We start from the raw sequence: 67,412 nt of genomic DNA, 5'->3' as shown, positions 1-67,412 counted from the left end.
GTGCAAGGGGCTCGCTGCTGGGTGTCTGTAGTTAACTTTGGTGTGTGGATTTCTTTGAGTTTAGGCGTTTTTAGCTGTGTGCATGGTTGTCCTCAGGTGAGAGAATCTAAGCAGGAACAGCAGGTGCAGTCACTGGCAGACAAACTTGGACAAATTGGGCCCTGCTGGTGTTTCACAGTCTGGAGTTTTGCCTGTGAATGTTGCTCTCCGACGACTGTTCTGTGAGGGTTGTTCCCTCCTCTGCCATTAGCAGCAGTCACACAAGCGCCTTGGAGAGCGAGAAAGCGTGGCGCTGAGCACTGGAGCTCCTCCCCCTGCGTGTGGCTGACTGGTGGTGGTCTTCTCACTGGCAAGGTTAAGGTTTCTGACTCAGCTCCATGAGGGGCTTCAAAAAGTTCGTGGAGAGATGCAATTAAAAACATGAGTTTGTTTCAGTGCAAAAAATTTGCAAAAAAATTGCTACAATACATGAAAAATATGTATTATGGAACAGTCACAAGGATTTAAAATGACTGTGCAGCAAAACACATACTTTTATTTCCATTTTTCCCTAAACACTAGAAAGCTCCCACCCCCACCCCTCGCCATTCTTTTGCGGCTAGTTGGTGAAAAGTTTGCGTTGTGGAGAAGCTAGGATAGTATAGTGAAGGTTTTGTTTCAGGAATTTAGCCATAATCCTAGGTTTCTGGGTTTGGGTTACATAGAACAGAGTAACCGCCAACCCTGGGGAGCGTGAGATGGGAGCCTGGAAGAAAGGTAGGGACCCCAGCATTTGTCCACTGGCTTCCTGGGCAGCTCCACTCCACCTAACAGTGCTGCTGGCCCCATGGCTGCTCTCCCAGGCAGGGAATCAGACCAGAAAGGGGTTCAGAGCAGGAACCCACAGAGGCCTGCAGCAGACAGGCAGCACCTTGAGCCAGCCGCCCACCTGCTGGGAACGCTGGGACGCGGCCCGCTTCTCCTGAGCCCCCTGCTGGAGAACTTGGAGCAGTGCAAACCCACTTTGTCAAACTGGTTGAGGTTTTTTTCTTTTTTTCCAGAAGAACTTTGTCGTAAATCTTCATTCATTTACCTTGTCAGTATATGCCAATGACATTTCATCATGATAATCTCTGATAAACCAAGTTTATTTGGAATTTAACCATTTTCTAATTTATTAAGGTTACTATGAGATCAGGTCACATTTTGATAGACTGGGAGGCAATTGCATGGAGAAGCAATGGTGCAAAATGTTTAAAAGGGCTGGCACTGCAGCTCAATAGGCTAATCCTCTGCCTGTGGCGCCAGCACCCCAGGTTCTAGTCCCGGTCGGGGTGCCGGATTCTGTCCCGGTTGCTCCTCTTCCAGTCCAGCTCTCTGCTGTGGCCTGGGAAGGTAGTGGAGGATGGCCCAAGTGCTTGGGCCCTGCACCCGCATGGGAGACCAGGAAGAGGCACCTGGCTCCTGGCTCCTGGCTTCGGATCAGCACAGTGCGCCTGTCGCAGCGCGCCAGCCACAGTGGCCATTGGGGGGTGAACCAACGGAAAAGGAAGACCTTTCTCTCTCTGTCTCTCTCTCTCACTGTCCACTCTGCCTGTCAAAAAAAAAAATATTTAAAAGATCAGTAGAAGCATGATAAGCTTGTTGCACTTTAGTAAAATCTTGGGGAGGCCCAGCCAGTCTTCTGTCAGCTCCTCCCAGATGTCGGGGTTACACAGACGTAGGACTTGCTACTTCACTCCAGGGGTAAGTGTGGGAGTGGGCGTCACAGCATTATTTCTCCAGGACTTCTGAAGAATTTGTGGCAATCTTCCCAAAGCAATGTGCAAATAGAATACTTTAAAAAAGATCCTTCACTTACAATGAAAACAAGCAATCATAACTGCGGGGTCTTATTGAAGGGTGTGGCATGAAGGAATACATTTTAAAGCAACAATTTTACATGTTGTAAAGGCACTCTGAAACCTTTTGCCAACGTTTCTCCAGGCTCCCTGCTCTTCCGACATGCCTCGATGAGATCCACGCAGCCGCAGTCATCAGGGAGAGCCTCACGGATGTGCCACCTGTGCAGTTGGACAGGGTCCCGGCGAGGGTTGATGTTCTGCTTGTCGCTTTGCGACATTCTTAATGGTTGAACAGGGGGCTGCACGATTCTATCGTACATGGAGCCCCCACAAATTGCTTAGCAGGTCCTGGCTGTTACAAGCAAGAGAAACCAGGGCAGCGCTGCAGTGGTGCTGGGATCCAGGTCTCTTTGTTCTTTCTCCTTTTTTTTTTTTTTTTTTTTTTTTTTTTGACAGGCAGAGTGGACAGTGAGAGAGAGAGACGGAGAGAAAGGTCTCCCTTTTGCCGTTGGTTCACCCTCCAATGGCCGCCGCGGCTGGCGTGCTGTGGCCGGCACACCACGCTGATCCGAAGGCAGGAGCCAGGTACTTCTCCTGGTCTCCCATGGGGTGCAGAGCCCAAGCACTTGGGCCATCCTCCACTGCACTCCCTGGCCACAGCAGAGAGCTGGCCTGGAAGAGGGGCAACCGGGACAGAATCCGGCACCCCGACCGGGACTAGAACCCGGTGTGCCGGTGCCGCAAGGCGGAGGATTAGTCTAGTGAGCCGCGGCGCCGGCCTGTTCTTTCTCCTTAACCAGAGGCTGCGGACACACCAGGCGGGGGGCGGTTACTGTGTTCTGTTTCAGCCGTCTCCACTTGAGCCACTTCCATGTCCTTTCCCAAGTACTTCAGAAGAGCTGAAAGGAGAAGGAGGATGTACGTGAGCCAACAAGTGAGCTCTTCGGCAAGTGTTCGTGAGAGGACCTACTGTGTGTCAGCAGCGGGGGAAGCAGGTGTGCGAGTGGATCGTTCCCCTGCAGCCTGATGCTGACTGCGACGGAGCTGGGACAGGCCGAAGAGGAAAGTGCGAGGAGGCCTCCCAGGGAAGCTTGTTGAACTCACTCTTGAAGGAGGATGCTGAGCGGCCAGGCTGGGGAACCTTCTTTCTGCCAAGGGCCATTTGGGTATTTAGACCATCATTCGAGGGCCACGTAAAATTATCGGCTTAAAAATTAGCCTGCTATAGGTTTACTGAATTTCCATCCCACCTGTGGTTGCCTTGGCAGGGCCGGATCAGATGCCTCTGCAGGCCTGATACAGCCACGGGCCCGACATCCCCCCAGGCCCCGCTGCGGAATTGGGAATGGTGAGGACCTGCCTAAGGGGCCGGGCTTCTGATGGGGCAGACGTACGAGACGAGCCTAGAGAGACCGGTCTTGTCCTGGAGCACGTGATATGGCCCATGGAGGAGCTGGAAGTTCAGTTTTAAGCAGGGGAATTGTGATCAGATTGATTCCGGAACGATTACTAAGCCGGGATGTGGAAGACAGGCTGGGGGTGGAGTGAGAAAACCACAGGAAGATGACTTGCAAAACCTTGCCTACCAGGCAAATCCTGCACCAGACTCGTCTCTTCAAAACACATCCACCTGCGTCATCTCTCCCAGGCTGCTGAGCCGGTGTGGGCCTTCCGCCACTTTCTCTTCTCTAGTCCAGACCTGTACTTTTTTTTTTTTTTTTTTAATCACAAATATTTCTGTTTAAGAAAAATCATGGTATCTGTGTCTGGTCCAGCAGTTAAGCCACCTGCACCCTGCCTCAGAGAGCCTGAATCTGTTTCCTGCCAATGCAGACCCTGGGAAGCAGTGTGATGGTGCTACCACCCACGTGGGAGACCTGCTCTGAGTTCCAGGCTTCTGCTTTGGCCTGGCCCAGGCTTGGCTATTGTGGGTATTTGAGAATTGAATCAGCAGATGGGAGATCCCTTACTCTGTCTCTCTGTCTCTCTCTCTCCCCATGCATGTCTGTTTCTGTCTTTACTTCCTTCTCTCTCAGATAAAATTTTTTTTTAAAGATTTTATTCATTTGAGAGGTAGAGTTACAGAAAGAGGGAGAGACCAGAGAGAAAGGTCTTCCATCCACTAGTTCACTCCCCAGATGGCTGCAATGGCTGGAGCTATGCCAATCTGAAGCCAGGAGCTTCTTCCAGGTCTCCCATGTGGATGCAGGGGCCCAAGAACTTGGGCCATCTTCTACTGCTTTTCCAGGCCAAAGCAGAGAGCCTGATCGGAAGAGGAGCAGCCAGGACTAGAACCAGCGCCCATATGGAATGCCTGCACTGCAGGCGGAAGGTTAACCTGCTGCGCCACAGCACTGGCCCCTCAGATAAATGTTTAAAAAATGTTTTTAGTTGTCTTCATTTGACATGGATTTTTTTTTTATTTTAATTTTTTTGACAGGCAGAGTGGACAGTGAGAGAGAGAGACAGGGAGAAAGGTCTTCCTTTACTGTTGGTTCACCCTCCAGTGGCCGCCGTGCACCGGCCTGACATGGCTTTTTATGTGGATTAATATTAAACGACACAATAAGGTTTTTTTTTTTTAAGATTTATTTACTTATTTGAAAGAGTTAAAGAAATCTTCCATCTGCTGGTTCACTCCACTGATGGCTGCAGCCCCAGCCAAAGCCAGGAACTTCTGTGTCTCCCATTCGGGTGCAGGGGCCCAAGCACTTGTGCCTTCTTCCACTGCTTTTCCAAGGCCATTAGCAGGGAACTAAGTCAGAAGTGGAGCAGCTGGAACATGAATCGGCACGCACATGGGATGCTGGCAGCGGCTTTACCCACTATGCCGCAATGCTGGCCCCAACACAGTATGGTTTACTGCCATAGGTGAGCGCACTTCTGCTAACGTTCTGGCTCAGTGCTGAAATGTGCTTGGCAACCTGCTAGAAGAAGGTGAGTGGAAGTGAATCAAAGAGAGAGGATAAAGAGAAGGTTCAGAAATGATGTCTTCACAAATATTAGAACACAGGCAATTTTGTTTATTTTTACCAGGCACAAGTCAACTCGGGCTCCCCTTCGAAGATTCTCCCTTAGCTCCCCACACAGTTCTGAAGAGCCCTGATTCCAAAGAAGGCTTCCAGACCCCAGCCCTAGGAAAGCGTCAGTCTTTGCCTGGGAGTTGGGGGGCTACTCCCTGTGTGCACTGTGTGTCCCGGTACCTTGAGACCCCCCCCTTGTAAGGCCCTGAACGCCCTGTGTAAAAGCACTTAGGAAGCAGCCCCCAACCCCAAGCCTTTCTCTGCTGGCTGCAGGGTGAGAGTAGACACAGCTCACACATCCCAGTAGTATCTAGTGTCCAATTAATTAGCATCAAATGTGGATTTACGAGTTCAAGATTTTTGGTTTTCGCTACAGCCAAAGTTCTTTCTGTTGCAGTCTCCTGGGAGCCTGTGTTTGTTTCTCATCTTTACCAGGCTGCTAGGGGCTTTCATTGTCCTTGCTTCCCCGGGTGGAAACTCCATATCTACCCATGAGCTTCCTCCCCTGGAGACTCCTGCCCACCCCCTGAGAATCAATCTGTGCGCTAAGCAGGTGCTTCCAGCTGCGGTTGAAGGGCTCTGAGCTCCCCGTGTCGGATGCAGTCGGAGCTGAGCCCACACCTGGCCGTGGATGAGTCATCCCCATGGATTCCCGAGATGGATTTTGTTTTCCACACTGTCCCTGGACTTTGGTAAAGTTCTCTAGGGTAGCTGTGAGTGGCGGAGCTATTAAGCTATTTTATATATATATATATATATATATATATATATACACACACACACACACATAGAGATTTATTTAGACAAGTGTTGTACTTTTAATATACTTAAGCGTGTAAATAATTAAATGCCAGTTTTGAAATGTCAACACCCGACAATGAAGATTAGTTTGTTCTTCCTTTGTCAACGAAGCTGGAGAATCCCTAGGATTCTCTTCATTCCTATTGGACATGGCACATGCACGGCCTTTAAAATATAGCCATCATTATTTCAGTCTGATACCACTGAGGAGGTACAAGGATCACACCCATCGGAGGATGGGCCAGGTGGCGCTGGCCCAGGAGAGAAGCCCTGTGACCCTTAGCATTGTGTAACAGAATCCACGATTTTAGCAAGGATTTTTATAAGATGTTCCCAGCACTTGAACAAAGCCATTGAGTACCTGCCGTCCATGCCGCAGTGTGCTGGGCACAATGGAATAGAATAGCTGCCTACAAGAAATCTATATACAGCTACAAAGGTACACACTAGGAATGACTGCAGAACAAGCACACAGTCTATTCTCACAATTACCATATTCTAGGTTCACGACCTATTGGGGTAGTTGCTAAACTGGATGATAGAAGCATTCTGAGGCCTGACCTAATGTAAACGCAAGACTGTGATTGTATCTCTCACTACCTTCCTGCACTCTTCATCCCCTCCCTTCCTGTAGGTCATCTCCCATCAGCATAAACATGCCCTAGTCTTGGTTCTAGGCCTTCTAATGCATCCAGCCAGTTATTAAATATCATTTCTATGCTGATAGCTGTGGGATTTCTACCTCTCTCTCAGCCTAGCCATGTGAATTTTAGAGTCACGTAGTCAATTGGCACCATGACACTGTCTTTTGGATATCTTAAAGGCACCTCAAATATTTTTTAAAAATTTATTATTTTTTTGAAAGAGAACGAGAGAGAGAACTCCCATCTGTTGATGTACTCTCCAGATGCCCACAACAGCCAAGACTAAGCCAGGCCAAAGCCAGGAGCCCAGAATTTAATCCAGGTCTCCCATGTGGGTGGTAAGGACCCAACTACCTGAGCCATCACCTGCTGGGTCCCAGAATAAACATTAGCAGGAAGCTGGTATTGGAAGCAGTCAGGACTTGAACCCAGGCATTCGGGTATGGGATGATAGTGTCCCATATGGCGTCTTTACTACAGCACCCAGCGCAAGCCCCAAGGAGTTTCAAACTTAACAGGTCGTCAGCTTAGCTTCTGAGTTGCTCCCAAATCTAATCTCTGCATACCTCTTCCCCAGCACAGGAAACGATGTATAGTCATCCACTTAAGGGGAGAGAGAGAGAGAGAGAGGTCTTCCATCTGCTGGTTTACTCCCCAGATGTCTGCTACAGCCACAGCTGGGGGAGGCTGAAGCCAGGAACCAGGAGCTTCTTCCGGGTCTCCCATGTAGGTGCAGGGGCCTATCTTCTGCTGCTCTCCCATGTAGGTGCACTTGGGCCGTCTTCTGCTGCTTTCCCAGATGCATTAGCAGGATCAGAAGTGGAGCAGCCAGGACACGAGCCCATAGGGATGCCGGTGCTGCAGGTGGCGGCTTTACCCACTATGGCACAGCATCGGCACCCAGAGTTTCTTATATCAGTTTATACAAGGAAAGAAAAAATGGTGTTTGATGCCCCAGGACTGTCTGGTTAGCAAGAAGCACAGTGAGACCATGACACCCTTGTACGTGTGAACTTTTTGAAGTGTCCTCATAGAGCCCGTTGTGTTTATCCATTCATCTGTCTGTGGGTACTTGAGTTGCTTGCACTTTTTGACTGTTTTTGAATAACGCTTCTGTGAACATGGGAATACAAATATTGAGTTGCTGCCTTCACTTCTTTTGGGAATATACCCCAAAGAGGAACTGCTGGGTCATATAATAATTCTCTGCTTACTATTTTGAGGAATTGATGCTGTTTTCCACAGTGGCTGCACCATTTACGTTCCCACCTGGAATGTACAAGAGGTCCAATTTTTCCTCATCCTTGTCAACATTTGTTATTTTGCAGCTACTGTTGCTATTTTATAATAGTCATCCTAATGGGCATGACCTGGTATCTCATTCTGGCTTTTGGTTTGCATTTTCCCGATGACTGTCGATGTAGCACATCTTATGTGCTTACTGGCATGTCTTCTTTGGAGGCATTTGTACGTCTTCTGTTTAAGCTCTTCCTGTTTGTTATAAAGATGTTTTTGTTGTTGAGTTGTAGGGGTTATTTATATATTCTGGATATCAATCCCGGGTCAGACATGACATGAAATGTTTGCTCTCATTTCACGGACAGCGTTTCATTTTTGCCGATTGTGTCCTTTAATGCACAAAAGTTTTTAAGTTTGATTTGAAATGCAATTTATCTATTTTTTGTTACTTGCTAGCTTTTCCCCTACGTTTTCTTCTTGTTCTTGTTCTTGTTCTTGTTCTTTTTTTTTTTTTAACAGGCAGAGTGGACAGTGAGAGAGAGAGAGAGACAAGAGAGAAAGGTCTTCCTTTGCCGTTGGTTCACCCTCCAATGGCCGCCGCGGCCGACGCACCGCGCTGATCCGAAGCCAGGAGCCAGGTGCTTCTCCTGGTCTCCCATGGGGTGCAGGGCCCAAGCACTTAGACCATCCTCCACTGCCCTCCCAGGCCACAGCAGAGAGCTGGCCTGGAAGAGGGGCAACCGGGACAGAATCTGGCGCCCCGACCAGGACTAGAACCCGGTGTGCCGGCACCGCAAGGTGGAGGATTAGCCTAGTGAGCCATGGTGCCGGCCTCTACGTTTTCTTCTAAGTCTTTTACAGTGAAAGGTAATCTTTAGATTAAGATCAATTCAATAATTGACTAGATTTTTAAGTGTATTGGTGTTAATCACTTACAAGTGTGCCTATTATTATCCAGTTCACATTTATGATCTATCCATTGAGTAATGAGCTCTTTTACTTAGTCTTTTCATCAATACCCACAGGGGTGGGAGCTATGGATACTGTGGTGAATTGCTCAGGGATGCCCATCCTGCCCTCACCAAGCTCACAGCTCACTGAAGAAGACAAACGCTGAACACATCACCACAAGCACAGGCACGACATGAAAGAAGGGGAAGCTGCTGTTGAGGTGGATTCGTTCTGAGAGGAGGAGTGTGGTGGGGGCAAGAGGCATGGAGTCACCACACAGACCCTGGGAGCCGGGTGAAAGCAGGCCAGAGGCGAGCAGCCCACAGACTTGTGTATTTCAGTTGGTACAGCAGCTTATATAGCCAAGGCAGCCAATCTGGTCAAGGGGTGGTCTTTGCCCTAACCAATCACAGCCTGTTGCCAGTCAGGCTCTGTTGTCATGTGCTTTTCAAAGCCATCCAATCACAGCCTGTTGCCAGGCAGTTTCTGTTGCCAGCGGCCATCTTGGCATGGCCTTCTCATTTCACCACAAGCTGCCACCACGTAAAACAGGGAAACACCACTTAACCTGAAAGACTTTTTTTTTTTTTTTAAATCAAGTTTCTTGGGAATCTCTCATCTACTGGTCTATTTCCTCAAATGAGGAGGGGAATGGTTTAGTCAAGCGCTGATTCCTAATCTGGGATACTGCTCTCTTCCCTGTGTGCTCACAGGCTTGCCTGTGTCTAAGAGTCTAAGGGCAGATGGTGTGGCGTAGGTTAAGCTGCTGCCTGCATGGGCATCTCATATGGATGCTGGTTTGTGTCCTGGCTGCTCCACTTGCCATCCAGCTCCCTGCTAATGCACCTGGGAAAGCAGAAGATGGCCCAAGCGCTTGGACCTCTGCACCCACATGGAGGACCTGGAAGAAGCTCCTAGTTACTGGCTTTGGCCTGGCCCAGCCCTATCTGTTGTGGCCATTTGGGGAGTGAACCAGTGGATGGAAGATCTCTCTCTTTCTCTCTCTCTCCCTCCATCCCCCCCCCTTTCTTTCTCTGTATCTCCACACTTCAAATAAATAAATAAATCTTTTTTTTTTTTTTTAAGAGTCTACTCTAGAATTGACTGGCAACCAAAGAGCTCAAGTCTTCAGCCTCCAGAGGCTGTCATTCCACGGACTTTGAGAAGGAGGGCTACACTTGCCTTTGCATTTTGGTTCTTTAGAGATCTGAGGGGATCTTAATTTCTCATGGATTACTGCTTGAAGTGGCATACGCAACTTCTTTATCTACTTTAGGGTATGATTCAGTGAACATGAAGACCAAAATTCATTAAAAGCAACCAGGGGCTGTTTCCTCACCCCTGCAAGTTTTCAATCACTCCCCAAAACGTGTTCCTGTTTGTCTTTGCTTGCTGGCAACCTGTGCTGCTGCCCTGCCCTCCCCCCGTTTGTGGTGTGAATTGGAGGGATCCCCTTGTTAGGAAAGGTTTTTTTTTAAAGATTTATTTATTTTGCTTGAAAGAGTTGCACAGAGAGAGGAGAGGCAGATAGAGAGAGAGAAAGAGAGAGAGGTCTTCCAACTACTGGTTCACTCCCCAGATGGCTGCAATGGCCAGAGATGCACCAACCCGAAGCCAGGAGCCAGGAGCTTCTTCCGGATCTCCCATGTGGGTGCAGGGGCCCAAGGACTTGGGCCATCTTCTACTGCTTTCCCAGGCCATAGCAGAGAGCTGGATTGGAAGTGGAGCAGCCGGGTCTCGAACCAGCGCCCATATGGGGTGCCGGCACCACAGGCGGTGGCTTTACCTGCTACGCCACAGTGCCGGCCCCTAGGAAAGGTGTATTGGGAAAGTCAAAAGTTTGGAGTTAACTGGCTTCATTTTTTTTTCCTCCAGTAGAGTCTTGCCTCTAGGTACCTGGCCTGCTTTTGCTTCATTATTTTTTTTTTTTCTCTGAATACAGAAGACCCCAGCAAGTGAAGGAAGAAGCTACCGCATGTGGGGAAGGGGATGAGTAAGTCACATCCCAGAGGACAGAGTACGGAGGACGGAGACGGAGGAATCAGGGGAAACCAAGCCAGTCCCAAGGCCAAAGGCGCAAGTCTGAGTCCCGCCTCTGTCCCTCCCGCTGTTTGATCGCTCAGAGCTCGTTTCGCCTTTGAGAGTCTTGTTCGTGGGTGTGTGCGTTTGTGCGTGTCCGCGAATAACTTGTGAGCTAGGTCCTTAGTTTGAGTTATCAGAGCGTTTTTGAGAGTCATCGTATCGTTTGTAAAGGGAAGATCTGAAATGGCTCTGCCAGAGGCTCACCGGACACACTGGGCAGCGGGAAGATTCTACCCGGAGCTGAAAATTGGGTTTTCTCCTTCCGGAAGGGAGACCCAGGGAGCCCTCCTGCCGCTCTCCTGGGCACTGAAGGGTAGCATGGGAAAGCCTTGCAGAAAGCAGCAGCGGAGCGGAAGTTCCCAGAAGGGAGGGCGGTGGCAGTAGCAGGAAGGGGTTTGCAGAACTGCTGTTCCCCGGAGACCCAAGCCCAAGCAGCCCAAGGCGGGAGCGCAGCCCTTTGATAGGGTCATCCCGGGGTCACCAGATTCTCAAGCACCTCTCTCCTCCTGTACAGTTCCGAACCATCAAATTACAGGACCCAAACCCATGCCTCACCACATGAAAAGCACCACGGGGCCTCCTGTGACTCAGACGCGCGCTCTGGAACCAGAACCACAGACGACTCCTGGGATAGACAGAGACTGGCCAGTGGGTGACCCGGGCTGCCCTCTGGCTAACTGCTGGGACAAGCTCACCAGCCCCTAGTGACAGGAGCCCTCTGAGGTAGCCTGACTCAACCTGGGGCGGCTGGGATCCTTTCAAAGGTTTCCCACGTATTGATCTCAGGTCCATATATCCCTGTGGCTTACGCACACTGGACTGAGTGCAGTCCTCAGGGCCCACATAAATCAGATATTTGATTTGCCCTCAACCCCTTTGATCCCCCCATTGATGCCCCTTCTCCAGCTGACGAGGGAGTTTAGCTGTGCCAGCGAGCGTGGCTCTCGGTGCTAAGTGCAGTGGCAGGGTTCTCTGAGCCTGCTTGGCGCTGTGCAGGGTGGAACAGGCCATCACTTTGCTCCATGTACCAGGAGCACCAAACTGCACACTACAAAATTTGAGGAGCAGATCCCACTATTATTCACCCTGAACAAACTGCCCACGGGAATCCCCATCCACTTGTGGGCAATGGATTTCGGGGACCCAAGGTCAGAACTGTGAGTTAATCCCTGTTAAGTTTCATCTTAGAATATTTGGCCTAGGATCCAAATATTGTCTCAGCACAAACGTTTCTAATACAGCCATCATTTATTCCCTTATCCATCCCTTCATCCAGCGAGCTGTTCCTCCCAGTTTGAAGTCTTCAGCAAATATGGCCAGTCTGTACTCTGTCTTTATTCAGTCGTGTTTCTACACAAACCATTGAAAACGTGTGTGACAGGGCAGAGGCCGAGCACCCCACACGAAGCACCTCCCCTAATGCCTGCTGACCACAGCGTTAGTCACTCTCCTTGGAAAATGCATTCAGTGAATGTGCATGGAGCCCTGCTACGTGCCAGCACGACACACATAGAGCGTACAGTGTGTGCACAGCTAACAGGAGTTAACAGGCCAGACCAGCTCCCCGCTTACTATCCAGGGAGAGACAGAGGACAGTCCGTTAACAAACATGTGTAGCTAACATTTATTGAGCATTTCCTACATGCCAGGAATTGTATGTGCTCATTCCGCACACACGCTGTTACGGTTCCCCTTTTCTGGATGAAGCGAATGGGAGCACGGAGTAGTTAAGTCACTGTTCAGGGTCATAGACGGCCTAAAGCATGGAGCAGCAACCTAGGCAGGCCGCTCCCCCCAGTCTGTGTGTTTACACATTGGGCTCCTCCTGTGCCTCTGAGAAAATACACAGTAAACAGACAAAAATACCCCTGTGGGGGGTGGGTGGGTGGGTCTAGCTGAAATCGGAGTGACGAGCAGCAGCCCCTTCTCAAGGTGGGGTGGTGGTGGGGGTGCACTGGGAGAGGTGGGCAGGCCGCCCGTCACACATGGCCTTGTAGCGAGGGGTCTGAGCAACAGTGGCCCAGCCAGCCTGAGCAAGCCCTGCTGCTTCAGTGTGCAGCCCACCCTGGGCCATCTCATCACAAACACGCTGAGTGGCACACGTGACAAAGATGGCCCCCTGCCCTCTAAGCAGTTCCCTTCCAGTGCTCACCGACAGAGCAGTACAGAAAGGTGCGCTCTGTCCATTAAGTCTCCATCCCGCTGTGCGAGCTTGGCCAAGTCACAGCATCCCTCTCCCTGCGCTGCAGTTTCCAGGGATTTCCCACATAGCTCCACAATGCTACCTCACTCCTAAAACTGAACACCACATATCCGGGGACCCTTGGACCCCTTCAGCCTTGCCCCCTCCTGACCTCTGCATCCTTCTCTGCACAAGGCCCAGGTAAGCTGTATCTACCTCTAGGCGGCCGGCCTCGGTTACGAGCGGCTCTGGGGACGGCTCTCTCATCTCCCAGAAGCCCTGCTGGTTTGACCCCATCAAGTCCTACTTACCCAAGTGTTATACAACCCTCCCCTTAATTACACACTCAATCAGTTCCTTCCGAGCTCAGCCATTTGTGGTCTCTGGGCATCCCCGGCTGCTTTTCCGGAGGCAGCTCTCGGGCTGGGCCTGGGCAGGCCTCTGTAGCACTGCCGGGGTTTCTAAGGCCACGGTGCCCAGAGCTGGAAGCCTTGCTGCTATTTCACACTCTATTTCCTTCCAAATTAATTCTCTGATGAATACTGTCCTCTGCGGTGATTCGGCGCAGGCCATTTCCTTACATCTCTCCCTTACCTTTGAGACTTTTAATCTCTCTTGAATCCAGATTTTCCTCTGTTGAAAGACTGCCTCAGAGAAAAATGCCCTGCTTTCCCGCCAATACAAACAGCTCTGCTGACACCGGCCCCAGCCTCACCGCACGCCGGCCGCCTCGGCTGCTGTACCCAGGCGGCGCTTTTCCGTTCAAAGCGCGCACTTGTCTTCTCCGAAAGTCTCTGCACAAGGAGCAGCTCAAGCTTCCAAGCACAGAGGAGCTGCTAAATTCTCGTTTCTTTAAGCCCCCAGTAAGAGAAGGTGCAGAGTCAAAATCCGTATTTGAACTACTGTGTCCCAGACTCTTTCATGGCTATGCAGCTTAACACCCAGCACCCGCCCCAACCCCAGCGGACAGCGCTGTGGTCTCAGGATGATTTGCCTGCCCCCTAGATCATGCAGGAGTTTAATCTCCAAAGACTTGGTTAATGGTATTTAGAGCGGTGAGGGCTTTCGAAAGTGATTGGATTAGATTAGGCCTTGGCTGTTAGACTGAAGCCCCTGTGGTTGAATCCTGGGGGATTTTTAAGGAGAAGCACCACCCCCATTCCCATCATTCCGCTGTGATGCAGTTTAAGGCTGTAGCTAGAACCTGAACCTGTACCGTGAAAATTCTAGAATTGCACTTGGAAACTCTAGAATCCAAAGTCCAAAGAAATCTCTTTTTCTTTATAAAGCAGCCTGCCTCGGCTATGCCATCACAGTGATGAAAAACTGACTAGGAGTATCATCTCCCTCGTGACGACTGAACAGAAGTCGTCTCCCCAAAGTCAGGCAGGTGTTTAAACCCTGAAGTCTTACGTTAACACATCCAGGCTCAGGCTTGAAGAGTCACCGTGGAGACTTGATTTGATTGTGGCAGCCAGGTGGTGAGCCCACTGGGAGGTTAGGTCACTGGGGGCAGGCCCTCAGAAGGTCTTTCTCGTGAGAGGCTGGTTATCTGCTGAGTTCAGTCCAGCTTCTCTCTGCTTCCTGGTTTACCACGAGACTGCTCCCCCCACACCTGCTCTGCCACTGTCAGGCTCCGCCAGGTGCCAGACTAATGGGGTCCGCCTGACCTTGGACTATGAACTTGTAAACTGGAGACCAAAAAGCTCCTCTCAGATGTTTTAGTTAAAGCCGATAAAAGCTGATGAGTACAGTACTCAACATAGAGAGAGACTTTGCAGTGTTAAGGAGTTGCCCAAGATCACAGGGCCCAGTAGCGGCAAAGCCGCAATTCAAATCCTTGGCTCTTAACTCCAAAGTGGGCTCTTCTTCCACCACCTTCAAGTGGTTGAAGCACCCCTCAAACAGCTCACCCCTCAGTCACCGAGCCATCCAGGCTGGGTACCCACTGCCCACAGCTATCCGAGGGCCAGTGGGAGGGGCCACAGAGAGGCTTCTCTGGCAACAACATGAGCAACGCCTTGTGTCTGTGCAACGCTTTTCACAGTAGGAAGCACTTGACGTGCCCAGGCTATGTGAATTCGAGGACCCCTCTGTGAAAGAGAGGAAGGTATTATACAAGCTCATTAACAGAAGGCCAATGGACTTCTCCAAAGTCAACAGTCGTTCACACAGAGGTGGAGTGTGAACTCAGAGCACAGGACTCCATGGTCAGCTCACTCAAGCTCTATCAATTTAGACCTTTGCTTCAGAAATGGTGCGTGTGAGCCACAGTCTCCTCCGTCCAATTTTTTTTTCAGGGATGGGTGCATTTCCGGGTGCGGGTGGAAAGAAAGACATCCTGAGAAGACCAGCTCTCTACTGGTTTATGGTTTTCCACTTCTCTCTTGCCAAAGGTTGGCAGGAGGGACTGGGAAGGGTGGGACCATGGGCCCCTCGGCCACTAGAGGGCAGGCCTGAGCAGAGCACGTAGCCGTTCCCTGCTGCCCCACCCAGGACTCCTACTTGGCCCAGCAGCCCCAGGATACACTCTGCAACCTCACAGAATGAACTTCTCAGCATGCAGTAAACAGAGCAGGTGCCTGTAATCCCACCAGCCTCTCTGGCAGGTGGAGGGCTCTGTTCTTGAGGGCCCTCCCTGAAAAAGGGTTCCAGGGGCCACTTGCACAGAAACCAGCTTCCTACAAGTGACACCAGACAACTGGCTGGCAGCTCAGGTCCCGGCGCCCCGAGGACGGGAGGACCCACTGGGATGGGTCCTTCAGGGTTTCTGGCTGCTCGCTGTGCCTTTTAACTGCCCATGTGCCGCTAGAGAGGGGATTCAGCACACTGCAGCCTCTGGGCTCGTCGAGGGACAGTCGTTTCATTCCAGGGCCTGCCAGAGCCAAGAGTCCCTCGAGACGATCTGGTTAGGTAATTCCCTGGCCGAGCCAACCTACGCAGGTAAGGCTGGCTGTGTGGACCGGGGCGGGGACCACGCTCCCTGAAGCCCTTTACTTTGCCATCCGAGGGTGAGGTCCCCTCTGGGAAGTCCTTTAACCTCAAAGCGCTCGAAGATTCCTTAGGGAAAGGAGCCAAGGCGGGGGGCAGCCTGAGTTTATTAGGTGCTTTCTGCCTCCATCTTCTTCCTCCGTCCACAGGACACATTCCCAGGCAGGCAACGGCCCTGTTTTACATTTGGGAAAACGCAAGCTTGGAGTTCAGTGACTTGCCCCTGGCCACACAGCCGGGGAGGGGCCGGGGCTGCCTCCAAACTGGGGGCACAGAGGGGCACCACGCCCTAGGAAGGCAGCTAGCCAGGCCCACGCCCACACCTGAGGGCTCCCTAGGCTGAGGAAACTGAGTCAGGAATGGAGCGGAAAGGGGAAAAAGGAAAACTTGAAATCTGCACGTCTCCTCACTTCTCACAGCGACCCCGGTCATATTACACATAATTGTTCTCAATTTACTGAGAGGAAAAACAGGCACGGGAACACTGTCCAAGGGCCACAAAGAAACCAACACACGAGGTCAGAATTCACACCCAGGAGTGGCCGGTGCCCTCCTATCAGAGTGCTTGGGTTTGATTCCTGGCTCCGCTCCTGACGGTGGTGACCAAGCAGCGGGGTTCTTGGCATGCCTGGATTGTGATCTCAGCGGCTGTCTCCGGCCCTGGCCCAGCCCCAGCCCCAGCCACGGTGGCCATTGGGGAATGAACCAGCCTATGGCAGATCTCTCTGCCTGCTCTCCCCGCCCCCATCCTCACCTCTCAAGTAATAAAAATGAATTTTTTTTTAAGGAATGTGAACTCAATGAAAGCCTCCGTGTTTTTCTTTACCCCGTGCTTCCCCCTAGTGGTCAGTTTGGGGAGGGCGCACAGAAGCTACCTCTGGACCAGCCGAGAAGTGAGTCTTCTAAGAGTTCTGGATTCACAGACTGAGTAAATCTTTGCTGAGGGCTACTTTGTACCAATCCCTGACCTTACTTCTAGAAGTAACACAGCAAGACAGACAGACCCCTAGTGAGGGACAAACAGAAACTCGGAAGCCTAGAATGAGGGATTCAGCCGGCAAAGGGGATGAAATAGGTTCCAAGGCAGAGGGGCTGGCAAAGCGGGACTGGCCAGGAAGGTGTGAGGGGGTGAGGCTGGAGAGGAAAGCAGGGGCGGGGGCTGAGGGGCTGAGGGATGGAGGCTGCCTTCATGCGGCTCCCAGTCTAGTCGGGGAGAGAAGCAAATCCAGACACGGGGACGGACTGGCAGGCACTGAGAAGCACCGGGGGAGTGATGACAGGACAAGGAGTTTAGTACCCAGGACCACCGCCACCAGGGAACTTATAAAACAGCAGAAGTCCATTTTCTCACCGGGCTGGTGGCGACAAGCTGAAGGCCATGGCGTCCGCAGGATGGGTTTCTTCTGAGGCTTGTCTCCTTGGCCATGGCTGGTCGTCTTCTCCCAGTGTCTTCACAGGGTCTCTCCTCTGTGCGTGTCTGTGTCCCAATCTCCTCTTTTTTATACGGATGCAGCCAAGCTGGCTTAGGGTCACCCATAAGGCCTCACTTACCTTAATTACTTCTTTGAGGATCTCATTTCCACATACAGTCACATCTGAGGCACTGGGGGCTAGGACTTCAATTTGGGGAGACCACAATTCAACCCATCAAACCGGGTGACAGAGCACAACTAGGGCTGGACATGGTATGGGGGGAGATCGGAACTATTTCAACAGAATAATATGAGAGGGCCTGAGACGGCCACGAGCAGTGATCTGAATGAAGAGAGGAAACCATGTCAGTGCCTAGGAGAGCACAGTGGGGAGACGGAACAGCTTGTGCAAAGACCCTGGGGTGAGGACATGGCTTAAGGTTACTTGGCATACTCCTACGTCAGGAATAGTAAGGATAGCCATGTAGCCTGGTACAGGGGTGGGGAAACTTTTTTTCTGCCATGAGCCATTTGGATATTTATAGTGTCTTTCACAGACTATATAAAATTATCAACTTAAAAATTAGTGCTGGCGCCGCGGCTCACTAGGCTAATCCTCTGCCTTGCGGCGCTGGCACACTGGGTTCTAGTCCCGGTCAGGGTGCCGGATTCTGTCCCGGTTGCCCCTCTTCCAGGCCAGCTCTCTGCTGTGGCCAGGGAGTGAAGTGGAGGATGGCCCAAGTCCTTGGGCCCTGCACCCCATGGGAGACCAGGAGAAGCACCTGGCTCCTGCCATCGGATCAGCGCAATGCGCCGGCCGCGGCAGCCATTGGAAGGTGAACCAATGGCAAAGGAAGACCTTTCTCTCTGTCTCTCTCTGTCACTGTCCACTCTGTCAAAAAAAAAAAAAAAAAAAAATAGCCTGCTGGGCCAATACTGTGGCACAGCAGGTTCAGCTGCAGCCAGCAGCATCGCCATCCCATATGGGCATCAGTTCATGTCCCAGCTGCTCCACTTCCAGCTCTCTGCTAATGCCTGGGAAAGTAGAAGATGGCTCAAGTCCCTGGACCGCTGCACCCAACACAGGAGACTCAGCTCCTTGCTTCGGCCTGGCCTAGCCCTGGCTGTTGCAGCCATTTGGGGAGTGAACCAGCAGATGGACACACTTACTCACTGTCTCTCTCTTTCTAATTCTCCTTTTCAAATGCATAAATCTTTTTAAAAAAATTTAGCCTGCTAGGTTGTGGTTCAACCCACTGAGTTGTTGCTGGCATCCCATATCAGAGTGCCAGTTCAAGTCCCAGCTGCTCTACTTCCAATCCAGCTCCCTGCTAAAAGCAGCTCCCTGGGAAGGCAGCAGATGATGGCCCAAGTACCTGGGCCCTGCCACTCCCATTGTAGACCCAGATGGAGCTCCAGACTCCTGGCTTCAGCCTGGCCCAGCTCCAGCCATTGGGGCCATTTCAAAAGTAAACCAACAGGTAGATGATCTCTGTCTCTCCATTTTCCTCTGTCACTCTACTTTTCAAATAAATGAAATAAATCTTAAAATAAAACAATAGTTTTCTATAGATCTACTGAATTTTGAGTCCCGCCTGCGATTGCCTTGGCAGAGCCAGACCAGATGATTTTGCCGGTCATAGAGGGCCCACGGGAAGGACACTCCCCATCCCTGGCTTACTGGGTAAGACCCCAGTAGGATGCTGTGTCCACATCAGAGTGCCTGGCTTGGATACCTGGCTCTGGCTCTTGATTCCAGCTCCTGCTAATGCATACCCTGGGAAGCAGCAGGTGGTGGCCCAAGTGGCTGGGTTCTTGCCACCCATGTGGGAGACCTGGACTGAGTTTCTGGCTTCAGCCCTGGTCCCTCAGCCATTGAGGGCATTTGGGGAGTGAAGCAGTAGATGGGAGAAATCTTTGTCTCTCAAAAACAATTTTTTTTTCTTTAAAGAATACTAAGAAGGGAGTGTGAAGATGGAAAAGGAGACTTCGGCCAAAGGGTGTGAAGTTTCAGTTAGAGGCATGAGTTTTGGTGATCTACTGCTGTCCGAGTCTGCTTGGTGCCGTACAACAGAACACCACAGGTGGGGTAATTTAGAACGAGCATATCTTTATTCTCTCAGTTTCAGCGGTTGGGAAGTACAAGATCAAGGCAGGTTTGTGCCTGGTTTTTCTGCTTCCAAGATGGCATCTTGTTGCCACATCCTCAGGATGGACATTATGTCCTCACACGGCAGGACAGCAGGAGAGTCAGAACCCACACCTGCTCCTGCCTGCCCCCGTTTCTAACAGCATTCATAAGGGCAGAGCCCCCACGATCCAAACACTTCCCATTAGCCCAACACTGTTGCACAGAGGATCAAGTTTCAACATAAAACTCAGAGACAAAAGCATTCAAATCATAGCAACTGAATACCTCAAAAGTGCAAAAAGAGATTATAAATGTCTCACCACACACACACGAAGATAAGCAGTGAGGTCATAGGCATTTTAACTAGCTTAGTTTAATCACTCCATGATAGATGCGTGTGTCAAGATACCTTATTGTACCGCATAAATACATAGTTATTATCTGTCAATTTAAAAGTTTCTATTAAGAACAAAGCAAATAGTAAAAAAGCATGGCTGGAGTGCAGTGAGAATATGTCCTAGGGCCTTTATGATCACCGCCCTTCCTCTGAGATGGGAAACCAGGGGAGAGCTGCGAGCAGAAGAGTGACATGATCCGAGTTTGTTGAGGAAGCAACACCTGTGTTGAGAAGAGACTGGGAGAGAGGGGAAAACCAAGGGGGCTTGCTGGGAGGATTTTGTAATAATCCAGGTGAGAGAGATGGGACTGACAGCATCAGCTGGGGACGGGCCAATTCTGGACCTCACTTAAGAAACACAACACGTGGAATATGAGAACAAGGGAGGAGTCACGGGTAATCCCTGAGTTCTGGGCCCAAGCAACTGGGTGGTGCTATTTGCCTAAATGGATAAGCGGTGGGAGGGGTAGGTCTGAAAAGGCATGGAAATTGAGTGTTTCATGTGAACAGGAAGTCTGATACACAGTAATACTTAAACATTCAAGCAGACAGTTGGAAATGTGACTCCAACTTGCAGGGAAAGGTCTAGGTTGAAGGTATACATTTAGGAGACACTGCATAAATAATCCTAAAATCATGGAACTGCCTGAGATCATGGAGTGGGCAGTGTAGGAGAAAGGCCTGAGGACCAGCCCTTGTCACTCCCACTCTCGGTGGTTGGGAAGAGGCAGATCCAGAAGACAACGTGAAGTTGAGTCTCTGAAGGGAAACCAAGAGAGCATTAGTCACAGAAGCAATGAAAACAAAACATTACAAGAACTGCTGAGAACCTGGGTAAGAAGATGGAAATCCCTGTGGGGTTTGCCCCAGAGGTCACTGATGGTGGTGGCAAGCGCTGTTTCCATGTGATGGGTGGATGGAGGCCTCATCAGGTGGTTCAAGAAAGGATGGGAAGGGAAGGACCAGAGAGAGACACTTGAGTTTTGCTGTAATGGGAAGACAATGGCAGAGGAGTTCAAAAGGTGTGGAGAAAAAATTTAAGACTGGAGATGTCTCAGCATATTTATATGCTAGTGGGAATAATTAGTAAGAGAAAACTGGCAATGCAGGGAAAAAAAAAAAAAAACAACCTGTAGGAGTCAATGCAAAGCAAGAAGTTTGGCCTTGGATAAGAGTGGGGGCAGTCCAGTCTTTTTTTTTTTTTTTTTTTTTTTTTTTTTTTCTGACAGGCAGAGTGGACAGTGAGAGAGAGAGAGACAGAGAGAAAGGTCTTCCTTTTTTTCTGTTGGTTCACCCCCCAGTGGCCACTGCAGCCAGTGCACTGCACTGATCTGAAGCCAGGAGCCAGGTGCTTCTCCTGGTCTCCCATGTGGGCGCAGGGCCCAAGGACTTGGGCCATCCTCCACTGCACTCCCGGGCCACAGCAGAGAGCTGGAGTGGAAGAGGAGCAACCGGGACAGAATCAAGCGCCCCGACCAGGACTAGAACCTGGGGTGCCGGCGCCGCAGGCAGAGGATTAGCCTATTGAACTGCGGCACTGGCCGGGCAGTCCAGTCTTATTAACAGGAAGGAAGGAAGGGCGCATGGCTAAGTGGTGGCAGTGGGTGCGGCGGGATCTGGAAGTTTTTTTCTGATTGCTTCTACTTTCTTAGTGAAATAAGCAAATAGCAGAATGAGGATGGAGAGCTGTAAACAGATTCAAGAAATAAACTGGCAGTGCTGAGTGAACATAGTGAACAGGAGATATGAGACGCAGGAAACAAGGACAGCTTCCTGCTTTATCACCTGGCTGGATGCATGGGTAACGGAGGCGTCTTTCATTCAGCTGTGGATGCCTGTGGAGGAACAGGTCTACAAAGAGAGAGAGATTGGATTTGACTAGGAAAAGTCTGTGTCCCCCAAGGGGACATGAGTGGCGGTCAGAAGGAAAGGTAGGCGTGAGGAATCTCCGCTTCTTGATCTGGGAGTTGCCAATGGAAAGAGGGCAGCAAGTGGAAAGGCTTTCATGACTGCCACGCTCTCCGGGAGGTACAGAGTTCATAGCTTGAAACCAGTGATGGCTTGAACCAGGTTTTGGGGAGAACAGGAAACAGGTGGGTCATCAGGCACCCCTGAGGCCCAGGTAGAGGTGGCGCTCTCACATCGAGTAGTCCCAACCCCAGCTCTGCAGAGCCCCGGAGCCCTCATCTGCTCCCAGGGCTACCGCCTACTTACCCCTCTCTACTCAAATCAGGACAGAACTTCCCGAAAGCCTTCCTCAGCTACTCCCTGCAGCCCCTGCCAGGTGGAGCTACACCTGTACCCGTATACCTTATCACAGCATAAAACATCCTGCATTCTAATCACTGGTTTAGGTACCTGCCTCTCCTGGGGACTCAAACAACCTGAGGCGGAACCTTTTCACCTTTACAATGACCACTGCTTAGTAGGTAGCTCATTAAATGTTTGTGAAATTAAAATATGAAAAAGAACTAAAGTCCAAAACCAACACATTCTATAAGGTCATGATGTCCCCAGTCTGTGTCACATGGAAGTGGTTCTGACCTTGGAAATCAAGTCACAAAACAGAGAAAAATCCCATTGGTCTCCACATTACACCTGTTTTCCTCAGGAAGAGACCTTCATATGCCTACGGGAAGGAAGCACTCTTACTCTATGATGAAGTATGCTAACCCTTGTTCACCCTCCCCACAAACATACAAAGCCAAGAGGCATTGCATAAAGACATTTTATTTGAAAATCAGCAAATTCTCCTTGTAGAAACCAGTCACTCTCCATTTCCAAGTTCCATCGTGTGTGCTTGGGAGCAGAGCGTGTGGTATTTTTCCGGGCTTAGGGTGTACACTGACATGGCATTCAAGAACTGGTCCAGTGGACAGAACCTGTCAGGGCAACCTCTTGGCACCTGCTCCTGTGGAAGAGACATAACTCAGCAGGTCCACGGAGGACCTCCTGCTGCTGCTGCTGTGTTCAGGTGCACCCAGCGGTCTGAGAGGCTCGGACCTACATGGCCTGAGTGTGCACACAGGACAGCCAGAAGGCCCCGCTTTTATTCTCGTCAGCTTCCAGAAGAAAAGCACTACCCCCTACTTGTAAAAGACAATCAAGAAATGTTTGTTGAATTGACCAGAAAGACATGGTCAAGCTGCATCTCTGAGGTGGGAGAGCAGAAAGGTTCCACCTGTAGGGTATTCTGACCTCTGATGAAGCAGCCAAGGCACTAAGGGTGCCAATGGCACACAACACCTCCCAAGGACACCATCATCATCTTCAACACAGGCCTCACAACCAGGATGTTACATTGGGCAGAGACACTCAGAAGAGAAATCTGTAATGGATCTGGAATGAGGCTCAACCCTGCAACATACGGCAAGTTCTGCCCTAGCTCTGATCCAAGCCTGGAATCACCCTGTAAGATTCAGAGAGCTGAATATGCTAGTGGAGGCACCCCTGAGCCTGAGGAGGGAGACTGGTGCTAAACCAGGTGGGTGGGGCAGGCAGGAGGGTGCCTAGCCACTACCCAGTTCCATCATAGAGGTCTTACCTCCCCATGGTAGTAGAGCTGCACAAACCACTCCTTAGATTCCTGGTGCTGGTAGAGTTCCATGGTCAGGTCAACAGCAAACGGGGGCCACTTGTGGTCAAAAATCCCCAGGGTCAATAAGAGAGGCATGAGGGTCACATCATGAGCTGCATAAAGGTACAGTTTTCTGCAAGAAGGAAACAGTTGTCCACGACTCTTTCCCCCGGGACTCTGGCAGACATAACACTGACTGCTTCTTTTGGGAAAGGAACAATACTTGCCTAAAAATCCAGGTGATATTTAGAGATCAGTTGAGCTAGGTATAAAACCCCTTTGACACAGACGGTAGCCAAATCTCTGTTTATATGCCTCATGCTTTGACAGTCAGGTCCCCACAGAAGCAAGTCTCCCTGCCTCCTCCTTCCCACCAACCCACTCACTTCTCCCCTAGTGAGTTGCAGAGAAGAAAAGAGCATGTGTGACTCAGGCTGTACCTCTCTCCTCTTTCTGGGGCCTGCCAGCCCACAGAGAATGCTCTGCCTACTCTCAGTCATACCATCAATGCAGTAGGACAATCTCTGCTCACTGGGGAGGCTTGAGGTCTGGAGAAATTAAATTCATTTCCAAAGAATAGTAATAAGCCCTCAACATGTTCTCCAAATGACTTTAATCAGTGTTTCAGGTACCTTTTTAATCTACATCTACCTGATCTATCTTGGGAAGTCCAAAGATTTTATTCATATAACCTCAAACCAGAGCACCAGCACTGGATCCTGTGTTATTTCACAGACACAAGGCTGTAGGTGGTAAGGGGGCAAAGGATAGCAGGAAATATACTGCCATTGCAGGTACTGTGAAGGGAAGTCACACCATTTGGTATTATAAAAGCTGGTCCAACATTTCTGAATCTGTTTCAATTCATTGTCCCCTTCACCTCTGACACTCTTCATGAGTTGCTATATGTAATCTCTCTCTCTCTCTCTCAAGAAGACAGCTTACAAGGCTGACATTGTGGCACAAGGGATAAGCCACCACCTGCAATGCATTTGAGCACTGGTTCAAGTCCCAGCTGTTCCACTTCTGATCCAGCTCCCTGCTAATGTGCCTGGGAAAACAGCAGAAGAAGGCCCAAGTACTTGGGCCCCTGCCACTCTTTGGGAGACCTGGATGGAATTCCTGGATCTTGGCTTCAGCCTAGCCCAGGACTTAGCTGTTGCAGCCATTTGGGGAGTAGACCAGCAGATGGAAGATCTCTCTCATTCTAACTCTGCCTTTCAAATAAATAAACAAACTTAAAAAAAAAAACTTAAAAAAAAATAAACAAACTTTTTGATCCCTGTTAAATATAAGAATGGGAATAAGAGAAGGAAGAGATGTATAATTTGGGACATGCTCAATTGGACTTGCCTCAAATGGCAGAGTTAGAAACATACCAGGGGATTCCAATTCAATCCCATCAAGGTGACATGTACCAATCCCAGTAGTCCAAGTGATTAATTTCTGTTCACAATTGATCATAATGATAGGACTAAGAACCAAAGGGATCACATAAACAAGACTAGTGTCTGCAAATACTAACTGATAGAATAAAAAAGGGAGAGGACGATCCAACATGGGAAGTGGGATACACAGCAGACTCATAGAATAGCGGATGTCCTAAACAGCACTCTGGCCTCAGAATCAGCCCTTAAGGCATGCGGATCCAGCTGAAAAGCCCATGAGAGTATTTTAGGCGTGGAAAGCCAAGATACTCTGGCAAAAAAAAAAAAAAAAATAGATCTCCACAAGTGAGATCCCAGTGGAAAGAACAGGTCATCAAAGAAGGAAGTACCTTTCTCTGAAGGGAGGAGAGAACTTCCACTCTGACTACGACCTTGTCTAAATATGATCAGAGTCAGTGAACTCAAAAGGCTTCCATAGCCTTGGCAACTCATGACAAGAGCCTAGGGTGATTACTGACACCATAAACAAGAGTGTCAATTTGTTAAGTCAACAACAGGAGTCACTGTGCACTTACTCCTCATGTAGGATCTCTGTCCTTAATGTGCTGTACATCGTGATTTAATGCTATAACTAGTACTCAAACAGTATTTTTCACTTTGTGTTTCTGTGTGGGTGCAAACTGTTGAAATCTTTACTTAATATATGCTAAACTGATCTGTATATAAAGAGAATTGAAAATGAATCTTGATGTGAATGGAAGGGGAGAGAGAGCAGGGGGTGGGAGGGAAGTTATGGCAGGGGGGAAGCTGTTATAATCCATAAGCTGTACTTTGGAAATTATATTCATTAAATAAAAGTTAAAAAAAAAACTTTTTAAAAAAAGGCCATTTACTACTTCTCCAACACCATGGTGCATATAGATCACCTGGGGATCTTGATAAAATGCAGCTTATATTTGAGTAGGTCAGGCTGGGACCTTGAAACTAAGTTCCTAGGCAATGGTGAAACTGTCTGCAGATCACACTTTGCTTAGTAATTGCCTAGGACATGTGGCATTCCAAATCTGTAGCTCCAACCTAAGATCCCAGGTTCCACAAGTGATAATGGAAGCTCATCAGCCACTTCCAACACTTTTAAGTGCCACATGGATATCATACCTCTGTATGTGCAATGAAAGTGGTCAAGCTAAACAATCTATTAAGCATTACCTTTGTTTTATATTAGAATATCAAATTAGTGTGACATAATTGACTACACGTTTGACGTGTTCAACTGGTAAAAAATATACAGGAAAATTAATGCCCCCTATTTTTTCTAGAATAAACACTTTTAAACATGATAGGACAGGTGTGGCAGAAAAGTGGGAAGTCCGTGAGCCTCCTTTGGCCTCTTGAACCTCTATCTTTGGTCACTGGCAGTCTGCGTCTTGTCCCTATGAGATCTGGGTCTCTCCCCTCAGCCAAGGCTGAGTGTGGTGCCAGGTACCTGATCTTTCCAGGTGGAGTGGCAGGGTCCACAGCTTTCAGCAGGTTACTTTCCAGAAGGTGGAGGAATGGGCCGACTGCCATCTGAAGGCTTTCTCTGTGAAAAGTGAACATGGAGGCATGCAGCAGACACTTGGCATTTAGGGGACACAGGCTGCTTCCATCCCGTGGGATGTCATGAGTCCCATGAGACAGACTTGGGAAAGATAAGTAACATAGAGGGGACAGTGGTTGACAGAGAGGAAGGAAATGTCTCTGTGTCATGTCTGAGGGTTCCCTGTGAACAAGGACTTCCAAAAAGAGCCAGGGGACACATGTGTTACGAATGCTCTTGAGATGGGGAGCAGCACAATGGTGACTGGGCTGAGTTAGGAAGAACCAGACCATGAGAAATAAAGGGAAAAAGCTGGGAAGGACAAGGGCTAACAATTCCCAGGAATCCCAAGGCTCTTGGGAAAGGGATCAGAGGAACAACAGCATCCTACATCACCCTTCCTACGTGCACTCTCCTTTCAGAGTTGAGGCCACAAGGAGGTCACTACTTGTATCTCATCTGTTTGGCCTTGTAAGAAGTTCAGAGAGAGAGCTGCAAGGCGAGCTCTGTGGCCTCACTGCCATCATTCCTGGGCTTGTCGCCTCACAAGGGCTGCTGCGCCTCGAGGAGTGTCCTCTCACAGCAGTGCCAGCAGCAGGGAGATGGGAGCTGGCAAGGGGCTGAAAGGCTTGATGTTTGTGCCGCTCCTATTTTTTTTTTAATCAAAGAGAAAACAAATGCTTATCGTAGAATTCCCAGAGCCCAAACTCCAACAAAGGGAACAAAAGGGACTGACTTAGGCCAATCCTTATTCATGGTGACTGGGTAAATTGCCAGTTCTAGAAATAAGTCAAGGAGTGTTGGAGCAACAGATGAACAGACAACCAACCCGTAGGTGACACACACTTCCCAAAAGAATGTGTACAGGACGAGCTGAGTAAGGGTGAGAAGTTGTAATTATTTGTCCTTGAAAAAACATCAGTTTTATAAACCAGGGCTCACTGGATTGGGAATGACAATATGCAAGTCGTGTTTAAAATGCTTAACAGGGGCCAGCATTGTGGCACAGATTACACCACTGCTTGTGACACTGGTATCCTGCAGCAGAGTGCTAGTTCAAGTGCCAGCTACTCCGCTTTGGATCCAGCTTCCTGCTTGGGAAGACAACAGAGACGGCCAACTGCTTGGGCCCCTGCCACCATGTGGGCGACTAGCATAGAGTTCCTGGCTCCTGGCTTCAGACTGGCTCAGCTCTGGCTGTTGTGGGCATTTGGAGATTGAACCAGTGGATAGAAGGCACCCGTCTCCCTATCACCCTGCCTTTCAAATAAACAAATGAATCTTCAAAAATACATAAAGTACTTTACAACAAGAGAAAACAAACTATGGCATGGACCAAATCCCACCTGCCTGGCTGTTTCTGTAAACAGCGCTAGACTGGAACACAGTCATGCCCATTTGTTCATGTGTTGTCTACAGCTGCCTCATGTTACAAGATGAATATGTGCAACAGAGACTGTAGGGCCCAGGAAGCCTGAAGTGTTAAAGTGTGTGTGTGTGTGTGTGTGTGTGTGTGTGTGTCTGAAGGCAAGGGCATTGAGTGACACTTTAGTTAAGGTGGGGCCCCTTCATGAACAGAAAAGGGAAGTTGGCAAGTGCCACAGAACAGCAGCAAGCGGGGTGGCTTGGCTGCGGCCTCTGGATGCCCCAGGGAGCGCACAGTGGACACGGTGACTCCGAGTGGGAGGACTGCAGTCTGAAGCTCTTATTCTTATGCAACAGACCCTGAAAATTCTTCAAGTGTTAGATGCCATCCCTTCCCCAGGGCTGCACCCCCACTTCCCATCTCTCCTCTACCAAGACACCTTTCCTGGGTGCAAGCTGAACGTTCCTAATTCATCAGAAAAAGGTGTCATCTGAAATTTGCTAAGAAAGAAACTCTCCATCCTAGCAGGCAAGAAACAGGCCTTCCAGAAACAGAACGCTGAAGATTGTTAACACAGAGAAAGCACAAGTGTGACAGTCAAAGGACCCGGGTCTGTGTCCTGCCTCTGCCTCTCACAAGCTGAACCCGGGCAAGGCAGAAACATCCCTCATCCGAGTTTCTTCATCTGCAAAGCCAGGACAATGACACCTAACTCACAGTGAGAAAATGAAAATGATTTGTAAAGTGTAACATGCTGAATGAAGTGAGAACTAATTATTAGCTCCCCTGACCCAGATGCTCCTATCTAAAGCAGAAGGCAAAGAGAACTTTGGTTCTAAGGTGGTGGCTCCTGGGTCTGCACGACAGGAAACAGAAGCACTGAGTCACAGTCTCAGCTCCAGACATCCAAGGCCCCAGACCCTGCTGCTAGGCCAGCAGAATGGGGTCACCTCCGTCCCCTCTCACGGAGACGCCAGCTGGCAGGTGCGAGCGGGCCTGATGAACCCTGCTTCCCACCCACTGGGAGGGCTAACCAAGGCTGACTTTATGCCAGCAGCTGCAGAGGCCCCTTACCTGTCTTCCCTTTGCAGGACGTACAAGGCTGTGTCCACTGCTCTCTGTTCAATCATCCGTGCAAATCTCTGCAGCGCAGGGCAGCTCGGGAGGCTGTGCACCTGAAAGGACCACAGGCAGGGTTTCGGAGAGAAGCGCTCCTCACCTCCAGAACCTGACAGCTGCTCAGCTCCCAGGGAGCCCGTGGGGCCCGTCTACTCCTGGGCAGGGTTTTAATGGCACAAGAAGCTATGTCCCCAAGGTCCATCTGAGGCTATTCTTAGAGATTTGAAGGCCCAGAACAAAAATTAGCTTTCCTCCCTATCTGCTGTTTGCTATGCACTTCAACAGAAATAAAATTCATATTTTTTTAAACTTAGAAAGAAATGAATAAAATACAAAGCAAGGAATTCATAAATTTCTACTTGGCATTTGTTTTCCCCAACATGATTTCTGAACAGCATGCCACATCAATACTTTATATGAAGTCCCGCCTTATAACCATAAACCTATTTTACACATAAACACAGGGCGTACTTCTGTCTGCAGTACACATCACGGTTTTCACAAGAGAAGGGAAGAGGATTATGTTCTGCCTTTGGGTGTCCGACTTTAACATTTAGAGAAACACTTCCCAGCGTGTGGTCTTCTTCATGTGCTACGTGAGAAAAGATTCTAAGGGCAACTTGGCCAGGTGCCTGCCCCGGAGCACCCCAACCCCAGGCCCTAAAGAAGTTGTCCTACCTGCTCGGCTGCCATGTTGTCCAGGAGGATGAGGAAGTCCACTTCCTCACCACCATCAAAGCCCATGCCTTCCTTCACCTTTTGCAAATCCTCTGAGATTCCTGGCTGCAAAGAGGCAGCCTTCCTCCGGCCTCTGACAAAAATAAAAAGCAGTCCCTTATAGTGTATAGTGATGGGCAGTTCACAAAATGTGCTTCATTCATCATGTGGGATCTCATTGAATCCTCACAATTCACTGAGGTTAGCTGCGTTCCTCCCATTTTACAGATGAGTAAACTAAGGCTACGAGAGACCAAATGTCTTGTAAAAGTAAGCAAGTACCAGGGAGAGAACAAAAGGCTAGATATTCCAGATCCTATTTTAGCTTTTCTGCCTATTGCCAAAAACAATGCGTGGCCCAGATCTGGCTGAAAAACCCATCCTCTAAAGTCTTAGTGCAGACCAGAAATACTCCAGGATTGAAAAGCGCCACGGCTCACTAGGCTGACCCTCCACCTTGCAGTGCCAGCACACCGGGTTCTAGTTCCGGTCGGGGCGCCGGATTCTGTCCCAGTTGCCCCTCTTCCAGGCCAGCTCTCTGCTGTGGCCAGGGAGTGCAGTGGAGGATGGCCCAAGTCCTTGGGCCCTGCACCCCATGGGAGACCAGGATAAGTACCTGGCTCCTGCCATGGGATCAGAGCGGTGCGCCGGCCACAGCACGCTGGCCGCGGCGGCCATTGGAGGGTGAACCAAGGGCAAAAGGAAGACCTTTCTCTCTGTCTCTCTCTCTCACTGTCCACTCTGCCTATCAAAAAAAAAATATATATATATCATCAGCCCAAACTAATCTATCCTCCATGGCAGCACATTGGTAAGAGATGGGAAGTCTGTGTGTTCTTTGCTTACAGACCTAGATTTACATGTTGATGGCTGGCTCTGTCACCTTTATTTATTTAGATTTGTTTTATTTGGAAATCAGAGAGAGGAGAGAGAGAGAGAGAGAGAGAGAGAGAGAGATCCTCTATATGTTGGCTCACTCCCCAAATGGCCATGAGGCTGGGGCTGGGCCAGGCTGGGGCTGGGCCAGGCAGGTGGTAGCTTCACCTGCTGTGCCACAATGCCAGCCCCTCTATCACCTTTGATTAAAACCCATCAGCTCGGGGGCCAGCACCATGAATCACTTAGTTAATCCTCCGCCTGCAGTGCCAGCATCCCATATGGGCACCGGGTTCTAGTCCAAGTTGCTCCTCTTCCAGTCCAGCTCTCTGCTGTGGCCCGGGAAGGCAGTGGAGGATGGCCCAAGTGCTTGGGCCCTGCACCCGCATGGGAGACCAAGAGGAAATACCTGGCTCCTGGCTTCGGATCGGCGCAGCACGCCTGCTGTAGCGGCTATTTAGGGGGTGAACCAACAGAAGGAAGACCTTTCTGTCTCTCTCTCTCTCTCTCACTGTCTAACTCTGCCTGTCAAATTAAAAAAAAAAAAAAAAAAAACCATCAGCTTCTTCACTTGGCTCACCTGAGAGCCCAGAGTTGATGGGAAATAACACTTTGTAAACGGCAGACCCCTCATGTCTGTCTGCGTCTCTCTCTAGCCTGGCCTGTGGCTTTCCCCAGGCTCCATGTACCTTCACTCTGCGCCTGCCACTGTGAGTGAGCAAGAGCCGTTTCACTTCCTGTACAGCCCATGCCAGACCTGAGTGTAACCAATCCCTCCCATCCCTGACCCACCAAGCAGGGTAAACCTGGCAGGCCCTCAGCACAGGCACAGCCTGCCAGCAAGGGCTGGAAAAGGCCGCCCTGGTTGGTGAGTGAGAATCTGGGGGCAGTTACCTGGTTCTCCGCCTTAGATTCTGGCAGTTCTGGTAGTTGGGGTACAAGACTTCAGAGCTCGCCTCATCAGTGTGGATGATGATGGGTCCTGGAGAGAGGTGGGGGGCACAGGCGGGAGGTTTCAGCTTGTTCTTCCCCACGTCTCCACCCACGCCCCTGCTTCTCGTCGACATTCAGAGCTGCCGCAAGACACAGGCCACTGGGCTACTCCTTAAGGCCAGTGAATGCCTTCAGCATGCCCTGGCCCTGCCAACAGGAGCTCTCTTGTGGTCTGAATTATGGAGAAAGCAAACAGAAGCCTGTTCTGTCCAACACAGCCTTCCTATTGGGCCACAAACTAGAGCAGGTACAAACCAGGATCAGACTGGCACTTTTCTGACCCACTCCAAAAAATATCTGTGCCAAAGCACTAGAAAGGATGCGCCTTGCCGAAGCCTTATCAGAACTCAGCTGCATTCTCACTTCCTGAAGGTTGGTCCTATAGGGAAATGTGTGACTTATCACATGACAAACTGAGAAGGGTGATTGCATGGCCACAAATCCTCTCAGATCCCCACTGCCTTTCCCAGAATAAAAGCAGGCTTCCGGATGGATCACTGGGAACCAAGGGTTGGCCCACCAAGAGTGCTGCTCACATTCCTCACAGCAGCTCCCTGCTGCCCTGGGCTCACAGGTAACCTTGGGCCCTGCCCCCTACCCTGTTCATGTCCAGAGATGTTCCAACACCTTCCATGCTTTGCTCTGTACCAGAGATGGCTGGGGCTTCTGGCAGGTTCCCTTTCCACACAGCTCGAGCCTGATGGCCAAAGAAACTGCTCCCATCAGCAGCAACGTGCAGTTCACTGAGGTCAATACACAGAGCAATTGGCTGAGTCTAAGTTCCAAAGAACTATTCATTTCCAAACAAGTTATTGATACCGCAGGACTTTAAAAGCAGCCTATGGTAATTTAACTAGAATATCAAAATTCAGGCATCCTTCTTTGTTCCGGACAGAAGGAGGAAACCAGACTGAAAGCCCTAAGAGTTTAGTCCTGAATCTACAAGTACTCTGCAGGGTCACCTTGGGAAGTCACTGCACTTCTTGGGGACTCACTGTAAATTGAAGGCATGGGATGACAGCAGCAACTGTCAATTGTTTCTAAAGCAGAGGAACCCTTCCTCCCCACTACCTCACAAAGTAATCAAAGAAAAATGCCGGTGGCTACAAGGTGGGATCCACAGCACAGCCCTTTTGCATGTCCTATCCCTCTGCCTATAGTTCTGAGACCCCTCTGGACACTCCTGGGGTCCTCCAGGACACACTGTGAAATGGAGTGGCCACAGGGTACAGTCTTGCTCTAGACGTCTCCAGAGAAGCAGTCTAAGATAAAGAGTGTGGATCCTGAAACTAGACTGGCAGAGTTTGAGTCCCAGCTCCACCATTCAACAGTTTTGTGTCCCTGGACAAGTCACTTAACTTTTCTGTGTCTTATTTCTCCTATCTGGAAAAAGGAGGTAATGGAACCTAGCTCACAGGGCTATTACAAGAACTAAAGAAGTTAATATGTGCAACACTCTTAGAATAATGTATGGTGCCTATGAAGTACTTTAAGTATTAGAATAACAATAACCATGCTTCAACCTCTAACACAACACTAATACACTATAAACCTCCAGCATTTCCATCTGGAGTCTGTCTGATATTGGTGTCTAGATATTGCACCTACAGTTTATAAGACGCACTTGAATGGACACTCAGAAATGCGTTGAATGAATAAATGACTAAATGGTCAAACCAACAACCTCCAGCTTCCCCATCAGCCTGATTCTCTGAAGCTTACACACAGCCCTCTAGAACGTGATAATTTTACACCTGAAGCAATACCCTGAAGTTGCAGCACTTATGTTGGTGGCACCTTCTCGGTTTCTCTGGTCTACTCAAGTCCCCCGATATGGGGCGGGGGTGGGGGTGGTGGGGGTGGCAAGGAAGGCATGGAAGTCAGTGTGACAGAAGCCAAACTGGAGTCCTAATACCTCTGAGCCAAGACAGAGAGCTGCTCCCAGGGCAGCCACACCAGATGCCAGTATGACCTTCCCTGCTGGAAACCTGGGCACGCTCAGCCTGAGAGCTGCCCCAATAGGGCTACCATCTGCAAACACCATTCCGCCTCCTCTGTCAGGCTTCTGTTGTTTCCAGGAAGACATCTGCCTTTTAGAAGCTGAGCAAGTGAAGAGCTTTCAGCAGATCAGGCACTGAATTATTCTTAGGCTCAAGGGCTCCCAAGAAGCCAGGGCAGCCCACCTTGTCTGTTTCAGGTCACCGAGAGGCACACTGCTTGTGCTCAGCAGCCCACTTTAGCCACAATTAGCAGCAGCTCCCCACCTACGGGGCAAGAATAGCATCTCTTGCCCCAGAGGTTCTATTATTTCAGATATTTTTTAAAAGCTTGATGGAAGTTTTCTATTTGAGATACTGCTGAGAAGCTAAACAAAATACAAGAACCTTTCCCTTATGGCACCATTTTAATATGATGATCTGAAAGCACGATCAATGATTAAATGTAAATATGAATCACCTGCAAATGACAAAATGCAGTTTCAGTGGATAGTCACCGGCCTGATCCACAAGGGAAAATAAGAAAGGCAATCCTTGGTGGTCAAAGTGTGGGAACTGCTGGCCATGATCACTCACTGGCTATGTTGAAACCCACACTGGATAGACCTCCTCAATAAGAAAGGCTAAAGAGGGTACTGTTCACAACACCTGAGTCATGCTATGGGTTTTCACCAATACCACAGCAGTAGCAGCAGTCTTGGATTCCAACTAAATGTCCTTCCTGCTTCCTCCCTTTTCAGTCATGTCCACCTAAGCAAAAAACCCCCTGTGCTGTTCACAATCCTTGGCCAGGGCTACCTTAGGGGGCTTTTGTGGAAGTCTGAGAGAAGAAGTCAGGGCCCAGGGGTGCATCAGACCAGCCGATACATTGCTGCCACTGTGGAGGTCAGGCTGGGGCAAGGGCAGCGTGAAGCCAGCCTGAAGTGTGCACCAAGGAGTCAGGCGTGCAGAGGAGAGAACAAGGGACTAGGCCCCAAGGAGGAGACAGGGACTTTGGAAGCGAGAAGAAAGAGCTCTTCACAGAGTGAGGCTGACATTTAGACTCCAAACACGCACCTTCTTTCTGACGTTGGAACAGCCCAGCCAGCAAACAACGGGTAGACTCCAGATTCCGATCCATGTTGGTGGAACGAACACTGGAAACAATTAAGAGGTAGTCACGCTCATAAAGGAACCTTTAATTATATACAGCCTATCTTATTCCATAAGAGCAGCTGGGAGTCTTCCAAAACCATGTAAGTGGGGCTATGGGACCAGGAAGAACGCATGACCTCTACGGGTTGGCTGTCCCCCAGGCCTTTGAAGGCCAGTGAACGCAACCGCCAATGACCACCTGTTCACAGGATTCTGTGACCTAGGGGTAACTGCAGTGACAAGTTGTCCCCCCGAGTGCCATTGGTGAGAGTGGGAACCATCTGGAGAATCAGTACAGGACCTCTTGCCCAAGACCTTCCGTGGGGTGCAACATTCCTTTCTCTAGCCACTCACAAGACCTCCTGCGGGTTGAAGATCGGTGAAAGAAAAGGGATGTCTTCCACGTAGTTCTTCCTCAGTCTCTCTCCCAGGGCAAACATCTGCTGCATGCCTACACTGGTCAGCTGTCCAGCAAACATGCCCCCCTAAGTGGGAGGAAGAAGGGAAGAGTGAAAACACAGACAGCCAGAATTCAGCCCAGAGAAAACCAGCGAAGCCCTGCGGAGGGCTCCCCAGGGCTGGGAAGCGCTGCTCACCTTCAGGGTGGTCTCATGGTATTGAGAGTCATAAGGAGAATGTGGTTTCGGGCCTCCAGCTAGGTTAGTGACTGTGTAATCAAGCTGAGTCTGGGGTGGGACCTCTAAGAGCTGAGGGTTCCACTCTACCTGTCGTGATCACAAACAAAAACAAAGCAACACACGGTTAAAATCGGAAACACAGCATTAGCACCGGTTACAGCAGCACTGGGAACACATGGCTGGAAAGCTGTGACACCAGGCCTGCCACTTTCCCATGGGAAGTAAGGAAAGAAACTTGAACTCTAGCTAATTAAGGGAAGAAAAGGCTGTGACTTATTATTTCACAAGTTCTCAGCCCAAGTCCTGTTATTGCTACACTAGTGCTCACTGTTAAGGGGCTGCTCTGGCACTAGGCCCTCACTGAAGAGAAGTGGCCAGAAAGTAAATATTTGGTGAGCAAATGAATGAATGCATGAAATATGATCTCAATGACCATTTCTAAGGAATCAATCTATACATTTCAATGCACCCCTCCCCTGTAGCTACCACATACCACCCTTTTCAAAGCAGCCTCTGCTGCTGCTTCTCCATCATTCTCGTAATTTGGCTCCCGTCCCAGCCATACTACAATGGTTTTCAGAACATCACCAGTGGCTGCAGATCTCACAGTTCCAACTGCGCATTAAACTCACACTCATTCAGATGTCATGACTTTCATTTTTAAAATGAGTCTTTTCTTCTAATCCCATGTACCAGCTTCTCTTCCCAAACTGCTTCTCAGTGCGACCATAGTTCTCCTGGAACCCCAAACTCGAGCCTCTGACTCCCCATGGCTCCACCATTCCGGAATCAACCCCTGTTGACCACTGGCTAGAAAGCAAGTCACTCCCATGTTCTCACTGTCAGAGTACAAACCTGCTTACCTCGGGCAGGACCTGCAGCACACTCCCACCTTCACCCCCAAACTCCCTACATACAGACTACCTAATTCAGCTTGTTTTAAAGACTTACTTCATTTTTGCCATTTATTTTAATCAACAAATAACAGTTGAATATATGTATTTACAGGGTATAATTTTTATGTTTTTTTTTTTTTTTAAAGATTTACTTATTTGAAAGGCAGAGTTACAGAGAGGGAGACACAGAGGCAGAGAGAGGTCAGTTCACACCCCAAATGGCTTCAATGGCCAGGGCTGGGCCAAGCCAAAGCCAGGGGCCAGGAATTTCAACTGAGTCTCCCAGGTGGGTGTTGGGATCCTAGCAGTTGGGCCTTCTTCCACAGCTTTCCCAGGTACATTAGGAGGGAGCTGGATCAGAGGTGGAGCAGCTGGGATTTGAACCAGAGCCAGTTTTACCCACTATGCCACAACACTGACCCCCATTTTGATTTGTTTTGTTTTGAAACTAGGGTTTGAAAGCCTACTGTGCACATACTGTGGTATTTATCTTCGCCCTTCCTGGAACTGCACCAGGAGAATGCCCCTGGGGTTTCAGTCATTCTTCCCAAAGGAACCATCTCAGTTCCATCTGCACCCCATCTCCAACACCTGAGCCGCCTCCTCATTGGTGCCGCCCAGCTGATAGTAAGACCAGCTGTTCAGAGACCCTCTTCCTTCTTGCACACCTCTGATCCTTCAATTCCTCTGGATAAAAGCTCTTGCAGGGCTCACAGCTGCATAGCCCTGCCACCTCTCTAGTAGCTCCTCTACCAGGACTTCCCTACACTCGTACTTGCCAGCCACACAACTTCCTTTGGTCGAGCGCCTGTCTCATACCTCCTGGCCTTTCAACATCATGTTTCTCTGAACGCAGACAGGGAGGAGCTGAGGACTGGCAATACCTGCAATGCAGCCCCATGCGATACAGCCCCACATGCACAGCGGAAACCCCAGGCTGCAGCTGCTGGGGTTTTGCTGCTTAAGCTAAAACATATCCAATACAGCTGCTGGCTGTGCCCAATGGTGACCTTTGGTTCATTACAGTGTCATTATAATCAAATTACTGTGGGCAACACGCCAACACCCATCACGCACCTGAGCCACTTCCAAGATTTCAAAAAAAAGGGCAAGGAGAAATGGGAAGGACTCCAGCCCCACCCCAAACTTTAACATCTTTGAGTATTCAGTTAAGCCTCACCCAGATGCCACACCCTATACTCCCAAATCCTATGAAAGGATGGCCCCAAACCTGCTAACTGTGGCTCATTCTGCTTGTTCTCTCTCTCTCCCTCTCTCCCCTTCTCCCTCCCTCCCCTGCTCTCTCCCTTGCTTGGATTCCTCAGTGTATACTTATGCTTTAAATAAAGCATCTTGCTTCCCTGCTCTTCTTCATCTAGGTCTCTTCCTTGAATTCCTTCTCAGGGACAAGAACCTGGGACCATGCTTAGCCTGGGCCTCCCCACAGTACTTCTGCCTGGCATTTTCTTCCTCCCTTCATCTGGAAAGCCTCTTGTTCATTCCCTACTGTTCCCAGAAGTCCTGACCATGGCCACGTGCTCCAGTGCAGCTCCAGTGGCTCTCTTTGGTAGCCGTCAGCAAACTGTATTAGAAAAGCTCCGATCCTGGTCTGTTCAGCAGACTCGGCTTCCTCAGGACACAGACTGGGTCATATACTGACCTCTTTTCTGGATGCCTGAAAAACAGCCTGGTGCGTGACAATCTGCCAGATCCTGGGGGAGATACCAAACTTGTGATAACCTGACTCTGTCTTTCCTGGGTTTCTAGGTTAGTAGAGAAAGCAAGCCATGAATGTAAATGACAGCAAGACCGTAATGGAGATGGATTTGGGCTGTGAGAAACTAGATGAAGGCTATCATAGTTCAAAGGCAAGACTGACCTCTTCTCGCTGGGGATTCAGGGGAAGTTTTATGGAATGAATAGCATTTGACATGAGTAGGATTTAGATGAGCAAAAACTTGGAGTTGTGAAAAAGAGGTAGCTGAGAAGAGAATTGGCATTCAGAATTCCAAATTAGCTAGAAGACGTGAGCAAGGCGGAGGTGGGGAAGAATGTGTAGGAGCACAGCAGTGAGAGTGGTTTGGTTTGCCTCAGCCTGGGACTGTTCCCTCACACTTTAACATTAGCAAATAGCAAATAAAGTTTAGATTTGTGTGCAAAGGCAAAAGCTGGAGTTTCTCTAGTAGAAGGGGAAACCCTGTGCCCCAGATACTTAGCATCCCCCTGGCCTGTGGGCTCCACAGAGAAGTGTGGACACGAGGAGTAAGCTTCACCATTGGAAGGGGAGGACTACATGCAGAAAAGTCAGCTGCAAGATGCCTGTAGTTGTCTGCCTAGGAGCCTGAGTCCTCATCTAAGGCAGTGGGAACAGAAGAGGCAGATGCAAGATATTTGAGTCAGAATGAGCGAGTGTGGAGAAAAAAGCTTTATTTGGGGACTCTATTGGTAGGTAAGCAAGGAAGAACAAGGATAAAATTACTTCTGAGTTGTGTGCCGATGGTGGCGAGCATAAAGGAAGTGCTCCTTGACTAAAACTAAGAGCGAGACAGAAGAACAGTTGGAAGGCTGAGTTCAATTTCAGACATTTTGGGTTTGAGACACCTCCTTTGTGTTCCCAACACTCCCAGCCAACGCCTGTGATGAAAATCTGTTTCATTTCTCCCCTTCACCACGTTGTAAATCCCTTTAAAGCTGAGACTGAATTAGCCGTCCTTGTAAGTCCAATGTCTAGCAAGGGATCCCGACCCACAAGTCCAACTTTACCAAAAAAATCTCCCGTTAGGCATAGTTGTTTCCCCAGAAACAACTCATGAAGTCCAGGTCACTTCAAGTCTAGAGTCCGGGTCTTTAGATTTTTCAAGAATGGGTGATACGTCAGCCTCATTCACGGTGTCCACCCCCGACACACACTCTCATTCTTGTTCCTGCTCTTCAACTTCTCAGTTCACAAAAAGATTAACTGGATAATTTTACTGATTTATACTCCATCTTCAACTAGTAACTTAAAGTAGATAAGAGCAATACCTGAAACACAGTAAGGCAGTTCAAAGCAGGCAAGAAAGACAAAAGCAAACAACAAGCATAAGCACAAAAAAAGAAAAAAACTAGATACAGTACAAGGTTACTAAACCATAAAGACCCAGATACTTATTTTAGGTGGGCCGCAGATTCGGCACTAAGCCTCTGACTTTTATGTGGAAGAAGAAACTTGATCAGCTAGACAAGTTTTAAGATAAAAGCAGACCAACTGTTCAGGAGAAGTACGCCACTTCTAATGCTAACAGACAAATTCTTCCCAAGGGCCCTCATAAAGAGGAGAGAGTAATATAATGAACATCTCTTCAGTAGTCAAAGCAATGAGTTCTGTGGGATTGTTTCTCTCAGTTCCCTCAACACAAAATGATAGCATTTCACCAAAGCACATTTCAGTGAAAGCAATTCTACACTGGGATCAATAGGCTACATTCCAGATAAAAGAAAAAAATCTACATAAAAGTAAACAAACCTTTCCAGGTGTGGGTTTTAGCATAGAACTATGGTTACAACCCTCGGCTACACAATGGCATCACTAGGAAACTGTGTTGTTGGCTTTAATTATTGATAACTGAACCCCACTGTAAACGAATCATATCTGGATCTCTCTGGGATGGGGCCTCACTTTTAAAATGCTCTCCAGCCGGGATAACTCTAAAGCTTCACCAGAGAAGCTGCTACAATGTCTGGATGCCTGGACCAACTAAATCAGAGTCCCCTGGCTGCAGACCCACAGTATAAGTATTTTTTAAAGCTTCCTACTTGAGTTCCATGTCCCACCAAGTTAAGAACCATTGATTCAGGGGAAAAGATGGACTAGCTGGCACATCCTCCATGAAATTCTTCCTAAATCCACTTCTCCCAGCCAAGCTTTGGATAGGTATGTAACAACAGCGGTACTGATATTATGCTTCCCAGCTGGTCTGTATCAACAAGGAACTAAGGGTTCAAATGTCTCAATCAACAGGAGAGCTGGGTAGGCTGGACTTTATTTTATAAAAGCTGAGGAACCTGCTGAGGTAGGGGCCATCTCACACCGTGTGCAGAGGAGCTGGGGGAAACCTGAAAACAGGGCCAAATCTTTGCTTTTGAAAGTGCATTTGGGTCTACGCCAGTGACCAGAAAAGAAGTTAATTGAGTGCCATGACTTTATTTCCAAAGCACAATCTTTTAGCAAAGACAGGTTAAACCAATAGCTTTTCTAGCCATAAGAAAACAACTCAACAAAACATCTTGGTTTTTAAACAATGCTATATCCGGAGGATTCGTGAGATAACTGAATGAAGTGACTTGTCACGTATGTTTATCTGAAAGCCAGTCAGAAATCGGGAAACATGTTCCACAGGCAATTTTAGTTTGCGAATTGTTGCCAGCTGGTCCCTTCTGACCATAATTAATTGAACCAGGAAGATTAGAAAATCACAATAACAACCTCTATCAAATTGGCTCTTGTAAGGAAAACCTGAGAGAGAATATCCAGGAGTAAGTTATAAGAGGCTGACGACATTCGAGTACAGCCTAAACTGAGAGAGCGGGTTTCATCCCTAGCTTCTTCACACAAGCCTTTCTATCAAGAACCAAGCCTCTGCTAAGACCTGGAGAATATGAGTAGGTAGGAGAGCCCCTGTGCCTTCTCTAGTTGCAAAGTGAGGCCACGGGCTCGGATGCTCCCTGTGGCTACACAGACAGAATATGAATGAAACTGGCATCTAAGCTACAACAGCTGTTCCCCAGTGAAGTCAGAAGATACCCCTCAGAGGCCCGAGGGCTCAAAAAAAAAAAAAAAAAAAAAAGAATGTACATCTCTTTCCAGGGCTTTTAGAGAAGACATCCTGTATATCCTAGGTCCAGGCCTAGACATTCAAACTCTTATCCTCTGCTCCACTGATATTAGTTCTATATATTTTTCAGCCCTTTGGCTACAAGAATAAACGGAGGGGCCGGTGTTGCAGCATAGCGGGTAAAGCTACCTCTTGCAAAACTGGCATCCCAAATGGATGCTGGTTCGAGTCCCAGCTGCTCCACTTCCAATCCAGCTCCCTGCTAATGGCCTGGGGAAAGCAGAAGATGGTCCAAGTGCTTGAGCCCCTGCCACCCACATGAGAGACTCAGAGGAAGTTTCTGTCTTTGGCCTGGCTCTACCCTGGCTGTAGAGACCACTTGGGGAGGGAACCAGCAGATGGAAGATCTCTCTCTCTCTCTCTCTCTCTCTCTCTCTGTAACTCTTGACTTTTAAATAAATAAAACTCTTTAAAAACAGAATCAATGGAGAAGAATGGGAGCACGTGCATAAGAGATGGGCTATTTGTGTACAAAATTTAGTGACCTAATGTAAAAAGGCAAAGTGAGGAACAAAACATCAACGAGAAAGAAAAGGCATCCTGGTACCAGACAGGAAGTGGGATGGCCACACAAAGGATAGCTAGAAAACTGGCAATAGAATTGACCACCAAGATGCGATTATTTATGTGGAAGTGCTTTAGAGGCATCATGGCATGTATGGCCAGCTTTGAAAACTAGGTTTCAGTTGTACAATGTGAAGGCACAAACCTGAGGACTTGCGGAAAGCAACCACTCAGAGTGTACCTACTCCGAGGTTTGAGCCACCTGTTCTACCTGCTCCACTATCAACCTGAAAGACCAAGGACACAAAAGCACTCCAAAGGTGAGTGTGACATCTGTGGACCTGACAATTTCAGTTTGCCTATTCTTCCTCACTAGGCCTTCCTGCTATGATGGTCACATAAACAAGTTTAAAACCTAATTATTTGTGCTTTAATCATCTCCTGGTCAAACCAGGCAGATTTTTTTTAAGACACTACAGCCCTAACAGTAGCCAATGTTTAATTTCTTTCCTTCCTTCCCTTGCACGAACAGGTTTTGAAACCAGAAATGTGTAAGAACTCCAAGATACAGTACTTGTTACCAAAAACACCTTCAAGAAATTTCAAAATGGAATCCAGTAAATCCCGAGAAAAAGCTGTTGTCAAATCTGTTCCTAAAGCCACGGCCCTGGGTTATCCACCGTGAACCCCGGGGGAAGGTGGTTCCAGTCACAAAGGTCCCTGCAATGCTTTGACAAACAACCTTTCAGACGGTCACTGCAGCCTTGCACTGGAACTCACCCAGACACTGCTAGAAATGCTGGACCCCCAGCCCTGCCCCACACCTGCTGAATCTGCATGTTAGCAAGCTCTCCAGGGAATTCCTATTCCCTTTAGGAAGTGCAGCACCACCTCCTGTGCTACACACACTACAGCCATCCGGCCCAGAAGTCCTTGGGCTGCCCCATACCTGTAGGGTCCGCGGGCGTCAGGGCAGGGTGGGCGCCTCCGCTCCTCAGCCCGGGGAGGGACTGGCTACTGCCCTTCTGCCTGAGCGCTGCGGGAACTCCGGGGGCACGGGGAGACCTCTCACCTGCTCCTCCTCCTCCTGCGGGAGCGGCTTGAGAGGGCTCCGCGCCCCGTGACGAAACACGACTTGTACCATTTTCAGCTCCAGCTGGCCGCGGTCGACCGGATGCTGGCCGTCGGTGGCCTGCTGCTCTGCCAGGGCCACCCGCCGCCGGTGGAAGCAGTATGCTAGCGAGGTCAGGATGCCCACGGGGGCCCACGCGCGCACACGGAAGACGCTGGAGATCATGGTGCTGGCCCCACGACTGCCGTCCGCAGGCTACAGGAGGCGCACGCGAGCCCGCAGCGGGCGCCGGGGCTCAGAGGGCGCCCCCAAGTTCAATGGCTCCGGCTGACGCTCCCATCCACTTGCTGGGACTGCTGAGACTCCCAGTGCTGAGGGAGACCCCGGGTGGGGTGGGGCAAGAAGCTGAGGTGGCCGGGTCAGGGGCGGCCACTTCTGCAGCTGACTGGGCAGGGCAGGGGGTGGGCTCAGCTCCTTATCCTTCGCCCCCTGGGTAACGTTAAAACTTGCATTTCAGGTTTGGTCTCCAGCACTCTTGAAGGGACGGGAACCTTCCCGCGTTTCTCAGCGACGACGGCAACTCTCACACACAACTCGATTCCACTTTTTTACGAGTAAGGTCCCACACACTTTCTCATCCACCCCAGGGCCTGTCCCAAGGGACCCGCGCGGAGGAGCACGGGAACACGAGTCCCGCGCGGGCGCCTCGTCCTGGGCCTCAAAGTTGAGAGAACTACAACTCCCACAAGGCAGCGCGCACCCACGGGTTCCCGCCGCGCGGGCGATATGCGCCCCCAACCGCGGGCCTGGCAGCTTGGGTGAGTTCGGGGGCCGGGGGTAGTTTGGCATCGGAGGACAGAGGTAGAGCTGAGTAGCAGAGGATGGTATTTTGTGTTAATTTCAAGTGTAGAATACATTGCTGAAGTACTGGAATCGGGATTGGTGAAACAGAGCCGAGACTGATTACCACTTGCGAAACTCATACTGGGCGCTTTGTATTTCGTTTTCACTTACTCGCCCCCAGTCTGGAAATGTCTGTGCCCATTTCAGCCAAAGGCCAGGTTGAAAGACTTTTGTGAGAACAGTCTGAACACGTGCGGTTAACCATTTCCTTATTCATTCTAAATTCGACCCGTGAATCAGACTGAACCAGATGTTAAGACAACACATGGAGGAGGCATGGCTCCTGCCCTAAGTCCTACCTCTGTGTTAATCAGGCTGGAAGCTTTTGAATACCCACCCCGCGAGGAGGAGGGGTCATTCTGGAATACTGCACTGGGTCACAAGCTTTCTCCCTGGCCCGGTCCGTGGATTCACTTTTTGGAATCGTCCTGTGTGTCTTGATGTGATTAAAAACTGTGCTTTTTGCTATAGATTCCCTTGTGTTCCCCCATCCCCATCCCCCAGATTCTTAGTTAGAGCCCTAACCCCCAGCTGTTCTTGGAGACAGGGGTTTTAGAAGATAAATAAGGTTAAATGAAGTCATGAGCGTGGGGTCCTAATCTGATAGGTTTATAGGAAGAAGACAAGAGCTCTCTTTCTCCACACCTACACACAGAAGAAAGGCCTTGTATGAACATGCTGGGAGAAGGCAGGCATGTAGAAGCTGGGAAGAGAGGGCTCCCTAGAACTGACCGTGCTGGCACCCTGATCTTGGATATCCAGCTTCCGCAGTGGGAGAAATAAACTTCTGTTGTCTGTGCTACCCGGTCTATGATATTTTGTTGACACTGTTTTACTATAGTATCAGTCAGGTGTCAAGGGCACCAGATAACACTGCTTTGAAATCTGAGTGGTGAAATGTAACCCCAACAGTTGAGGAAAGCTGCTCTCCACAGTCCAGCTGCAGTGCAGAAGGGCCCTGGTGTTCGCACAGCATCAGCTGCCTGGGCGGTTTTGACACACCAGAGCAGCCGCAAAGCCGTATAGTGTTGACATATGGGTGCCAGCGCCTTCTACAGGAAGGGACAGGGCAAGCCTAGTCCACACCCTGCACTCTGGCAGCCTCCGCACACACAGGCGAGCCTCATGAGCACACCTTTGACCCAGATGAGCGGCAGCCGTGGCCTATCTTGCTCTACCTGGTGTGCTGGAGGTGGGGTAGGTGTGTGTCTTGGCAGCTGATCTCTGCGGGAAGCCAGAGCAGATGAGGGGGTGGAGTGTTAGCAGTGGAAGACACCCCCTGGGGAGTTGTATGAATCTTTCGTGTGTGCTATTTGGTGGTGGTGGTGGTGGGAATGGTAGTGAGCAGGTGTTTGAAAGCGTGGTCTAGAAGCCCTGACATCATGCTGTAAGGATAGGCAGTGGCAGGCAGGTGGAGAGGATACCGAGCCAGTGTTATTTTTAACCAGTCTTATAAGTAGGGAGGGAATGGCTTACGAAGCAGACCCTCCTCTCTCAAACCTATCTTCAGAGGGTTGCACTTAACGTGATGCAGAAAGCTAGGTTTTAATCATGAGATGACAGAAAACAATCACATTCACTGGCTACCCCAGTAGTGAGCACAGTGTGTGCCTCTTAGTGCTCCATAGAGATTTAATTTTATTTATTTATTTATTTTTGACAGGCAGAGTGGATAGTGAGAGAGAGAGAAACAGAGAGAAAGGTCTTCCTTTTTGCCTTTGGTTCACCCTCCAATGGCCGCCGCAGCTGGCATGTTGCAGCCGGCGCATCGCGCTGATCCGAAGGCAGGAGCCGGGTGCTTCTGGTCTCCCATGCGGGTGCAGCACCCAAGTACCTGGGCCATCCTCCACTGCACTCCCGGGCCACAGCAGAGAGCTGGCCTGGAAGAGGGGCAACTGGGACAGAATCCGGCTCCCCGACTGGGACTAGAACCCGGTGTGCCGGCCCCGCAAGGCGGAGGATTAGCCTAGTGAGATTTAATAAATGGAAATTATAGGATAAATCGTAGGAATGCTCCTGAAGACATTGTCCATGGCATCACTTATTCCTTCCTATATATATCTCCTCCTGACATACTGGTGTAGGGCAAAGTGTTAGTATTAGAACCCTACGAAGAGGGCTTTTCCCTCACTTTTGCCCTGGTTGCCAGGCAGCTTGAAGCCTAGCTTTCGATTTAACAAGAGGAAATATTTTAGAACCTTGTGGTCAGGAAAACTGTGATCTTTTCCTCCAGGGTACCATTCTGGATTGGAAAATGCAGAGCTGGAGAAAGGTCCATTAGGAGGCTGCTACAGCAATTCAGATAGGAAACACGGAGGAAGTACATAGCGATAGGGAATGAGGGGGAGGAAGGAGCCAGGTTGATTGCTAAGTTTCTGGCTTGGGCAGCTTGCGGATGATGCCGCGTGCCTAGGAAAGCAGTTAAGCAAGGTAATTTGAGAATGTAGTTTAAGAGGTACTTGTGAGGCACCTTAAACGAAAATGCCCTCCAGATAGTTATGTGAGTTGAAGCCCGCAATCCGTTTGGATTTAGGACTCCTCTGCAGTTAATACGTGAAAAATTGAGAGTAAATTATGGTCCCAAAATAAATGGGAAGCATAGCAAAACCAGCAAAAGGGAGGCCTAGGAACCCCAGCATCTGAAGGAAGGGCAGAGAGAGAAACCCGAGAAAGGACAGGGGCAAGGAAGAGAAAAAGAATCAAGGAAGCCAGGAGAAGAAAGGCTTGAAGAAGTAGACAGCAGCATCAAATGGAACTGAGTGGTCACATGAGGCCCAGGTATCCACTGGATGTAACAACAAAACAATCTTTGGTCACTTTAGTGATAGCAGGAGCAGTGAACTAGTGGGATGGACAGTAAGTGGGAAGAGAGTAGACAGCAAGTGCAGATATGGTCAAGAAGTTTAGCTAACCAAAGTGAGTAAGTACAAAGCTGGAGAACTTTGGTGCCTGAAAGTAAGAGGGAATTGCCTGTTCAAGATGAGCGAAGCTGTGTATATGTTTAAATGATGATAGAAAGAAGGCTGCAGAGGCAGGCATTTGGTGTGACAGGTGAGCAGTCCCTTTGATGCCCATTTTCTATATCAGAGTGTCTGGGTTCCCTTCCCAGCTCCTCTCCTGATTCCCGTTCCCTGCTAGTGAGCACACTGGGAGGCCCCAGGTGATGGTTCAAGTCCCTGGGTCCTGCCATGCACGTAGGAGACTTGGATTGAGCTCCCAACTCCTATCATCAGTCTGGCCCCACCCAGCTATGGTGGGAATTTGGGGAGTGAAATAGCCAATAGGAGATCTCTGTCTCTTGTCTCCATCTCTTTCAAATAAAATAAATTTGAAAAGAAGAAATAAGGGTGCAGATAGAGGTTGAAAAATATATGGCAGGTAATAGATCCAGTGAAGTACTTAGGAAGGTAGCAGAAGATGAGAAGTGACCCGAGACGGCAAAGTTAGCCTTATTGTCCACATTGATGGGGGGAAAGGAGAAAGAATAGGCAAAGGAGCCGGCGCTGTGGCTCACTTGGTTAATCCTCTGCTTGCGGCACCGGCATCCCATATGGGCGCCGGGTGCTAGTCCCAGTTGCTCCTCTTCCAGTCCAGCTCTCTGCTGTGGCCCGGGAAGGCAGTGGAGGATGGCACAAGTGCTTGGGCCCTGCACCCGCATGGGAGACCAGGAGGAGGCACCTGGTTCCTGGCTTTGGATCGGCGTAACGCCGGCTGTAGTGGCCATTTAGGGGGTGAACCAAATGGAGGATGGCCCAAGTGCTTGGGCCCTGCACCCACATGGGAGACCAGGAGGAGGCTCCTGGCTTTGGATCGGCGTAGCGCCAGCTGTAGCAGCCATTTGGGGGGTGAACCAATGGAAGGAAGACCTTTCTTTCTGTCTCTCTCTGTAACTCTACCTGTCAAATAAAAAAATCGTTAAAAGAATAGGCAGAGATGGGATACTTTTATAGCACAGGAATTCAAGGGGCTTTTTCCTTTGGTGGTTTCTTGTTCTGCAAAATCAGAGTGTGTGTCAGGGACTGGTGATTGTACTCCTGATGATCTGAGGAACGTGGGAGGTACAGAGCTCGTGGTCCACATGAGAGAGTGATGACTGGGTAGCCAGAGGTTTGCGGGGCACCACGGAGAGCCCAATGGAGAACAGCTTTCTACAGCCTTGTGGTACATCAGCATCACCTGCGTGCTTGTTAGACTACAGGTTCAAGAGCACCAGTGTTCCTTTTTTATTTCATTTATTTTTAAATAGTTATTTATTTGAAAGGCAGAAATACAGAGAGAGAGAGATAAGGATAGGGTTAGGGACAGGAACAGGGATAGGGATAGGGACAGGGATAGGGACAGGGATAGGGATAGGGAGATCTTCGATCTGCTGGTCTAATCCCCAAATGACCAGAACAGCCAGGGCTAGTCCAGGCCAAAAGCCAGGAGCCAGAAGCCTCCTACAGGTCTCCCACACGGGTGCAGGGGACCAAGCACTTGGGCCATCTTCTGCTTTCCCAGGCACATTAGCAGGCATCAGTATCAGAAGTGGAGCAGGCTGGACTCCAACTGGTGCCCATATGGGATGCCGGCACTGCAGTCAAGGTTTAACCTTCTATGCCACAGTGTTGGTCCCAAGCACCGATATTTCTTACTAGAGTTGGGTGGAGCCCAGGACTCTGCATTTTAAATAAGCACTGATACAGGAACTTTTTCAGATAACACTTTGAGAACCACTGATGGACTCAAAAAGAGGATTTTTTTTAAATATGAAGTCTTTATAGAATGGGGGAGGGGAGGTGGAATTTGCCAGTGCAGAGGAAACAACTAAGACGATAAAAAGAACTTGTTAGGGTGAAGTTCCTAAGGAGTTGGAAGAACTAATAAAGGAGGAATGAGGAAGGATCTGGAGAAGGGCTATCTCTCACTGAGGTTCATCTCATCTTAGTAGATGGAGACAAGGAGATAGAGATGTTGGGGCAGACTACATTCGTAGTTTCACCTCCAACAAATTATTTCCCCTGCTCACGTCTTCAGTAGGCTTGGAAAAGAGAAAAGAATCAACAACAATTGAATATTGGGTGCTTATCATATGCCTGGCATTGTGTAATGTGCCACTTAATCTTTTTTTAAAAAAGATTTATTTATTTATTTGAAAGGCAGAGTTAAAGAGAGGCAGAGGCAGAGAGTTGGGGGTGGGGTTCCATCCATTGGTTCACTCCCCAGATGGCTGCAATAGCCGGAGCTGTGCCAATCTGAAGCCAGGAGCCAGGAGCTTCCTCCAAGTCTCCCATGCAGATGCAGGTGCCCAAGGACTTGGGCCATCTTGTACTGCTTCCCCAGGCCATAATAGAGAGCTGGATCAGAAGTGGAGCAGCCGGGACTCAAACCAGTACCCATGTGGGATGCCGGCACTGCAGGCAGCGGCTTTACCTGCTATACCACAGTGCTGGCCCCATTTAATCTTTATATATATATATATATATATTTATTATTTGACAGGCAGAGTTAGACAGTGAGAGAGAGAGACAGAGAGAAAGGTCTTCCTTCTGTTGGTTCACCCTCCAAATGGCCACCACGGCCGGAGCTATGCTGATCCGAAGCCAGGAGCCAGGTGCTTCCTCCTGGTCTCCCACGTGGCTGCGGGCACCCAAGCACTTGTGCCATCCTCCACTGCCATCCCGGGCCACAGCAGAGAGCTGGACTGGAAGAGGAGCAACCGGGATTAGAACCCGGCACCCATATGCGATGCCAGCACCACAGGCGGAGGATTAAGCAAGTGAACATGGCGTCGGCCCCCCCATTTAATCTTTACAGTAACTCTAGCAGTAGGTCCTCTCACATCTCATGGACTTAGAAACTGTGGTTACAGGACAGAAGTTAAGTAACTGGCCCCAGAATGCACAACTTAACTGGCAGAGCCTCAGAAATATAAGTCTGAACCATGTTTGGTGTCTGAACCCACAATATGAGCCACAGATACTGTGCTGCTCAGCTTATACTGGGAAAAGGGTGGTAGTCAGCGTGACAGTTAGCATGAATAATAGTTCTCTAATGCAAGTGTTTTTGAAACTTTACTCTTCCTTCATAAATTCTCTCTAGCAGATCTCTTTCTTCCTACCAACACTTCATTCATGATGGGCGGCTTCCTAGCTGTGCCTTTCAGAAATATCACTGAGGACTTTCTGTTGCAAGTGGCAAACTGCTTGACTAGGAAAAAAGAACATAGAGTTGATTAGCCCACATGATTGAAAATTTCAGGACAAGCACCTTTGTGTGTACAGGACAGGTGCTCAGAGAACACTGGCTGCTGATTGCTTCTGTGGCTCCAGCTCCCGCTCTGTGGCCTCCATCCTCACACTGCATCCAGTGACTCACAGCCTGCTGCTGCATCACACTGGCTCTACCACTTAGTCCCACTGGAAGTGAAGAGTTTCCTTCCCCATAGAAGCAGACATTCTGCCTCGGAATCATTTGAGATTGGAGATACACACTTAGTTCCTGCTCCGATTCTGAGGTCGAAGGGGAAGTCCACCCCCAGCCCCACCACCCAGAATCACAGGTGCTCCCAGGAGAGTCACGGAAGTGTTTTCACTCAGAAAAGAGTGAGTGGGTGATGGGGGGGTGGGGGATAACAGATGGTTCCCATGCCTTTCTCCCATCTCTCCTCCCCTCATTAATCAACTTCCTGCATGTGCTGTCAGCGAGTCGGGCTGAAGTGGCTGGCCTTTTGGCACAAGGAGGTGGGCTTCGTACTGTCTACAACTCTTACAGCTCTGACAGAGTACGTCTGAGTCTATACACCTTTGTCATTTCCCTTATTGGTTCCCTGTTGTCCGCAGAAAAGTGATTTACCATATAGGTTTTCAATGTTCTACTACTCAGGTATCCCGTGCTGTTTTAAAGTATTTCTGTTGGTGTGGTTGGTTATTTTGGAGATTCAAAAACTGAAATCTGGGGCTGGCGCTGTGGTGTTGCGGGCAAAGCTGCCGCCTGCAGTACTGGCATCCCATAAGGGCACCAGAAGAAGCTCCTGGGTTCTGCCTTTGGATCGGTCCAGCAACGACCATTGCAGCCATTTGGGGGAGTGAATTGGCAGATAGAAGATCTCTCTCTGTCTGTCTGTCTCTCTCTCTGTCTCTCTGCCTCTCTGTAACTCTGCCTTTCAAATAAATAAGTAAATAAATCTTAAAAAAAAAAACAAACCTGAACTCTGTATCATATGCCTTGAGACATACCAGAGACATGCTTCATTAGAATTTGGAATCAAATAAGGGAAACTTGTTTAGAAAACCCTTTGTCTACTTCAATTATCCTTAAGAAAAAGAGCAATCAAGGCCTGCGCTGCGGCTCACTAGGCTAATCCTCCGCCTGTGGCGCCAGCACCCCGGGTTCTAGTCCTGGTTGGGGCGCCGGATTCTGTCCTGGTTGCCCCTCTTCCAGTCCAGCTCTCTGCTGTGGCCCGGGAGTGCAGTGGAGGATGGCCCAAGTGCCAGTATGGGAGACCAGGAGGAAGCACCTGGCTCCTGGCTTTGGATTGGGGCAGCATGCCAGCCGTAGTGGCCATTTGGGGGGTAAACCAACGGAAGGAAGACCTTTCTCTCTCTCTCTCTCTCACTGTCTAACTCTGCCTGTCAAAAAAAAAAAAAAAAAAATCAATAAAGGAAAGCTTCTGAGGCTTTCATTTGGTTCAGCAGTTAAGATACAACTCAGGACACCTGCATCCCGTATCAGGGTTCCTGCATTCAAGTTCTTTTTTTTTTTTTTTAACCTTTTATTTAATGAATATAAATTTCCAAAGTACAGCTTATGGATTATAATGGCTTCCCCCTCCATAACTTCCCTCCCACCCACAACCCTCCCCTATTAAGTAAAGATTTCAACAGTTTGCACCCACACAGAAACACAAAGTGAAAAATACTGTTTGAGTACTAGTTATAGCATTAAATCACAATGTGCAGCACATTAAGGACAGAGATCCTACATGAGGAGTAAGTGCACAGTGACTCCTGTTGTTGACTTAACAAATTGACACTCTTGTTTATGGCATCAGTAATCACCCTAGGCTCTTGTCATGAGTTGCCAAGGCTATGGAAGCCTTTTGAGTTCACTGACTCTGATCATATTTAGACAAGGTCGTAGTCAGAGTGGAAGTTCTCTCCTCCCTTCAGAGAAAGGTACCTCCTTCTTTGATGACCTGTTCTTTCCACTGGGATCTCACTTGTGGAGATCTTTCATTTAGTTTTTTTTTTTTTTTTTTGCTAGAGTGTCTTGGCTTTCCATGCCTGAAATACTCTCGTGGGCTTTTCAGCTGGATCCGCATGCCTTAAGGGCTGATTCTGAGGCCAGAATGCTGTTTAGGACATCTGCCATTCTATGAGTCTGCTGTGTATCTCGCTTCCCACTGCATTCAAGTTCTAGCTCCTCTGATTCCACCTCCTTCTGACGCACACCGTGGGAGCCAGCAGGTGTTAACTCAAACAGCTGGGTCCCTGCCACCCACGTAGGAGATTCAGATTGAGTTTCAGGCTCCTGTATGGGTTTTGTATTGTATTTTTTTTTTTTACTTCAAAGAAAGTAGTTCTGATTTGTCTTCATCTTCTGAATTTATTTTATTTAAATGGAGAGTCTAATGCAGATATCATATTAATACCAATAGTGTTCTGTTCATATTCCATTTGTTGGAAAGTCTTGGTCATAGATAAGACTTATTCTTACATTAGATATTTGCTTTTTTTAATACTTTTTTTTTTAAAGATTGGTTTATTTATTTGAATGTCAGAGTTACACACAAAGAGAAGGAGAGACAGAGAGAGAGGTTTTCCATCTGCTGGTTCACTCCCCAGTTGGCCGCAATGGCTGGACCTGTGCTGATCTGAAGCCAGGGTCTTCAATATTCTGGGTCTCCAATGGAGGTGCAGGGGCCCAAGCACTTGGGCCATCTTCTACTGCTTTCCCAGGCCATAGCAGAGAGCTGGATCAGAGTGGAGCAACCGGGACTTGAACTGGTGCCCATACGGGATGCTGGCGCTACGCCACAGCACCGGCCCCTATACTTTCTATTTATTTTTTAAAGATTTATTTATTTATTTGAAAGACAGAGTTACAGAGAGAGTTCTAGACAGAGAGAGGTCTTTCATCCACTGGTTCACTCCCCAGATGGCCGCAACAGCCGGAGCTGCACCCATCCGAAGCCAGGAGCCAGGAGCTTCTTCCAAATCTCCCATGTGGGTGCAGGGGCCCAAGGACTTGGGCCATCTTCTACTGCTTTCTCAGCCCATAGCAGAGGGCTGGATGGGAAGAGGAGCAGCTGGGACTCGAACTGGCACCTATATGGAATGCTTGCGCTTCAGCGCCGGCCCCTGTACTTTCTATTTATTTTATTTATCTGACAGGTAGCATCAGGGTGAGGGGGAGGTAGCAGTTGTAGAGAGAGAAATCTCCATCCATTAATCCACTCCCCAAATGCCCACAACAATTGGGGCTGGAACTTAATGCTGTTCTCCCATGTGAGTGGCAGGGTCCCAATTATTTGAGCCATCACCCGCTGCCTTCCAAGGTTCATGTTACCAGGAAGCTGAATGGGATTTAGAACTTGAACTAAGCACTCCAGGAGGGGACGCAGGCATTCCAAGCAGCATGTTAATCACTGTGGAAGCACCTCCTTTTTAAGGGCACTCATCCAGCTCCTGAGAGTGGAGCCCTCACGGCCTAATCACCTGTAAAGATCCCACCTCCTAATACTGCTGCATTGGGGATTAAGTTGCAGTGCAGATTTGACGACATTCAAACGATAGGAGTTATCAATTAAAAAATGTTCTCTGCAAAGACATCAAGCATTAATCCCCCCACATCCCAAAGTTATCAACCAAGAGGTAGGATATTTGTAGATAATGGGTGTCTTGGTCTGTTTTATGCTGCTGTAACAGAGTAACTCAGACTGGGTAATTTGTGACGAACAGAAATTTACTGGCTCATGGCTCTGCAGGCCAGGAGGTCCAAGATGGAGGGACTGGAAGCTGGTGAGGACCATTTGCTACATCATCGCCTGGTGGAAGGAGTGAGAGAGGTCAAGAGGGAGCTGACCTCATTCTTATATAGGAAACCCCCTCCCTCAATAACAGACGCTCTCCTATGACACTGGCATTAATCAGTTCCTGAGGGTAGTGCCCTCGTTTCCTGTTCCCCTTGTAAAGGTACCCCCTCATAACATTATTGCTTTGGGGATTCAGCTTCCAACACAAGAACTTTGGGGGACACACTCGAACATTGCAGTAGGCTAGAGAGCAGCTTATAACTGTCCCCTTTATCATTTTTTCAATCAGCATGGATTTAGAAAGATGTTTTCAGCAACTAGCAAATTTTTAGCAGTTCAATGATGATATCCCTGCTGGACTGAGTATGCTTTAAAACAATCATAGCTCTGTTTCACTTTTAACGCCAATTAAATGTATTTAATCAGTATTTTACAGTACACTGTTATGTTTAATATATACATATTTAACTATATTTGCATTATTCTTATGAAGTTTTGTATTTATAAAGAAATAAATGCCTTTGTCAGCAATATGGTGGAATAGGGCCATATAGTGCTAATGCCCTGACAATAACATCAATGTGAATTATCCATGCTCAAAAATACCTTTGCAAGGATTCGAGAAACCAGGTAACTATAGCACAGAAGTAAAAAAGGTGCACTGAAGAGGAGAGGCTTACTTTTATATTTCCTTTGCCGTTCTCCCCTAACCCAGGCATGCAAGGTGGAGAGAGATACCCTCCCCCTAGGGGAGGAGAGAGATCTCAGCACCAGACTCTGCCTTTGGCTTCAACACCTAGCCTGCCCAAGTAAAATCCCACCCTGGACAGGCTACCACATCCCTAGAAGCCATGCTGGTGCTTGTGGACTGAGCCTCAAGGCCCACCCCCCATTCCTGAAATAGGTTCAGGCCTTCCTGGTAGGTGTGGTCTCCAGGCCAGCCTCAATGCCAAACTGGTTCTAGCACCCAGCCAGGACTAGTGGCCCCAGACTTTGGTGCCAGGCCAGCTCTGACAGATTCAGGCTCCAGGCCCACACCAAGGCCAAACCATCTCTAGTAGCCTCAGGCTTTGGACATCTCCCTAGCACCAAGCTACCCCCATTGCCCCAGGCTTCAGGCCCACCCCAGCACATCTCAACTCCTGCAATCCAGTCATCAGGCCAGCTGCTGGCCTCTAGGCCACTCCCTAAAGGTATAGGTTCCCTGCTGATCCAGTACTAGTTAAGCTCCTATGGCCCCAGGATCATGCTTACCCTAGGTTTTAGGCCAGAACCAGGTTGGCCTACATAGTCCCAGGCTTCAGGCCTACCCAAGTGGCAGGTCAGCAACTCTGACTTCAGGCACAAAGTTTGCACCATGGATACAGACTCTAGGCTGACCCTGCAGACCAAAACTCTAGTAGACTTAGAGTCCAGGCTTACTCCATCAAGTCCAAGGTCCAGGCTCATCCCAGTAGCCCCCAGTGCTGGCTTGGCTCCCATGGCCCCAGTCTTTAGGACTATACCTATGGATCCTGATTGCAGGACAGCTGCTATGACCCAAGGCACCAGGCTAGCCCCTGCAGTGCCAGGAACCAGACCAGCCTCTGCATACCCAAGCTTCACAGCTGCTCCAGTGGAGCACAGTGTTCCTGAAAATCAGGTTGGAATCATGATCAGCCCCTGGGGATCCCGGACCCAGGTCTGCCCCACAGACATGCTCAGCTATCCTTGTGAGCCCAGGCTTCAGATTGATTCCAGTGAACTCTGGCTCTGGCACTATCCCAGTGGCTGGTCAGCCCTTAAAGACCTAGGCTGAAGGTCCAGACTAGTGACAGGTGAGCCTCTATGGATCCAAGCTTCAGGCTGCCCTATGACCCAGCTAGTACACTGCTGGGACTGTAAAAGGAAATGAAAGTAGTATATGCAAGAGTTACCTGCACTTCCATGTTTATAGCAGCTCAATTCATAATAGCTAACTTATGGAAACAACCTAGATGTCCATAAACTGATGACTGGTTAAAGAAAATGTGGTATAAACAAGTCTAGTATCTGCTAACACTAACCGATAGAATAAATAAAGGGGAGAGTGATCCAACATGGGAAGTGAGATACTCAGCAGACTCATAGAATGGCGGATGTCCTAAATAGCACTCTGGCCTCAGAATCAGCCCTAAAGGCACTCGGATCTGGCTGAAAAGCCCATGAGAGTATTTCAGGCATGGAAAGCCAAGACACTCTGGCAAAAAGATCTCTGTGAGTGAGATCCCAGTGGAAAGAACAGGTCTTCAAAGAGGGAGGTGCCTTTCTCTGAAGGGAGGAGAGAACCTCCACTTTGACTATGACCGTGTCTAAACAAGATAAGAGTCGGAGAACTCAAGGGGCTTCCATAGCCTTGGAAACTCATGACTGGTGCATAGGGAGATTACTGATGCCATAAACAGGAGTGTCAATTTGTAAAGTCAACAACAGAAGTCACTGTGCACTTACTCCTCATGTAGGATCTCTGTCCTTAATGTGCTGTACACTGAGGCTTAATGCTATAACGAGTACTCAAACAGTATATTTCACTTTGTGTTTCTATGGGGGTGCAAACGATTGAAATCTTTACTTAATGTACACTAAACTGATCTTCTGTAAAAAAAAAAAAAAAAAAAAAAAGAAATTATCAATTCCCAACTTGACTCTCACTGGGATTAAACATGACAAGAGGTCTGATCTGATTTCATCATCATTTAAAAAAAAAAATCATCTATTATTTTTCACTTTATGTTTCTGTGTGGGAGCAAACTGTTGAAATCCTTACTTAAGGTATACTAAGCTGATCTTCTGTATATTAAGATAATCGAAAATGAATCTTGATGTGAATGGAAGGGGAGAGGGAGTGGGAAAGGGGAGGGTTGTGGGTGGGAGGGACGGTATTGGGGGGGGGGAAGCCATTGTAACCCATGAGTCGTACTTTGGAAATTTATATTCATTAAATAAAAGATAAAAAAAAAAAAGACCAAAGAAAGAGGCAAACACAAAAAAAATAAAAATAAAAAGAAATAAAAAACAGGGAACTCCCAAAAAAAAAAAAAAAAAAGAAAATGTGGTAAATATGCACTATGGAATATTACTTGGCCATAAAATAAATGAAATCCTGACATTTGCAACAAAATGAATGAAGCTGGAAATCATGCTAAGTGATATAAGCAAGACTCAAAAAAATTAAAATACTATCTGTTATTTGTGATAGTTCATATAGATATATATTGTTATAGTTTAATGATCTGTGATTATTTAAAATTCACTGTATATGAGTGAAATGGAATCTTTTCCTTTAATTAATGTTCACAGCCCTTGCCTATATTCCTACTAAACTACTTGTTGAACTCTTTATTTGTTGGAGTCTTAAACTCTTGACTAGAATGTAAATTAAAAATGTTACATTTCTCAGACATGGAATTGTTTGTGTATACAAATGCTTGTGATTTTTATGCATTGATTTTATATCCTGCAACTTTGCCAAACTCTCATTGTTCTAATAGTTCAAATAGTCTCTTAGTGAAGTCCTTTGGTTCCCCTATATTTAGGATCATGTCATCTGTGAACAAGGATAATTTACTTCCTCCTTTCCAATTTGTATCCATTTTATTTCTCTGTCTAACCTAATGGCTCTAAAATTTCCAGAACTATATTGAATAGCAATGGTGGAAGTAAGCATCTTTGGTTCTGGATTTTAGTGGAAATGCTTCAAGGTTTTCCCCATTCAATATGATGCTGGCTGTGGGTTTGAATTTCAAAGATCAGTACCATTCACAATAGCTACGAAAAACTAGAATACCTTGGAATAAATTTAACCAAGGATGTGAAAGATCTCTACAATGAAAATTAGAAAACTTTAAGAAAAGAAATAGAAGGCACCAAAAAATGAAAAAATCTTTCATGTTTGGATTGAAAGAATTAATATCATCAAAATGTTTATAGTACCCAAAACAATTTTCAGATTCAACATGATCCCAATCAAAATACCAATGTATTCTTTTTTTTTTTTTTTTTTTTTTTTTTTTTTTTTGGACAGGCAGAGTGGACAGTAAGAGAGAGAGACAGAGAGAAAGGTCTCCCTTTGCCGTTGCTTCACCCTCCAATGGCCGCCGCGGCTGGCGTGCTGCGGCCAGCGCACCGCACCGATCTGAAGCCAGGAGCCAGGTGCTTCTCCTGGTCTCCCATGGGGTGCAGGGCCCAAGCACTTGGGCCATCCTCCACTGCACTCCCTGGCCACAGCAGAGGGCTGGCCTGGAAGAGGGGCAACCGGGACAGAATCCGGCGCCCTGACTGGGACTAGAACCTGGTGTGCCGGCGCCTCAAGGCGGAGGATTAGCCTACTGAGCCACAGCACTGGCTCCAATGTATTCTTCTAAGATCTAGAAAAAATGATACTAGATAAGATCTAGATAAAATTCTTATGGAAACATAAGAGACCCCAAATACCTAAAGCAACTTTAAATAACAAAAACAAAGCCAGAGGGATAATAATATCATATTTCAAGACATACTATAGGGCAATTATAATCAAAACAGCCTGGTACTCTTACAAAAATAGACATGCAAACCAATGGGACAGAATAGACACCTCAGGAAGTAATCCATGCATCCACAATCAATTGATCTTTGACAAATAAGCGAAAATCATTCCCTGGAGAAAGGACAGTCTCTTCAACAAATGGCTTTAGGAAAATTGAATCTCCCTGTGCAGAAGTATGAAACAAGATCCCTACATTACACTTTATTAAAAAAAATCAACTCACAGTGAATCAAGTATCTAAATCTATGACCTGATACCATCAAATTACTAGGAGGAAAACATTGGTGAAACACTACAAGACATTGGCATGGACAAAAACTTCTTGGATAAGATCCAGAAGTGCAGGCAAGAAAGGCAAACATAGACTAATGGGATTACATCAGACTAAGAAGCTTCTGCACAACAAAGGAAATAAAGTGAAAAGGCAACTGACATGATGGGAGAAAATATTTGCAAACTATTCATCTGCTAAAGGATTAATATCTAAAACATATAAGGAGCTCAAGAAACTCAACAACAGAACAAGCAATCCAGTGAAGACAGACATTTTTCAAATGATGCAATACAAATGGCCAACATACATATGAAAAAATGCTCAGGATCACTAGCCACCAAGGAGATGCAAATAAAATCCACCACGAGGGCCGGCGCCATGGCTCAATAGGCTAATCCTCTGCCTTGCGGCACCAGCACGTCGGGTTCTAGTCCCGGTCGGGGCGTCGGATCCTGTCCCAGTTGCCCCTCTTCCAGGCCAGCTCTCTGCTGTGGCCCGGGAGTGCAGTGGAGGATGGCCCAGGTGCTTGGGCCCTGCACCCCATGGGAGACCGGGATAAGCACCTGGCTCCTGCCTTTGGATCAGCGCAGTGCGCCGGCCGCGGCAGCCATTGGAGGGTGAACCAATGGCAAAGGAAGACCTTTCTCTCTGTCTCTCTCTCTCACTGTCCACTCTGCCTGTCCAAAAAAAAATCCACCATGAGGTTTCACCTTATCTCAGTTAGAATGACTATAATCCAAAAATCAAAAAATAATATACTCTGGAAGGGATGTAGAGGAAAAGGTACCCTAATATGCTATTGGTAGGAATGTAAACTAGTACAACCATTATGGAAGACAATATGGAGATTCCTCAGAAATCTGAAAATAGATCTTCCATATGACCCAGCCAGCCCACTTCATGGAATTTACCAAAACAAAATGAAATCAGTATATGAAAGTTATTTGTATAAAAGAAAGAATTATTTGTACCCCCACGTTTATTGCAGCTCAATTTGCAATAGCTAAGATATGGAATCAACCCAGAAGTCTATCAATTGATGACTGGATAAAGAAAATATGCTATATATTCACAATAGAATACTACTTAGCCATAAAAAGAATGAAATCCTGTCTTTTGTAACAAAATGGATACAACTGGAAACCATTATGCTTAGTGAAATAAGCCAGTCCAAAACAGATAAATATATATTTTCCCTGATATGTGGTACTTTAATACAGAATACAAAAAATGTATAAGAACGAACTTACATGTTATTTATTTATTTATTTTTGACAGGCAGAGTTGGACAGTGAGAGAGGGAGAAAGAGAAAGGTCTTCCTTCCGCTGGTTCACCCCCCCAGATGGCTGCTAGGGCTGGCATGTTGCGCCGATCCAAAGCCAGGAGCCAGGTGCTTCTCCTGGTCTCCCATGCGGGTGCAGGGCCCAAGCACTTGGCCCATCCTCCACTGCCTTCCCAGGCCACAGCAGAGAGCTGGAGTGGAAGAGGAACAACCGGGACAAGACCGGCGCCCCAACCAGGACTAGAACCCGGAGTACCAGCGCCGCAGGCAGAGGATTAGCCTAGTGAGCCATGGCGCTGGCATGATTTGATTATTGTTTTTAGCTCCTGTCTATACACCTATGGAATAGGTGCATAGGTTAAAGACCCAGCTCTCCCAAAGAGAGAGAGAGAGAGAGAAAGAGAGAGGGGGGATGTATCTTCTGTCTGCTGGCTCAGTCCCCAGATGGTTGCAACAGGCAGGGCTGGGCAGGCAGAAGCCAGGAGCCAAGAGCTTCTTCCAGGTATCCCACATGGGTAGCAGGGTCCCAAGTGCTTGGACTATTTCCACTGCCTTTCCCAGGCCATTAGCAGGGAACTGGATCAGAAGTGGAGCTTCTGAAATTTGTATTTATTAAATAAAAGCTTTCTTAAAAAAAAAAAAAAGAAGAAGAAGAAGAAAAGAAGAAGTGGAGCTGCCAAAATTTGAACAGGTGCCCATACAGGATGCCAGCACCGTAGGTGTCAGCTTTACCTACTACAACACAAGGCCAGCCCCTTAACTTCATTTTAGAGATGAGGAAATTATGGCTTGGGAAATTGACCCATATTGCCCAAAGTCTCATTGCAAGTGTAGTACAGAGAGGATGAGAGCTCATGTCTGTCTGATTTCACTTTCTGGGTTTCATGCCATGTAGCCCATGCTCTCAGAGAACCTATGATCCAACAGCCCTGAAGTCTTGCCAGTCAGTGAGGATCACTTTTTTCCTAAGTTGTAAAGTATACATAGCATAACATTTACAGCTCAATGACATTAAGGATATTGACTGTTTTGCAGCCATCACTACTAAACACTAGCTTCCCTCCCTGCCTCCCTGCAGCCCCTGGTCACAGCCACCATTTCACTTCCTGTTTCTGAAGTTTGACTGTTCTAGGTCCCTCATATAATATTTGTTCTTTTGTGTCTGGCTTATTTCATTTAGCATAATGTCCTCATTCATCCATGCTGTAGCTTGTGTCAGAATTTCCTTCCTTCTTAAGGCTGAATAATATGTTTTTGTAGGTATATACCACATTTTGTTTATCCAGTTTATCCATTTATGGGTTAATTCCATCTTTGGTTTTTGTGAATAATACTGCTATGAACGTGAATGTATAAACAGCTGCTTCAAGTTTCTGCTTTCAATTCTTGTGACTATATATCTAGAAGTGAAAAGGCTAGACTCATATGGGAGTTTTTGATTTAACTTTTTGAGGAACTACCATACTGTATCCATAGTGGTTGGACCAATTTACGTTCCCACCAGCAATACAGAAGGCTCCAATTATTCCATATCCTCACCAACACTTGCTATTTTCTGTTTTTTTTTTTTTTGTTTTTTTTTGTTTTTTTTTGTTTTTTTTTGTTTTTCTCTAATAATAGCCATCCAAATGGGTGTGAAGTACAATCTCGTAGTGGTTTCAATTTAAAATTTTCCTAGTGACCAGTGATTTTGAGCATCTTTTCAGGTGCTTTTTGAACATTTATGTATCTTCTTTGGAAAATGTCTATTCAAAAATCCTTTGCTGGTTTCTAAATTGGATTGCTTGATTGTTTTCTTCTTGTTGAGTTGTACAAATTCTTTATTCCAGGGGTTGATGCTGTGGTACAGTAGGTTAATCATCCATCTGTGATGCTGGCATCCCATATGGGCACTGGTTCAAGTCCTGGCTGCTCCACTTCCAATCCAGTTCTCTGCAATGGCCTGGGAAAGCAGTAGAAGATGGACCAAGTCCTTGGGCCCCTGCACCCACGTGGGAGACCTGGAAGAAGCTCCTGGCTCCTGGCTTTGGATTGGCTCAGCTTCAGCCATTGTGGCCATTTGGGGAGTGAACCAATGAATGGAAGACCTTTCTCTCTGTCTCTCACTGTTTATAATTCTACCTCTCAAATAAATAAATAAAATATTTTTTAAAAAAAGAAATTCTTTATTCTAGATAGCAATTCCTTATCAACTATGTGATTTGCAAATATTCTTCCCATTCTGGGGGCTGCTTTTTCACTCTGTTAATAAGTGTCTTGACACACAAAAGTTAATTTTGATGAAGTTCATTTAATTTTTTTCCTTTGTTTACTGCTTTTGGTGTTATTTCTGTGGCTCATTTTTGAAATGCAAAGTGTTTTAGAAAGAATACTACATTGACATTGGTCATAAGACATGGGTGCAGAAGGGTTTTGGTCATTTTCTAAACTCAGCCAGTTCAGTGCTTCTGTCTTGGGAAACTACCTACAGGAGAGTTTGGAAGTTACAGTGAAGGAGCTTCTACCAATATTAGAGCAAGAGCTCTCTGATGGGGAAAAGGAGAAGAGCTGCTAGCACAAGGAGAGCGATGTGTTAAGCAGAGGAGACACGTGTGTGATGTCTCTCACAATTTTAGCTGCTCTTAGGTGCAGTGGTCTTACTAAACTAAGCTGAGAGTAAACACGAAAAAGCTATGCAGTGCCCTTTGCAAAAAGCCCCTCAGTCTCTTCCTGGGTTCAGGACTGTGAACTAGAAGCACCTGTAGGATTACGGCAGTGCTCAAGAAGATGGTATTGTGACTACTGATGTGTCATTCAATAAAGAAGCACATGATAGCAGGGCATAAGAACCAGAGCTAGAAGGGAAGCAGCTGTGGAAAGACCCAAACCAGATCTCCCAGTGAGAGACCGCTCTCCAGCCACCAGGACAGCCCAGCACAGGAAGCTGCTGCATCTGGTGACTCACCGAGCGCCGAATATAAAGGTCAGGACATTTTGATCCACTGTTTGAACTCCTGTGGGCAGGGCTTGCTCTCTTAGGGGGAGCCTAAGACTTCCTAGGGTCCATACTACAGGTTAACGTCTCCTTCCACCCAGTTCTCCTTCCTGCCCCTTCCTTTCACAGATGATCCTACACCCAAACTGCAACTCAGCTTTCATCTCCGAGAACCCAGCCTGTGACAAGTTATCGTAGAGATCACTTACACCAAACTGTATCTTTGCAAAATAATGTTTATGTTTTCCAAATTCAGAATCATTCTCCCTGCTTACAGAATGGGTTGAACTTGTTGTTTGTTTTAAGTAGAGAGAAAAAAAATCATTTGCAGTGTTGGCAGCCACCTCTGCAGGCCATTTGCCAAAATCTTGACAAACCGCTGCAAGCTTTGAGTGTATCATAATTTACGCATCCCTTACAAGATTATTACTGTTTCTAGTCTTTCACTAGTGCTACAGTAAACATCTTTGTGCAAAAAGGTTACACATTCTAAATTATTAAGATAGATTCCCAGGAGTGGAATTACTGGGTTAAAGGGTGTGTTTTCTTACAGGCTCCTGATGGATAGTTTTCAAAGGGTTGACTCAATTTTTGCCATCAACAGAGTACAACAAGGCATTGGGATCCTCACTGCAGTGCCATTTCTCTATCATTTTGCAGAAGAGATAATTACTAGCTAAATTCTAATGTGTGACAGTGCTGAGCTCATGTCTTGGGTTAGATTAATCCCCTTTAGCCCAAATGTGTATAAAATCTCAAAGTATAAAGCAGCTCTCATCATCATCTCATCAGTATCCTTACTCTCAGAAATGGGACTCCAACTCTCGTAGGACGGTGTTGTTGGGTAAAGGTGAGCAGGTGGTGATGGTAAAGGGGCAGCCATTCCTCCCCAGGGAACAACAGTGGGCCCAGAAAGCTGCTTTAAAGGGACCCAGATATGGGGCCGGCGCTGTGGCACAGCGGGTTAAAGCCCTGGCCTGAAGTGCTGACATCCCGTATGGACGCAGGTTCTAGTGCTGGCTGCTCCTCTTCTGATTCAGCTCTCTACTATGGCCTGGGAAAGCAGTAGAAGATGGCCCAAGTGCTTGGGCTCCTGCACCCACGTGGGAGACCCAGAAGAAGCTCCTGGCTCCTGACTTCAGATCCGCACAGCTCGAGCTGTTGCGACCATCTGGGGAGTGAGCCAGTGGATAGAAGACCTTTCTCTCCCTGTCTCTACATCTCTCTGTAACTCTTTCAAATAAATAAAATAAATCTTAAAAAAATCCAGATATGAATGGGGCCTAGGTACAGGTGGGCCCACCTGATTCCCACATGATGCCATGTTCGTGTGGTAGCAATGGATCCAAATACTGCAGAGAACTTGGGACACCCACACAACTGTGTTTTTTCATTTTACTAAGCAGTAAACTTTCTGCATCTTTAAACTTTCTGCATCTTAAATATGCCTATGATGACTTAAATAGTTTATGTCAATAAAATATATAAATTCTGAGGTCCTAAAATTTTCATTTTAAAGATGAGAAAGTTGGTGTGTGAAATGTTTTCATTATTTGTTTTTAAATTTTTATTTATTTGCTTGAGAAAGAGAGAGAAAACTCCCATCTGTTTGTTCACCTTCTAAATGCCCATAACAGCAGGGCTGGGAAGAGGCTGAAGCCATTAGCTAGCAACTCAATCCCAGTCTCCCTCATGAGAGGCAGGATCCAAACCACTTAGTCCATCATCACTGCCCCCCAGCATCTGCACTAGGGGGAGGCTGGGAACCGAACTCAGCTACTCTGGGGTCCTGGAGACTTAACTGGTGTCCCAACTAATAAGCCAGATGCCGTCCTTCCTCCTACACATGGGCAGAAAGTTCTAAAAATTTATACAGATCCCACAACCGGTAAGTGGCAAAGTTCATATTTAAAGTTAGGGGCCAGCACTGTGGTGCAGTGGGTTAAGCCGATGCCAGCAGCACAGGCATCCCATATGGGTGCCAATGCGAGTCTTGGCTGCTCCACTTCCAATCCAGCTTCCTGCTAATACACCTGGGAAAGCAGTGGAAAATGGCCCAACTATTTGGGCCCCTGAACCATTAGGAAGACCCAGAAGAAGCTCCTGATTCCTGGCTTCGGCCTGGCCCAACTCCAGCCATTGCTGCCATTTGGGGAGTGAACCAGTGAATGGAAGACCTCTCTCTCTCTCTCTCTTTCTCTCTCTCTCTCTTTCTCTCCCGCCCCCCCCCCCGTAACTCTGCCTTTGAAATAAAAATAATAAATAAATATTAAAAAATAACGTCAGGTCTGGCTCTCAAACCAAAGCTTTTCCTTCAATTCTATGTTGACCCTTGGAGCATACAAAATCAAGTCAAGCACCCACCCTCTTCTGGTATCCAGCAGAAGCTCTGGGGAGCAGGGCATCTGTGTGAGAAAGCAGAGTGGTCAAAATATGGCCCAGCCCCCGAAATCTCTCTCTTTGCAGCTAACAAGCTTGTGGCAATTTGCATTCAACTCAGGTATCTCAGTACTGGGCGCTGGGAGCTCAAAGCCAACCCACGCTGCTGCCAGATCCGCAGCTGGATCCGCTTCCGCACATTCAAAGGTGCGGGCAAAGGAGAGAGCAGGTTAAGGCCTGGTACTCTGTGTACCCGGGGCAGATGCCCTGAGCAGCCCGCAGAGCCCACCCCCCCTCCAGGCTCACCGCTGGTCCCTCCTGTGCCCACGGCTTCTGCCCCAGGACTGGTCCAGTTGGAGCCGCGCGTCGTTCCTCATAGGTTAGATTCCTCGCAGTACCGAAGGAAGCCTTTCTGGTTTTCAATGAGGACCCCGACTGCCCCCACCCCCACCCCATTCCCCTTTTCTTGGCATCATTTGCTAAGTTGCACTGCGTACCCCAGGATGTGAGGATTTGCCTCCAAAAGAGGTGCCTCTGTCGCCCACTAGAGAGCGCTTGCTGCAGGTGCTGGGCTGGTGCCACTGGGGGAACTATGATCTGCCAGCTGTCAGGTTCACGTTTAAAAGCTCCTGGCCCTTGGTCGGCTGGTTCTGGAGGAAAGAGAGTGTTTCATAGAGCAGCCACCTCCCTCATGACTGGTGCCTCCAGCTGCAGGCTCTCCAGAGGTGGGGTGGAAGGGCGTGCCCTGCGGAGCTGAGCCTCGTCCCTGTGTACTACCGCTCGGAACCTGCTACGTCTGGGTAGATTAGCTGTGGAGGGACTGTGCGAGCTCCCAGTTCAGAGCACAAAGGAGGAGAGAACAGAACATCGAAATGTAGAGATTTATGAGGGAGAAAGACTCGCGTAGGAAAAGGAAATTAGAAACCAAGCAAGCAGAATATTCAAAAGACAACTACACATCATGCATAATAATGAAGTTTCCATGGTTCCCTTTGGTGCAGGTCAGTCTCAGTCTCCTTAATAATTTATGTGGCAACTCTCCCTCCCTCTGCAGGCTGGTCGGTGTGGGGGGCTCGGCCATGCTTCCTTGTTGTCCCATCACTGTCTCAGAGAGGAAGGTCCAGTTGTCCACAGGGTTTCCTTTGGGTCCCCAGATGGAGAAGCAAGCTCCATGTGCCCGCCGGCCGCAGAAGGTCGTGGAGTTGAGACCATAGGGATTCCAAGAGGAGCAGGTGGATTTCCTTAGTGGTGCCACACGGACTGTGCTGAGGTCCCTCAGAGGGTGGAACCGGGCTGAGGCATGTAGGCAAATGGCAGGAGGAGTGTCGACTTTGAAGTGGAGGCAGTTTTCAGACTGTGCTGGCTCCCTCCAGAAATGATGCTACAGAGAGTCCGTCTCTGATTCAGTCTTGCCTGCCTGCTCAGTGGAGTGGGGAATGCACTGTGCGTGGCTTGTTCTGTCCCACTGCCACCACCCTGCTCCAGGTCCATTTCTCTCCTTGCCTGGGCTCGCACCTAGTGCTCTCTGCCTTCACCCTCCCCATTCACCCCCTTCCCCCTCCGGTACTGTGCATGCTGTTGCCAGAAAGATCTTCCCCAAACACCACTTTCGCCATGTCCCCTACCAGGTGGAAAATCTTCTGTGGTGGGAATCACAAACAACTCATATCACTCCTATAGATATGCTTTGTTTGATCTTTGTGATATTTTAAAAATTATTTTGAATTAATCTCCAACATCGAAAAAGAAAGACATTAGAAAATGATCTGATTTGGGGGGATTTTTTTTTTAGAAAAATTAGAAGATTTTGGCAATGCTTAGGTCTGCATTTCCACATTGTGAATGCAAATGCTGCCTTCAGACAAGGCATGAATGATGTTGAATGTATTTTTATGAACTTAATACCCATTTATATATCTTCCTTGATAAAATATCTATTCAATCCTTTGCCCATTAAAAAAGATTAATTGTTTGTCTTCTTATTGAGTTGTCAGAGTTCTTTTTACTCTACAATCCTGCTTACTTTGATCTCCTATTATAGATAATAATTCTTTATATTAAACTTCTCCTGTCCAAATCACTATGCTATTTATCTCTTTATTGGATTGTGACTTATGTAGGTGACTACTAATATTTGTTTTCTGTTAACATGACAAGAAAAACCCAGAACTGAAATAAGAGAGAAAAATGTGTAGACAGATTGGCATTTGAATTCCAGTTTCGCCACTAACTTCCATGTGACTTTAGACAAGGCATTTAAGCTTTCTGAATTTGAATGCTATCATCTGTGAAACCGGAAAATCATGCAGACCTCACAGGATTCTTTTAAATATGTTCTCATAAATAGCTTATCACAGAGATCGGCACTTAGTCACGACTCAATGAATAATAGCCAACAATAGCAGCAGCAGGTGGCCATAAGCTGCCGATGAGTGTTTGGGTGTTCCGTAGATGGGAGTGCTATTCAGTCAAGCTGCATTTGATTGTTAGTACACTGCTGTATAGTGAAAAGTGCCCTGATTGGCGTATGTGTGCTGCTATTGCTAAAAAAATACCAAAGCAACTGAGGGAGGCTGGGTGATGACGCCGTGCTCGGGAAGGTCCTCGGTGGCGGCTGTAATCGGGGCGCTCA

At 48.1% G+C, this 67,412-nt stretch overlaps 1 protein-coding gene and 1 long non-coding RNA gene across 2 annotated transcripts; one reads left to right on the top strand and one right to left on the bottom strand.

The window, feature by feature from the left end:
• Nucleotides 1–22,386: 22,386 nt before the first annotated feature.
• ACP6 (acid phosphatase 6, lysophosphatidic) lies at nucleotides 22,387–43,126 on the bottom strand. The gene is made up of 10 exons (XM_002715655.5): nucleotides 42,407–43,126; nucleotides 35,019–35,147; nucleotides 34,777–34,907; nucleotides 34,345–34,424; nucleotides 31,193–31,280; nucleotides 29,384–29,516; nucleotides 28,661–28,761; nucleotides 26,128–26,223; nucleotides 23,221–23,386; nucleotides 22,387–22,587 (listed from the first exon to the last, which is right to left on the bottom strand). The coding sequence occupies exons 1-10, from the start codon at nucleotides 42,629–42,631 to the stop codon at nucleotides 22,444–22,446; spliced, it is 1,293 nt and encodes a 430-aa protein (XP_002715701.1). The 5' UTR covers nucleotides 42,632–43,126; the 3' UTR covers nucleotides 22,387–22,443.
• LOC138850553 (uncharacterized) lies at nucleotides 42,924–61,588 on the top strand. Its single transcript, XR_011390475.1, has 2 exons — nucleotides 42,924–43,224; nucleotides 61,257–61,588. It is a non-coding gene; the product is annotated as an uncharacterized lncRNA (long non-coding RNA).
• The last annotated feature ends 5,824 nt before the right edge of the window (nucleotides 61,589–67,412 follow it).

The sequence above is a fragment of the Oryctolagus cuniculus genome, chromosome 7, assembly GCF_964237555.1.
Source record: "Oryctolagus cuniculus chromosome 7, mOryCun1.1, whole genome shotgun sequence".
Taxonomy (NCBI): domain Eukaryota; kingdom Metazoa; phylum Chordata; class Mammalia; order Lagomorpha; family Leporidae; genus Oryctolagus; species Oryctolagus cuniculus.
Note: the sequence above shows the minus strand (reverse complement) of the source record. Positions and strands in the feature narration are given on the sequence as shown.

Coding starts and splice junctions, on each gene's coding strand:
- ACP6 (XM_002715655.5), bottom strand. CDS start 42,631: ATGATCTCCAGCGTCTTCCGTGTGCGCGCGTGGGCCCCCGTGGGCATC. Junction 35,148..42,406: donor CGCAGGAGGAGGAGGAGCAG/GTGAGAGGTCTC, acceptor TGATCACGACAG/GTAGAGTGGAACCCTCAGCT. Junction 23,387..26,127: donor ACTCCACCTGGAAAGATCAG/GTACCTGGCACC, acceptor TCCTTCTTGCAG/AAAACTGTACCTTTATGCAG.